The sequence below is a fragment of the Cryptomeria japonica genome, chromosome 9 (genome assembly GCF_030272615.1).
Source record: "Cryptomeria japonica chromosome 9, Sugi_1.0, whole genome shotgun sequence".
Classification (NCBI taxonomy): Eukaryota; Viridiplantae; Streptophyta; class Pinopsida; order Cupressales; family Cupressaceae; genus Cryptomeria; species Cryptomeria japonica.
Window position 1 is genome coordinate 579,062,064 of NC_081413.1, and position 72,089 is coordinate 579,134,152.

A 72,089-nucleotide genomic window follows, 5' to 3' on the forward strand; every position below is an offset into this window, starting at 1 on the left:
AAACTCTAATTTTCAAATTTAATTGGATTTTGTGCAAATTTCAATCAATTTTATTCAAATTCAAATTTCTAAACATTTTCCAAGGTGTCCCTATCCATTAGGTTTGACTTTTTTCAAATTTGCAATTCAATTCCTCTTTTTCTTCAAAACCCTAATAGGGTCCTATTTTTACATTTCAACCTTAATATCATCGTAATATTCATCCCTAAAAATTTTGGGAGACTATTATGACTGTATTTAATAGCCTAAATCCAGAAGATTGGTTGATTTTGTCAATTTTTTATCCCTCTAGAATGGAAAATTCCTCCAAAATTTAACATTTCAAATTTCAAGAATTTTTTTAAAATTACGAGGTTAATTATAGTCTGCCCTGATTTTAAAATTAAGTGGTATTCCCTTGGCCCTAATTTTAAAATTCCAATTTCCTTTCATTTTTGGAAATTGTGTCATCCTTTCCTTCCAACAAAGTTCAAATTGTTTAATCGTTATTTTCTTAAATTTTGCATTACTCAATTTTGTATGCTTTGTTCATATAATTCAAAATTCAAATTTTCCTTCTAGTGCATGAGTTTTACCACTATTAGTCCTACCTATACTATCCCCATTAGACAAAGCATTAGAATTAAGGCCTCCCAAGGTTTAATTACCGAGGTGATGGAGCCTAATTTGGATGACTTCTTTAATAAGGATCATGCTAATACTTCCCATCCTAATCATGTGTCTATTCACTCCATTGATGAATCCCATGATGAATAAGAAGCTTTAACTAGAGTCTCTATAGATCAAATTTCCAAATTGGACAATCAATTTGATAAATTTCAACACTGGATGTCCCAAGAATACCCTAATAGTGAAGCTCTTCCATTAATTGAAGGCCCTAAATGTATGATTAAAAGTGATAAGAATGGAATTGATATATTGCATGGCATTGCAAATATTGTTTATTCTAATGTCATGCCTATCAAGAGTTGTTTTGAAACCCTAGGTTATTCACAACCTTCAACGCAAGTCAATCCTTCTATTCCTTTGACTACTCTTATGACTAGTATTCCTACTTTTACCTCCAACATCATGGCTACTTCAACTCAAAATTTCATCTCTACAACAACTAGTCATGGGGGCAATCCCTCTTCTTCATTAAATCCTCCATCTTTACCTATGTCTTCAAAAAGTGTTCCTATTATCACTCGACCAGTCAATGTGACACAAGGGGGAAATTCCTTGAACAACTTTGTTCCTCCTTTAAGTGTCCCTTTTCCTACCCAATCATCACCTATGCCTACTTATCATAATGTCCCACCACCTTATTCTTATTACATTCCTTATTTCAATAACATCACACCACCTTCTCAATCAACTATGTCTAACATCAACTCTTCAACCAAAGCGACAATTAACAGTCTTGCTCAAACCGTGTCTTCCTTACAACAACAAATTGCTTCTATGAGTTAATCCAAGATTAGTGTGCCCACCTTTGATGTTGCGAGCCCACTTTCTCTTGATATTGTTAAATTCGTGCCACCTAAACATGTTGATTTCCCTCAATTAGAACTCTATAATGGAAAAGGTGATCCTCTTACACATGTCAAACGTTTCAAACCTTGTGTACTGATTTTTCTTATGATCAAAGATTGGTTGCAAAATTGTTTACAAGAACACTAAGAGATAAGGCTTTACAATGGTATTTCTCTTTGCCTTCTTATTCTATCACTTCTTTTCAACAACTGGCAAATGCTTTCATCCAACAATTTCAAAATAACATTGGTCCTAAAATCACTTTGACTGATTTAATGCATTGTAAACAAGGTGCTAAAGAAAAAGTGATTAATTTCATTGGTAGATATAAGTATTTGTGTCCTCAATTTATTTTCATGTACCTGATAATGATATTTAAAGAATTTTCATTTCTAATTAGCAAAAAGATATGAGGGAAAAGCTTCTTTTGTCTGAGTTTACTTCCTTTCCATAGTTGTGAACAACACTCCACAATTATCAACTGGTTGTGAGTCAGATGGAGCAATCTACTCCTATGGCTCTGAGTGATAAGGGGGAGAGTGTTCAATGACCGTTTGTGAAGTTCAAACCAACAAAAAGTTTCATCAAATTCAATTATACAATCAACAACAACAATGTGAATGCTACAACAGGTGTGCCTCCTACTTCAAAAAAATTCCAAAGCGAAAGACAGTTTACTCCTCTGAATGAATATTTACATAGTATTATATCGCAATTGTTGCAAACAAATGTTATCAAACTTCCTCCTATAAAACCAGTTGATCCTTATAAACTTGCATCCCCTTATTTTGATAACAATTCACTTTGTCAATTTCATCATCATCCTGGTCATGATACTAAGAAATGTTTCACATTGAAAAATAAGATTCAAGATTTAATTGATAATAATACTATATATGTGGCAGGTGTGAATGATAAAGGGAATAAATCAGTAGCTCCTCCTAATCAAAATCTTAATATTTTCATTGATCCCTTACCTTCTCATACCTCTAACATGATTGAGATTGTGCCTACTTCTTTCTCTTATGAGGAATTCACCTCTATGGCTCCTAACTTGGTAAATATGGTAGAAAAACAAGATATGCCTAAGGATATTTTTATTACATTTGACCCTAGTGAGACCATTAGAGCAACCAATGGCCCTTTATACATAGTTGTGAAGGTTAAGATAATACCTTGGCGTGGTGCCCTTATTGATCCCTCTTGCATGGTTAATGTCATCGTTGAGGAGTATCTTTTCACTTTACGATTGCATAAACCAATATATGACGCTTCTAATGTGGTTGTGAAGTTATTTGATGGATTATCTTGTCCTACCATTGGCTCTATAACCCAAGTTCCTATTGAAGTTCATACTAAATCTATGGATGTTAACTTTTTTATCATTCCTTCTTCTAAGCAATTTCGTGTGAATTTGGGCTATCCATGGCTATCTTCCATGAAGGCTATTGCTTCTCCAATCCACAAGTATCTGAAATTTCCTCACAATGGAGAAATCATAACTGTGAACCATAGCTTATTTAAACCATCCGAAAGAAGCCCTGGTATTCCTATTGATTTTTTTTGGCCTAAGAAATTTAAATCTCTTCCATCAAGGAGCGATGCTCTTTTTCAATCTTATCAAAAATGGAAGAAAGATATGATATTATCCTTAAATCAACCTAGATCCCCAACACTTCACATTCCTATCATACTTGAAGATGAATTTCTTCCCCTCACGGATAGAACTAATCTCCCTCCTAAGGAAGATCGTCAACCTATTCCTATGGATGTGACTATACCTTCTCCTAAGAAGAACAACAATATTCTTCTGAAGGTTAGACCTGTACCTCCTCGTCATGATGGACCTAGTCTTCTTCCTACACCTAAAATTCCTCCTTTATATGACGCAATTCCACCTCCTTCCTCTTATCAAGAGAAGACACCTTCTTCTCCCCTTATTCAACCTAAAATACCTCAACCTAAACCTTCAACTATCAAAGATGAGAATATTCCTCCTTCACCAAATGATCCTCCTTCTTCCTAGCCTTCCACTAGGACTCGACGAAATCGTTGTGTGAGAGAACACCGATGAAGACGTCATCGTGTTTGATCTTGTGAAGCCATCCCTCAAACTATTAAATCTCCTAGAACTCCAACAATTGACATGATTCCTTTTTCTCCTAAGCATGATGTTCAACCTACATCTCAAAATCATAAGTTGCACAAAACATGTGATGGTTTTACTCCTATCATGTTCTTGCTCCTCTTTCTCTAAACTTTGATGAAGAAATGGGTGAAAATGTTATTCATGATGGCAATACAACTCCTAATGCTTCTGATAGTGAGTATGAATATGTTGATGTGGACAAGCATTTATCAACTGAATTTTCACAAACCCTAATCCTAGATCCTACAATTGAACAAAGTGACTAACAACGTGAGCATAGTCCTTGTTTGGATCTTGTGATAGCTCCATCTGTTGTTCTCAATGTTGCTCCTCTGGCATGTTGCTCACCTTCCCGAAATAGTGATCAGCAAGATTAGGAGGCAGATGTCGTACTAGATTAGCAATATTAGCACTGTAGATCTTCTCTCTCTCTTCTTTATTGCTCTTTTGTGACAATTCTTCTATGTGTATCCCTGTTCTTCTATTGTTCCCTAAATGTCTACTTGAGAACAATGCAAAGCATTGAGATCTTTTCTTGGTCTCTTTCATGTTGACTCAAAAGACTCTTATCTTCCCTTTCTTCCAAGTAAATTTCTTTTCTTTGGGGAATGACGATTATTATATACACGTACATATATGATATACATGAGTTATCATACAACATATTGACCCTGAGGAAAGCGAAACTACTTCGTGTTTTGTGTTCATTATCCTTGGGTTTATTCCTCGATTGGGAGCTAAATCCTTGCGATAGCGTGCTCCCTCTCTTCCATCTCTTGGGTGTATCCTACCTTAAAGAAATCGCTCCTGATAAGGCTCATGTGATCGCTTTAACATGGGGGCATACACTTCGCTCATATTTTCCTTCTTGATACTTAGAGTTACTTAGTGTACTTTTTTTCACCTTGTAATCTTTGGTATTCTTACTTACATGACTCATAGTGAGGGGAACTTTGCTACTTGCAGTCATGGTTTTCCCTTTCTCGATCTTCCCTTTTACTTTCTCAATCGAAGTCATAAGATCCTAAGTCCACTGGGGGCTTGGTGAATCTTGACTCCTTGACGTGGTAAAAATCCTTTCAATCTTGTTTTCTTGTACTTTACCGGCAATATTGGCATACGCTCATACTCCCGCTAAAGTGGGGGCTAAATGCAGTGTCATAAAATTGCGACTCTAAAAATTTTTTACCATATTAGGGTCCTCACGCATGCGAAATCAAATCCTCTAGCCTGATCAGAGACCGGAGACTCATCAACCCCTGAAAACTGCTTCTCCCTTGCCCTCTACACCACCCTGTCTACACTCTGCCTTGGAGAAAAGGGCAGGACAGGGTCATGGCACTCCTGTCCTCCCAGGATAGGGGCATGGTGCCCCTGTCCCTGCCCTATTTTTGGGAAGGATGTTTCCTAGGTTTGCATAGAAGGTTGTGCAATGAGTGGGAAAACTTCCTCGATGTTGACCTGTGACGAAAATCAATTTCATTAACCCTAATTAATAAGTATAAAAGTTGCATTTGCCTTCTCATTTTGGGGGAGAAGTTCAATAAGGTGAAAATTGGCGATCAAGCATTCTAGAGCATTCAAGCATCCCCTTCAAGCATTGAGCATCTTGAAAGTCTCCCTTCAAGGCCAGGTGTTGCATTCAAGTCAAGGATTCAACCATTGAAGAAGAGATCCATTTCAATATTCAACTTCATACAAAAATTTCTATCACAACCTCCCTTGAGGTGATTTACATTTCAGTCTTCCATTTACATTTACTTGCAAGTACTTTCTTTCATTACTTGGTTAATTCCAAAACTGGGGTTTGACCTGAAGGCAAAACCTCAATCCCAACCCCTTTTCCTCTCTTTTCTATGTGTAGGTTGCAGGTGCATAGCTATACTTTCAAATTTGGACTCCATTTGCAGAGGTGGAAAAACCCTTTTCATTTCGTAGATTTTTTGGAGGACTGTGTACACTTTCACCACTATTTGGGCAACTTTTCCTCAAATTTGCAGGGTGGCTTTGTCTCGACGTATTACTGCTAGATCCAGGTGCACAACTTCATCCCACACTTCGATCTCAAGTTATAATCAGTTCTTTGTCGCTTTTGCACTTAGTCTCTATACATAATTCAATCAATTCCTTTCCATTCCGAGTAGAAGAGGGGATTAACTTATCATTCTCATTTCATTCAGAATTATATCTTCTTCTTTGGAGGTTGAATCTAGTGAATCCCCCCCCCCCCCGATCTTCGAATGTAATGCATGAAAAGTGTTTGAAGGGAAATCCATAGTGAAACTCTCATCTCTCCTTGGAGAGAAAGGGTAGCTTTCCTCTTGATCTATCATTCACACATTTTTCACCCACCATTACATTTTGGTAACATTACACATTTATTGTTTAAAAAAAAATTAAATCTAAAAGAAAATTATTATTATTTATTTTAATTAATTTCTTGCATGTGGGGGTTACAAAATAATTTGATTAATGGTTTTAATTATTGGGGAATCCTGCATGATGGGAGTTACTTTGGAATAAGGGTATTTTTATTATTGTTGATTGCTTTTTTTAAAAGCAAGGAGTTTTGCTATGAATTTTTTTTTTTTTTTTTTTTTGTGGGGGGGGGGGGGGGTTGAGAGGAAGAATTTGGGGAAACTTTTGGCTCTTGGAAAACGAAATTTTTGGGAAGGGATTTTGGAGGAATTGCTTGTATAATCTAGATTGGAGATCATTGTTTGGTATCCTGTGAATATTGCTTCTTCTCTATTTTCTTTTCTAGAAAGCAAAAAATTAGGTAAGGATTCTGGTCATTTCTCCTGCAAGTTAAAATTTATCCTTTATTTGAATGAAAATTTATTAGTTGTGTTTATTGTGATGAGAGATGGAAATAAAGATTATCTGGAAAACAGGGTTTAGATTTCAGGGAAAGTGGGATTAGATCGGGTCTATAGTATTTTGTGTTTTGAAATTCTTAATTCAAATAGACTTAAAGAGTGTTGAGGGTTTTGATCTTTGTAAAGTTTTAATTTGCTCTTAATTTTTATGTCATTGGGAAATTGGAGGTTAGATTGAATAAAATTGTAAATCTGGGGTTTGTTAGAATTTATTCATCAATCTATGTATATGAAATTGGGAATTTTACCTCAAACAAAAAAAATTATTAATTCCTGTCTATATTTTCAATCTTTATTTATTTCATAGGTAAATATATATATATGAATTTTGAAATTGTTAATGTTAAATCTACCCATGAATTTCTCTATGATTCATATTTGTGTTTCTGTTTATATATATATATATATATATATATATATATATATATATATTTTACTATTAGTGTCGGGCGTAATTGTGCGATGATCAGCTCATGTGTATCATGGTTTTGCTTCAATACTTTTTTAGTGGACGGTGGGGAGCCACCCCAACCCAAATTAAGTCACGGCTATGGGAAGATCCCTCCCCACTGTTGTGGGGTGGGGAATTACCCACAAATGTGGGCAATCCCCATGGCACTCACCCCCCCTTCCCCATCGTGTCTCATTCAATCGGTTGTGCAAGTTATTATTGTTGTTTGTGTTCACATTATAGTTTTTGTGGCAGTCATATGATCGATTCATATATATATATATATATATATATATATATATATATATATATATATATATATATATATATATATATATATATATATATATATATATATATATATATATATAGATATATATATATATATATATATATATATATATATATATATATCAAAGTATAATATTATATTTGCGTGCAGTTTTGATTATGGATTTATGTAGTTCAATATTAAGAATTAATTTTATAATTGTTATTAGTTATGAATTTCGAGAGAATATATATAGGTGTGTATTCTTCTTTCGTGAAATTTGTATTATAATCTTTCTTGAGTTCATTTTGATTAAATCATTTTGTAATTGGTATTAATGTATTTTATTATAACAAATGATTGATTCTTGAAAAGTTAGTTTTATTGTGTAAATGAGAATCGAATGAATTTTAATGTTTTGAATTTTGGAATATTGGAAACTTAATGTTAAATTTGAATTAATGAAGTTATAGATGTTATCTTGAATTCCTTGATTTAATAGTAGAATTGTACTTGTTACGTTTGGTTTTATGAGTCCATGGTATTGATTTGTTTTGTCCATCATAGTTGGATACTCAGTTATGATGCTTTAAATGTATTTAACTTACAAAGGCTTGGACAGTGTTAGAGTTCTTTTTTTGCATGTTTCTCATTGTCCTCGAATCTTATGAGATTAGCATCTTGCTAGACTTCCTTGATATTCGAGCCTTCATTGTTGGTCATTGATATATTGTTTCTCTTGATATTTCGAATCAGTGGATTTTTGTGTGCTAGATGATCATTTCTAGCCTATTGATGTTATTACTCTTTTCTTTGGGGATCTTTTCTAGCATGTGAACTAAGTCATGCTACAGTTGGAATCTTGTCACCTTGTGTTTTCTATATCATGGCCATATGTTTATTTTGATTCCTAGGTGCAAGTAAGGGGGAGTGGCTTCCATTGGGGGTTAGGACCCAAAGTGGTTGCCTAGGTAACTCAATGGAAGTTTTGTAATCAAGAGGTAACCTAATTAATGAACTTGGGTGGGTAGTTAGTTCACATTAATTAAGATAATTCGCTGATGACTCCTCTGCCCACAAATGCTCGTGTAGGTTTGGGGGTAAGTGGAGAAGGGCCTGGAATGGCTTCCACCAATCTTGTCTCCTCAAAAGGTTGGTGTGGTCCACTAGTGTATGTATGGGGGTCAGGGGTTGGGAGAGGTCACCAGGGTAACCTAGGATGGGGGTCGAGACCTACTGAAGACCTACCAAGGTAACTCATGACATCCTAGTGATGACACTCTTCCCTTTTGCTATCTAGTGGTAACCCGCATCTTTATCCTTCCGAGTAATGTTGAGCTTCTAGAAGTGGTGGTTTTCTCAGTTTGTTATCATTTTGTGGTTTCCTTGGGGCCTCTGGAGTTTGGATTTTATTCTTATATGTTTTTTGTGGTGTTCTCTTGTGAGCCTCATGTGCGTTTAGACTAATTGTTCTTTGTGAGTATTGTCATGGTGATTCTCTTGTGAGTCATGTTGGTACCCTAGTATGTCTTACTTCCACCTAGTGGGTCTAGCTGGTACCTCCTAGCATGGGGGGTGGACCTTATGGTGCCACATGGCTGGGTGGAGTGTTTTTCGCACCCATTGGGTTGGCTCCTTCAGCTTCATGATCGTGATGGCTTAAGAGAAGACTGAAGACTAATATTGTTGCACCATATTCATGTATTCTTCCCTTCTTGAGACTCTTGGAGATTTGTAAATTGAGGATCCATTATTATGTATTTGAAGTTCTTATGTAAATTCTCAAGTAATGTAATGAGAATCTTGTATCCATGTAATGATCTACATTGTTATTTGTATAGCAGTTCTTTATAAAATATTTGAGATGATGTTCAACCTCGTGTTGCATCGTTATGGGGTCTTGAGGACATTTGTTAGTTGTTTAACTGTGCTTCATTATGTATCTCTTAGCATATGTATATGTTATTCATTAATAATAATAATAATAATAATAATTTGCATTTTCATGTTCATGTTTATTTTGTCCTTTGCGCCTCATGGTGGGGCATGACAGAAAGAGCTCTATTTATAGGGAAAATGAGGCAATGAAGGGTTGATATTGATTGGGCTTAAGAGGGGCTAGGATTGCTTTAGGATTCCATGATCCTCAATCCATGTGCTCTTCCTCAATCAATCACATGTTGAAAAGTGTCAATAAGGGAAGACTTGAGAGGGGATGGACAAAGCCTTAAAGGCTTGAAGAGACATGAAAGTTGCCATGGATGGTTGAGTTAATGGATAAACCTTTTACCCAAGTGTTAAAGGGTTAGATTGGTCAAATCCTTTAAGGTTTGAGGGGACTTGAGGGTTACCATGGATGGTTGGGTTAATGGATAAGCATTTAACCAAGGGTTGGGGGAATGTACAAGGGTTAAAGGTGGGTTAGATTGGTTAAAGACCCATGTGGGTTTACTTGTGGAAGGGAGAAGGCCTTTAAGGCTTTGTAAGAGCCTTAAATGTTTGAGAAGTGACTCTTCCCTAATCCCTTGCTTTAGGAATGTGCAAACACTTAGAGGGTGATTAGGGTAACAATAGGGGTTTAGACATGATTAAGGGGAGGGTTAGTGTGCAACTTATATTTTCTAGAAAGCACAAGTGGGTGAGGAGATTGTCCTGATGAGATTGAGTAAAGCGCAAGTAAATGTAAGTTAATGTAAATGCATGTGATTGTGAGGATAAAGGGATTTAAATAAATGTAATAATTTATTTAAATGTGAGAGGAGGGTTAATTAAACAAATATGTTTTTTTTTACTTAATTAATTGTTAGAATATGGCTAAGTGAGTTAAATCAAATAAATTGAATAAATTATTTAATTAATTGAACATAGTTGGGATGAATTAATTAAATATTTATTTAATTAATAGTTGATAATTAAACAAATATACCATTTATTTAATTTGGTGGACAGAAATAGGTGTCTACAATTGTCGTTGTTGTTGTTGTTGTTGTTGTTGTTGTTGGTTGGTGGTGGTGGTGGTGGTGGTGTTGTTGTTGTTGTTGTTGTTGTTGTTGTTGTTGTTGTTGTTGGTTGGTGGTGGTGGTGGTGGTGGTGTTGTTGTTGTTGTTGTTGTTGTTGTTGTTGTTGTTGTTGTGGACATCTAAACTTGTCCTACTTCAATTAAATAAATATTTTTATTTAAATAATTATTTTATCTTATTTCTTCTTTTCATGAAATATATCTTTATTTATTTAATTAATTGATCAGGCCTTTTCTAAGCCTTTTTTAATAAATATTTTAATTTATTTAAATTTCCTTTTTCTTATAAAAAATTTATATTTGATTTATTTGGCCCCACCCTTCTATTAATTAAATAAATCTTTATTTATTTAATTCATTCATTTAGCTTTTTATTTCCATGACAAGTGGAATTCACCTCTTAATCCACCTCTAACCACCTTCCCAATATTTTATTATTTCCTATACCTACTCTCTAATCTTAGTCGACCATTTATCCTTCCACCTTTTTATCTTAGCCCTCCATTTTTAGGATGTTCTCTATAAAAGAGGCTTCCACTCTCTTTTCCATATCAAACAAGTTTAAGCATACCTACATTCTATTGAATTGCATACTCCAACCACATTTGTTCATCATTGAGCTCTTGTGCAAGCAATCACATCTGAGAGCAAACATACAAAACAAGATCAATGGAGATAGGACGACAATGAAGGTCAAGCCCATAGAATGTGTGAATGGTAATCTAATTTAGTTTATGGTTTTACATGTTCTTCAGTTCTTCATTGTGTTATGTCGGATTTCTTTGTAATTCTATGGTTTTGTGGTTGAATCTTGTTTAGATTTACAATATTAGAAGTATCCAAATTTGACATAAACAATTATCATCATCATCGTCATCATCATCATTACTCTCCATCTTTAAACCTACAATTTATTCAAAGACAAATTTCTTCTTCTCCTCAAACTTACCAAAAATCTAGAAATGGGGATCATCAAATGTATATTGAAATTTGCCTTTTAACCACCATAGTTACCAAAACCTATTTTTGTTAACCCCCAAAAAGTAACACCCAAACAAGGGAAAGGAATCTTCCCAACTTAGAAATTCCCTTCAAGCTTCAAAATGATTTGTCACCTCCACCTCTAAACCTACCAAGAATATCATACCACTATGTCATTAACTCCACTCAACAAGAACCTGAAATAGAAACTGCCTGATAACTCATTCCTGGGCACCCATTTTTTAATTTTTAACATTAAGAAAAGTATTTTTGAGTCAAGGCAAGTTGTGACTCTTATTTCCCATGCCTAAAAAGGAATATTTCAAATTTGATGAAGAATATTCTAAATTCAAATTTGAGTCTTTTGTTCATCATGGATGCTCTTGCATCACCTAGGATCACAAATCCATCTTACTTATAATATCTAGAGTGGGGCAATTTTGTTTCACCTAGGAGTTACATCACTACTCCAAATTTTTGTTGTCAATTGTGGTCCTAGTTCTGGAGAGTGATAAGTTTTGCACAATATACTCAAGTTCAAATTCCATCAAGTGGTGTCTCCTTTATACTTTCTATGGGGACACTTGGAGGTAGGGGTCACACTTATATATTGCAAAAATTGATGTCAACCCTTATGTTTTCCTATCCTTAAGGTATGGTCAACTATAATCATATTAAAGAACCAAGCCCACCCCCATGTCCTCTAGAGGCTACCTCCTACCAAATTGTGCTAGTGAAAAATTTCTTGAGACATCTATGATCTTGAATCCTATCTTACTCTCAACACATGGAGTAGGTCATTTGTGTGTTACCTAGGGATACACCCCTAGTCTAAATTTTGTCAGAGGGGTTGTGGTAAATTTGTAGGAACAATTGGTTCTCATGTTGGATCAAACTTGATGATCCATCATCAAGGCACATAGCAAGAGAAGAGAATTGATAGGATGTTAGCAAACCAAGTAGAAGAAATAAATGGAGTGAAAGAGGTCCAAGATCATTGGTACAGGAACTTAGAAGATAGGGAGGGATATATTAGTTAGGATGAATGGATAAAAGGTGAAAGGGTAGGAGTGGGGACCTAACAAAGGAAGGGGTTGAGAAGATAACAACATATGAAAGGAAACTTGTTTTAGAAGAAAGAGTGAAATGAGAAAACAAGAGGGTAAAAGATGAAAATAATATAAAAAAATTGAACTAAGGCAATTATATCAAGTTAATATTTAAGTTGATATAAGAATAGATCAATCTAGACTCTGAATTATTGTTGTAATAAAAGTTAACAAAATAATTTAATTAACAAGCTTTTTTGAAATGTCTTCTCTCGCTAAGGTTTCCACCTCTACATTTCAACCATTGCTTGGGTGTGGCGCCTATGCTCCGTCAGGGTGCGTCATCCCTCATCCTTCCTCGTTGGCTCTGCTCCCTCCCCCCTTGGGCATTGGCTTCTCTAGGGACCCAATCGTCGCTACCTGTACACTTCCCTGCGACTCCCCTATTCCTGCAGTGGTCTTCCCGCTTGCTGGTGGTGGTTCTGGTGCTCCCTGCATGGGAGCTTTCCTTTCGAATCCCCCTCTCATGGATGCCCTCCTGAAGAGTGTTGTTGTTGCTGATAATGGTTCTCAACCTAATGCTACCGGTGCTAAGGTTCTGCCCAAACCTTCCTTTGCTGAAAAGCATAGTTTTTCTCGTGTGGCCAGGTCTTCTGCCCAACCCTCCAAGGGTGTTCGTCCTCTTCCTTGTGCTAAATCCTCCCCCGTGGTGGTTTGTGGGTAGGATGTTGTGGGCAACATTGGGTTCTACCAATGTTGTGCATTAGTTTGAATATTCTCTGGGCTCTAGCCTTCACTTCCTGGCCTCCATCGTTGGGTGAGTGACTCTTGGAGGCCTTTGGTGGCTCATAATGTTGAGCTTTTTCCTTGTGCTAAGGGATTTTTTATAGCTTCTTTTACTTCTTCGACTGATAGGGATCTAGTTTTGGGCAAGTTGTGGGCTTGAGGAGTTCACCTCCTCTCTGTTAAGCCTTGGACAACTTCTTTCAACCCTCTCACTGAACCGCTTAATGTGCATCCAATTTGGGTTCGCCTTCCAAATTTCCCTCTCCATTTTTGGGAGCTTTCTTACTATGAGATTATTGGCAACTCTTTTGGCCAATTCTTAAAGGTGGATGATGCCACATCTTCTATGGGCCACACTACCTTTTCTCGCATCCTTGTTGATATTGACATATCTTTGCCTCTCCCAGGAGATGTGGTTCTTATGGTTGGTGATCGGCCTTGAACACAACCGTTAGACTTTGAGGGTCTTCCCTTTCGCTATCGAAAATGTTTCTCTACGGGCCATCTTTCTTCAGACTTCTCTATCTCACGCCACAAAGGTGCTGCTACCTAGTGGAAGGATGCTATTGTCGATCACTTGACCATCTATGTTGTTGAATCTGATTTGGATGGTTCCTCTCAAGAGGTTGAGGTGCCTTCTACTACTGTTGATGTTGTTGTCGATTCCACCATTTTGGCTCCTCCTACCTTGACGGACCCTATTGCCTCTGATTTGCAGCTTCTCTCTACACCTACTTATCCTTCTTTTGTTGTTCTGCATCAGCCTTCTATTTCTCAACTATCTCTTGTTCTGTAGCAACCTACTTCTCATGTTCTACAACAGTTGATTGTTGTCTCGCAGCAGCCTGCTGCTAGCCTCACTGATGGTTTACAGCGAGTTCCTTACTGCTTGGTCATTCCCTTGATGGCCCCGATAACAATATCGCCTGGACTATTGTTTGTTGTAGGCGGAAGGGGAAGTCCTCCCCGCCCCCCTTGGATTGGGTCTCCACACCCCTTCTTGAGTTGGGTCTTTGTTGTTGAAGGTTGGACAAGTTTCCTTTGTTCAAACTTGTTAATCTCGGACTTGCTCCGATGTGTTGTCTTTTTGCCTGCAGGATTTCTTTCTTTTTTGATAGTCTATGACTTTGTTAAGCGTCAGCACCCAGGTTAACATTGCTTTTTAAATCAAAAACAAAATAATTTAATTTGGTTTTTTATATATTGTGAACTAATAATATTTTGTGATATGAAATAATATTATTTAGCACAATATATTAAAAAACCAGTTGAATTTTAAGATATCAAAGAATAATTTATTATAAAAAAAATTATTTAGAATATGTATAAAAATACTAATATGAATAATAAATGTATAAATTATAAAATATTATTTGTAAAGAATAAAAGTAAGAGAATAAGGAGATCCTAAATATAAGTGTGTAGTTATGGAATATTGTTGATATAAAAAGGTAAAAGTAAAATTAAAATTAAAATGGTTAAGTTATACTCAAATATATAATATTTTAAGATAATTCTATTTACGTTATTATGATATAATTTTAAAATAAATTATAATCATGAAAATGATTTTATAATTATAAACTATAAATTATGTAATAAAATGATATAATATAAATTAAAGAACAAAAAATTAAATTAATATGAAATGATTTTTATCCTCTATAATATTATAACTAATTTAAATATATCATTATATTATAGTTCACAAATATAAAAAACTAAATTAAATTATTTTGTTCTTTTATTACAATAATTTAGAGTCTAGCATTAATCTATTCTATATCAATTTAAATATTTACTTGATATAATAACTTTAGTTCAATTTTTATATTGTTTTTCATCTTATACCCTCTTGTTTTCTCATTTTATTATTTCTTTAATTTGTTTTCTTTCATATTTTGTTAGCTTCTTGGTTCGTTCTTTTGTTAGGTCCCCATTCTTACCCTTATACCTTTTATCCATTCATCCTTAATAATTTCCCTCCCTTTTAACTCCTAGCTTCTAGGTTCTCGTACCAATGATTTTGAACCTCTTGCACTTCATCTATTTATTCTATTTGGTCTACCAAAATCCTATCAATTATCTTCTCTTAATATATGCCCTGATGATGGATCATTGAAACGTAGGCAACAAAAGTTCTACATGGTCTAATCCAAAAGAAAAAATATTGAAATTTGATATATTATAATTCATTTAAATTTGAAATTGGATTTATAAATGGCCTACGATGGGGAGGATGTCCTGCATGCGGGAACCTGTTGGTTGTCGAGCTAGGGCACCGATGCCCTAGCTCATAAACGGTTGATAGTTTGTTGGTGCATCGCGGGGAGGGTAGTGGAGGCTGTGCAGGGAGGGGCAGTGTTGCGGGTGTTGGGGGTTGATCGGTGGACTGTGGGCGGTGGTTGTGTTGCGCACGGCTGGGGGTCGAGTTCTTATGTGGGTCCGTGGTTAGCCAATGGGGCAGGGGGTTGCGGTTGGCACTGTATTTCGGGGGTGTTTGGGAGGGGTGGGGCCTTGGTTGTCGGGTCTTCTTGCTTTCCCCTTTGGGTTGGGTGAGTTTTTTATTTTTTGTGTGAGGCCCAATGTCGAGTATTGGTGGTGAGGCCTCGAAAGCACTTCCCACCATGGATTTTCATGTTGCGGTGGGATCAAAATCCCCATCCCAAAGTATGAAGACTTTTAATAATAACCTTTTTTCCTCAGACTCGAGGTCTGGTAGTGGCTCTCGGATTACGAATATTAATGGTTGTCTAGAGAAATGCAGTGAGAGGCTGAGGTTGGTTATTCCTTCGGAAATGATAGCTGAAGATGTTGAATACTTTTCAAATACTCGCTATATTGCAAATTTTTGGGGATGAGGGTTTCTCTACAATTTTTGGGAAACTAGGCGTAGAGGACTTGAGCACTGGAAGGGGAAATGGAGATTATGCTGCTGGCAAACAACTACTTCGTGGTTACTTTCAACTGCATGGAGGATCGCAATAGGGTTTGTGAAGGAGGCCTGTATTTTTACAACCAGGTGGGGTTGTTCAGCAAACCTTGGTATGCGGGGTTTAACCCTTTGAAGGAGCTCCCGAATAGGGTTCCAGTGTGGGTTCATTTACCGCATTTTCCAGTGGAATGTTGTTGGGAGGATGTGTTGCGGATGCTTGCCTCACTGCTTGGGAAGCCAGTGGGATCTTCAACGCAAACCTTGGGGAGAAAGGTAATGACTTTTTCTCGTATCTGTCTTGAAATTGACCTTAGCAAACCTTTGCCAGATGCTATAGATATGTGTGCGAGCTCTTATTCTTGGGTTCAGCAGTTGGATTATGAGACTTTACCATTTCGGTCTTGTCTGTGTCATGAGTATGGTCATCTTCAACGCAAGTGCCCCAGATATAAACCAGTGGTCCGCCAACCTCAGCAGACGGCCCATAACCTAGATGGGGTTGACAAAGGAAAGGCTTATATGTTGAATGAGGTAGTGGGTGTTGATGGTTTTGTCTCAGTTAAGACAAAGAACGGGAATAGAGGACAAAAGAGGTCCTTGCAAGAGAGACAGGAGGAGGATACCTTTAATAGATTCGAAGCCTTGAATGACCTTAGCCAACAGGAAGTGAATCCGAGGTTAATCTCTTAGGATCAAGGTGCTTCGGGGGTGGTTCCGGGTAGCGTGATCGGGGACTCTACACAGGCTCTACAAGTGGTTGGAAGCCAGCAAATGGAGATGGATCAGCCAGTATTGGTCTAGTTGGGAACCACTTTTGGTGCAGAAGTAAATTTGGCTTGGGGGGAGGGTTCTTCGAGGGCTTATAAATTGGAACATGTTGGGGTTAAGAGTAATAAGACCTCCGTACACCTGGGTCTTCATCAGAAAGATATTAAAAAAGGTGCTTCGAAGAAGAATTCGAAGGTTGGCAGAAAGAAGGATTTGGATAAGATCAAATTGATGGGGGAGGATTTGGTTGAGTCAGGGTCAGTAAAGACTCTGGATTCTCACTTTTCCAATCTTTTGAAATGATTGTGCTATCATGGAATGTAAGGGGCTTGAATAGCGGCCCTAGACAAAAAATTATTCGAGAATTGATTAGGAGTCAGTCTCTTGATGTCTTGTTCTTGTAGGAAACTAAACTTTATGTGGAAAGTATGATGGGTGTGGTGTCGAAGTTGTGGGGGCGAGGCGAGTGTCAGTGTGTTGAGGTAGTTGGCTCCTCTGGAGGGGTGGCTTGCCTTCAGAACCCCTTGAGGATTCATCCTATTTTGTGGGTTGCTTCCAGATCTTCTTTGTCCGGGGTGGCCTCTAGTCTTGAGATTGGGGAATATGTCTTGTTTACTAACATTTATGCTCCCACTGATCTTCAGGGTAAGTAGAATTTATGGTCTCACATTTCTTTTATACGAGGGCTATTCCCTTTTCATCACTAGATTATGGCAGGAGATTTTAATGTCGTTTTAGAGTTGTGTGAGAAGAAGGGTGGTGTTATGCGGTTGTAACCTTCTTCTTTCCTTCTTCGGGACAGTATATATTTATTGCATCTTGTTGACATTAACCCTGGTACTGGTTTGTTCACTTGGAACAACAGGAGGATAGGGGAGGATTGGATTGCAGAGAGGTTGGATCACTTTATGGTTTCTAGTTTTTGGGTTGGTGGGGGGTGGTCTACATGTTCGGAGATTCTTGACTGGAGAGGGTCGGACCACTGGCCCATAAAGTTGGTGTCCTCTTCGGCTCGGGTCACTTGCTCTCCTTCATTCAAATTCCAGCTTATGTGGTTGCAGGATCCTTCTTTGCAGGATCAAGTCGCAGGGTGGTGGAGGACAAGGAAGCCAGCCTTTGGCACTGCTATGTACACTTTTCCAAGTAGCTGCAATTTGTTAGGGTTTAGCTTAAACGGTGGAACCGCCAGTGTTTCGAGAATATTTTTCATGCTAAGAAAGTTGCTCAATTAGTGTTGAATAACATTACCAGGGAAATAAGAGAGCATAATTTGTCTAAAGCCTTGCTTATGAAGGAAGACAGGGTTGTCAAGGATTTAGAGGAATGGGAGCTTAGGGAGGGAATCCATTGGAAACATAGACCTCGTATTGATTGGCTTCAAGCGGGGGACAAGAATATTGTGTTCTTCTTCAATTCAGTGAAAGAAAGAAGACATGGCAATTCTATTCCTATTCTAGTCAATGATAGAGGTGAACAGTGTTTATACTTGCAGGAGATCTCTAGGGAGACTTTACAGTATTTTCGATCCCTCTTTAGCAAGGATTCTCAGGGGGAATCAGAAGAGGAGAATCAGGTTTTTGCTTGTATTCCTTCTATAGTTACTAGGGAGATGAACGAGCAGCTTATGGGTCCTATTTTTCTAGAAGAACTTGAGATGATTGTTTTTCTCATGAGGAAAGGAAAAGCCCCTAGACCGGATGGGTTCCCAGTTGAGTTCTTTCAAGATTTCTAGGATATTATGAAATTGGACTTATTGGAAGTGGTCCAAGAGTCTCAAAGGAATAAGCAGATGTTTCGTGCTTTGAATGTGACTTTCATTGCACTAATCCCCAAGTGTGAGGCTAACTAGTTAGGCCAGTTCCGTCCTATCTCTCTTTTTAATATGATCTATAAGATCATTTCTAAGTTGATAGTGGAGAGGTTGAAGAAATGGCTCGAGGATGTCATCTCTGAGGGGAAGAGTGGGTTTGTGGAAGGCCGCCAAATCTTGGATGGTGTGGTCATTGCTACTAAGGCCATTAATTCTATGACAGCTTCCAAGGAAAAAGCTATGTTTATTAAGCTGGATATGGCTATGGCTTATGATAGAGTATGTTGGTCCTATCTACAAAAGATCCTTAGGGCCTTTGGCTTTGTTGTTGAATGAATTCAATGGGTAACGAGTTGTGTTACGTCTACCTCCTTCTTTGTGCTAATCAATGGGGATCATACAGAGTTGTTTGGTGCATCTAGGGGTCTTCGCCAGGGGGACCTCCTCTCCCCATACTTATTCATTCTCCTAGTTGAGGGTCTGGGGAGGCTGATTAAGCATAATGTGGGTCTGGGTATTATTCAAGGTTGGAATTGAGGAAATGATCTACATCCTCAATCCCATTTGTAGTTTGTTGATGACACGGCCCTGATGGGACTAGCCTAGATTAGAGAAGCCTCTAATGTGCGCAATGTTTTGGATGTTTATCTTGTCGCCTCGGGTTAGTTGATCAATGAGGATAAATCTTCCATTCTCTTCTTCAACACACCAGTAAATATTCAGAGGAGGATCGCTCATATCCTGAGATTCCAGGTTGGTTCTCTTCCCTTAACTTACCTAGGTATTCCTATCTCTACTAGTAACCCTCATAGGGATTCGTGGCAGGGTATCTTGGACAAATTTTGCATGAAGGTTGAACATTGGACACACAGATGGTTATCCTTTGCGGGGAGGGTTCAACTGATCCAGACGGTGGTTCAAGCTCTTCCAATTTATCGGTGTATGCTCCAAGTGGCTCCTAAGTGGTTCCTAAAGGGTTTGGATTCTCTGGCAAGGCAATTCTTATGGGCAGGTAGCCTGTCCTCCCACAAATGGTGTCTTGTCAATTGGGACTTGGTATGTAGCCCAAAGCAGTCGGGTGGGCTCAGTTTAAGGCAGTCTGTTTTATTTGGGGAGGCTTTCGCAGCTAAATTGTACTGGAGATGGTGTGTTGAACAAGATCGAGGTCGGGCTAGGATTTTGGCCTGCAAATACGTGCAGAGGATCCCAAGGTATCCGCTTGAGGGAAAAGGTTCTTCGATTTGGAGTACTCTCAAGAAAGGGGCTTCTCTTATAAAGGCATGTCTTTTTTGGATATGTAAGAGGGGGGAAGAGGTTCTTTTCTGGTTCGATTCTTGGGATGGGTATCCCCTCATCGTTGATTAGTTTCCCAATCTTGGGAACCTTTGCTAGAGGTTCCTGAAGGAAGGATGGTCTACGGTGAGCGACTTTAAGGTTGTTTATAGGTGTGGGCGTTTGGAGCTGGAGCGATGGAAGGCTCCTAATGAATGGTCGATTGCTGGTATGGATGAAGAGTGTGCTAAGTTGTATGGCATTTTGACCAATAGACATTGTAGCTCCCTTAAGGGTAGGGATAGACTTTCTTGGTCCCTGAATCCTAAGGGTGTTTTCAGTGTTGCTAGTGGTTACCAGGAGTTGTTGTCCCGAAGATTGGAGGGGAGGGAGGTGCCTTGGTAGAAACAGGTGTGGAATAATTTTTCTTGGCCGAAATGTAACTGTTTCGCATGGACTTTGGCTTTGAATAGATGTCTTACTTGGGACAACATTCGTAAGAGGGGATTCTTTGGGCCTTCCATTTGTGTTTTGTGTGGTAATGGGGAGGAGGATTCCTCACGCCTGTTCTTCAGATGCCCTTTCTCGCTGCTAATTTGGAATTACTGGTGGGGGGTGTGGAAGCATCCTTGTGTTCACGCGGATTGTTTGGTGGAGTTTTGGAGCAGGTTGGGCAGGCCTCCTATCTTGTCCTCTTTTCTCCAAACTGTTTGGCATATCGGGCCCATTTTCATTGTGTGGCAGATCTGGCTGGAGAGGAATAGGAGGATCTTTAGGGAGGCCATATTGTTAGTTCAGCAAGTGTGGAATAGAGTCATTGGTATGATTCGGGAGACAGTGGAAGCTAAATGTGTGGTGAATTTTCCTCTGGATAGAGGAGAGGTTGATATTGTGAGTAGGTTGGGTCTGCAAGAGATGACACCAGCCTCGGCATGTGTCACGAGCAACAGACGTACGATGAAAAAGGTTCAAAGGATGGGAAGGTGGATGCCCCCTCAGGATGACTCCATCAAGATTAACACTAATGGCTCCTCTAGGGGTAATCCGAGCCCTGCTGGAATTGGTGGTGTTGGTAGGGATAGTAGGGATGAGGCGGTTTTCTTCTTCTCGGTGCATAAAGGGTGGCAATCTAACAACTTTATGGAGGGATTAGCAATTTTCTATTCCCTGGAGCGGGCCTTGGAGTTGGGGTGGCAGAAGGTTATCTGCGAATCGGATTCGCAAATTATTGTTAACTTGTTGATTGAGCAGAAGGTGAGTGGGGTGCATTGGCAGTTGGCAGGGATCGTTCACCAGATTCTTGAAATTAGTTCAATGATGGAGAAGGTGTCTTTCATCCTCATTCCTCGTGAATGGAATAAAGTAGTTGATTGTTTGGCTAAGTGGGCCTCGGAACATGATGATGATTGGAAAGTTGAAGGTTGGGAGCAACTCTCCCTGGATTATTGTCAGGACCTGCATAAGATATTTGCTGAGGATATGGATAGTTACGAAGCTGGCTGATTTTGGGTTAGGCTTGTGGTCCCCCCTAGGGCCTTGAGACTATGGTTCTCTCTTGGGTTGGGTTTGTGTTCCCCTCTTGGGGCTCTAAGACTCTGTTTCTTTGTTGTAATTCTTGATTTTGTTCTTCAATAAAGTTTTTACCCCTTTATTCAAAAAAATAATTCATTTAAATTTATAAACTAATTAATCTTATCTAATATAAATTTGAAATAAATTTATCAATTGATACAAAATTAAAATAAAATCATAAACCGATATAAGTCCTAATTAATGTACATAGATTTTTGGATTTTGACTATGTAATATTTTTCAACATCAATGTTTTGGATCATACCTCATGATCCATCATTAGGACGAGTTAGAGCTAGAGTTGAGAATAATGGATCATGGAATATGATCCAAGATGTTGATGTTAAAAAATGTTACACAATCGAAATCCAAAAATCTATGTATATTGATATTATGTAATATGAAAAAATTATATTGTTATTTTTTAATTAATTAAACATATATAAATTTGACATATTTTTTTATCAATTAATATAAAATTCAATAAAATCATACATCAATACATAGAATTTGATCATGATTAATTCAATCACCTAATCTAATCTAATAAATTATTTAGCTAACTAATATACTCTAATATCATATCTATTAAATTCATAACTAAAGTATAAGATAATTATGAAAAATGAAAAACCAATATTCATGAACATATTAAATATGTACAACAAATGAATCTATATAATGTGTATCAAAATATTAAAAAATTTACAATATATATCACCATTGCATGAAAATACTACTATAAGGTTCGCCTTTTAGAAGAGAAACCCTTATAGTGTAAAAAACATCTCACTTGGCTATGGATCTGAATTGCTTTACATTCACACATGTATGTATGTGTAAACACATATGTATGCATGCAAATCACATGTAATTAATTTTCAAAAAATTTATACAAATACATACATTATAAGAATAACAAGTATTGTCTCACTTATCAAGCATTGTCATGATCAAAATCATGATGAGGTATTGCATCAAATTTTCTAGCAAGAATGTGTTGATTAACATCTATGTACACAAAATTTCATGTTTGAAAATTTAGTGAAGTATCAAATTGTCCAGAATATATGAATATTGATCAATGTACAAAAGGTTTAATTTTTATACCTCTCAACCTATAGGATCATGAATGTGTTATAAATCCTTGTAATTCAACTATTATCTACCAACAACAATGTCATCTATTACTCTAGTGTAGAATAATCCAAAAGTGCACACATTAGTGTCTCCATCAAACTAAATGAAGTCTTACACATAGTAGGCAAGCCCTCCAACATCTTATCCATGTAATCTAGTATCTACTTGAGATGGTTAGCTACATCAAGTAGAGTAGAAGTAGATGCATAAAAAGTAGCTAAGGTAGCAAGAATAATAAATTGAGTAACACAATCAACACCAAAAGTATAAGCATAATGAAATGAACAATAAATCCAACAATGCTCTGACAACCAAATCTAGAATCGTGATGACCAACATCATGATTAATAGATGTAGATACCCCTAGAGATCTCAAATGTTGAGCATTTCTCAAAACAAAAATATTTGGGGTACCTTATATTGGTCATGCTAGCATTATTGAATCCTATCGAATAACTAATCAACATATTGCTCTACATGATGGATAAGGATATCATGTTGTAAGCTTATCAAATGAAAATAACTTCACATGTCTAATATGAAAAACTATGCCAATCAATGCAACTAGTAAAAATCATGCACACTTTACATATCCTCTATAGATGGAAAGTGTGAATCATGAAATGGAGGTTGCACAAATGAAGAGGACAATTAATCAAAGTATGTGAACAAAAGTTATTGATATCTTAGTAAGTACTATTAGACTCGATCAATAAATATCACCTAAGAAATAAAAATTATATTAATAATTCCCTCAATTGCTTTCCTTTAGTAAGCATGAACAACAAGGAAAACTACTCCCTCAAAGCCTAGGGCATAAGCTAACATGAAATGAGGTTTTGAACCATAGGTGGGGTTCTCGTGGAGAAACATTTAATTGGGTTCATGGAATCTACTTTTACAATCATGTGTATTCACACACATGCACACACCATGGATTTGAATTGGACAATGAAGCCTCATTAAACACATTTTTAAAATAATAATAATCCCACAAAAAAAAATTAAAAATTAAAAAATTACTTACCCAACAAATGTGTTTTTGATTAGGGGTCAAACAAGTTTTGAAGGGGCCTCGAAACCCTTTACAAAATATCACAATAGGTCCAAACCTTAAACAGAAAGCCACAACTCATGAAAAAAAAAAAGGAAAAGTTAGTAGCAAGACAACAATCAAACAACCAACCACCAAATAGGTTCCAATAACCAAATCCAAAGCCCTAAAAAAACCAGCTAGACTTCATTGGCCCACCCCTTGATAGGGGTCAAGCCTCCACCAGCCGAAAGAGACTAAATGCACAAATAACTAAAGCAATGGATTTTGAAAGGACTGTCAAAACCTTTATCCATATAGAACGCCTTCCACTAAAGGCCGAAAACAATATTTTCATTCTTAAACATCCAAACATGAATAATAAAGGAAGATTTGAAACCACAAATGCTTTCAAGGATGTCTTCAAAAACCCAACAAAAGAGAAGACTTCCACTGCTCGAAGCCAACCACGCACAAGGCACATGTTCCTCTTTCATCAAAAACATTGTCTACCACTACATAGCACTTGCCAAGGCAGCCAACAAAAGCAAAAGGAGACCTCAAAAAGTCCACCCAACAACCAATTTTACTCCCAATGCAAAAAAACCTCAGCCATGGGACCAAAAGCTCCATGCAAGCAACTCCAATAAGGACTATACTACTAGCGACAAAGTCAACAAACCAAACAAAGAAGAAACTCACTATCTTCATTATGGAAGAGGGTGTTGGGAAGAAGCCCTCCACCAAGGATGATAAAGCCAAAGAGGAACCTACCCAAGGATTCCCAAGCTACAAGATTGCATCCACCACACTCCAAGGAAGCGTCTAGAAGAGAGTCAACTCCTCAATGTCCAAACAAAGAAAATGCGGACAACAAGAGCCACCACTAGAGAACCAAAGTAAACCCACTTTGAGTTAATCGAGCACACTAAAGGGGAGAGCATAAGCAAAATGAAGACCAACCCTCATAGATGAACTACTCTATGCCATCCTCCTTAGGTCCCTCATAGGTGACTTCCTCTATGTGGACCTCCAAAGAATGATCACCATCGCTAGAAAACCTCCTATCGCCATCAATAGCATCCTCCTCTCCATTGCTAACATGAAGTGCAATTGAACCAACACAACTCCATGTCTCTAGCACATAGTAGAGCGAGTATCCCCAAACCTAACATCAAAGGCCACCACTCCTCAAGAACGGTAGCCTCAACCATGCTTCCAATGTTTTCATCTCCATCTAATCCTTACTCACCTTCATCTTCACTTGAACCTACATCGCCTCCATCACCTAAAACCAACAAAGCCTAACGTCACCCACAACAAATGTGTTATTGATTACTACAAATTCTTTTTTTCGTAAACCTTACAATAATCTTACACAACCTTGTGAAGGTGAAAATTGCGCACTGCACTTGTACTCTTTTTTATTGACCTTAGACACTCGGTTTGGCTTTCACAAACATAAAGTAGCCCCCACTTAGACAATTCTCATGGTGATTTACATAGCTAAAAGAGTGAGTGGAGTTATTTTCAAAATCTAAATTTAACCCCAAACCTAGCATAACCCCATTCCAAATAGTCATTATGTGTCAACTCTCATGCCAAAACTTTCAAATTGTGTGCCTACGACAAGTATAAAAGGACACCCCCTAGGTCATTTGTATCCATCAAGAAACTAAGATCCATCATTAGGGCAACCCCTAGATACCTATGTGTCAAAAGGATTGCTCATCAATCAATATTCAACTTTCCACATCAATGTATGGCAAAAATGTAGTTCTTTGCACTAGAGCATTCCAATACTAATTGCAATGCATTCCATTTACATCTAGTCTTGAGTGTCAAACCACCTAGCATCATTGTAGCCACATTAGTATCATGTGCATTGGTCCTTGTCTTTCGACTCTTTTCAATTATTCAATCAATCAAGGGTTCTCTAAGATGAAGATCCTTACAAACAAGCTCCAAAATGTCTTGTCAACATAGTTATTCCACTGTAGGTGCAAACATCAAGTTATTCTTTCTTTGTAGATGCAAAAAGTTTGCTAACAAAACTCATGTCTACAAAAAACATATAAATATATACATAGGGATCAATTCTACAACTATGAGATTGAAGCACGTTTTTAGACAAATCTATAATTTATAAGACTTGGTCCTCTCATCCTAGTCATCTTAAATTCAATTTTAGGAACCTAGTATTAATCTTCTATCATAATCAAATCAATCTCTTTCTCTAAATCAAGGTGCGCATTTACTTTTGTTATATTTCTATTTCCAAATCTAACAAGGTGTGTATTTCTATCTCAGCTCGAATATCTATGGAAATTTATTTATCAGTTCCTCATTTACATTTAATTACCTTAGATATTTGTGTAACTTAGTTTTATTCCTTTACACCTTGACACAAATGTAAATTCATCATAATCTTAACATTAACTCAAATTTGCGAGTGTAATACAATGCAACCCTAAAGCGACCCCTAATAGAGCCTTGACACAAAGCCTGGCATAGAGAATATGACAAAGCCTTGACACAACCTGACATTAAATAAAAGAAGAAAAAAAAAATAAAAAATAAAAAATAGGACCAAATATTTGTCAATTAGTATCACATTGTTGGCATGGTGTCCGTAAAAACCTACATCAAGGATGAAAAAATAAAATCCCTCAACTTATTTTTTAATCAATTATTGTGTCATTTGTTAAGTTAATCTAGTCTTTTGGCATATTGACGGTAGAGAAAGCTTATTGCTACCTCTCACAATCGTCCAACTACACCCCCTTAGTGTTGAGCAGTCCCATAAGAGCAAAGATCACATTATGCCTAACACTTTCACAATGATAGATAACAGTGTTACCAAGACTTACAATACATGTGATGTTGCCATGCCCTCTAGTTTGACATTTGAATCTGTTGTTTGATTGCATGGATCTAAACCAGGCATTAAACTTGTGCTTTCATCAAATCTTAGTGATCTTGATTGATGTTTAGGTCACTTCGTAGTTATCTTTTGCTTTATCTTTCGCTTTGGCTTTTACTCATAACTTAAGTTAATTGTTTTCTGTATTGGTCCATTTTGCTCTTTGTTTTTTCTCCATAATTTAAGTTATATAAATATGCAATGCATAATGACTATTCTTTATAGCTAATACTTAGAGAATGTATTAGTTTTCCCCACTAGTTTGCCAGAGTATCTACACATGGAGTTACTAACAAATCCAATGTAATGCTAGTTATGCTCAAGAAGTTGAGTCTCTCTCAATCAAAAATAATTAGAAAATGTATTAGTTTTCCCCACTAGTTTGCCAGAGTATCTAAACATGGAGTTACTAACAAATCCAATGTAATGCTAGTTATGCTCAAGAAGTTGAGTCTCTCCGTCAAAAAAAAAATCGGCAACATCTATCCAGCACCATAAATTTACCATTGACTGTATTTAATAATTAGTTAGAAAATAAAAACTAATTCTATTTTAATTTTTAATTATTTAATAAATACAATCAAATGGTAAATCTGGGTGTTGGATAGACAATGACAAAAAAAATCTGCTTTAGATACCTCCCATTTGTTGATTTTAACTTTGCACCAATCCAGCATTTGCAAGGTCATAACTCTCACGCACGATTTGGTCAGACTCATTAATCCAATTAACTCAGCCAACTTTAGTGATGTTTAAGATCCAAATTGGAATATTATCAATGTCACAATCAAGCAATCAATTTCATGTTGACCCTTGGTCAAACTCTACCTTTGCTCGCCTATTGATTGACATTGACACATCTCTAGCCGTCCCAGGGATGTGGTGCTTATGGTTGGGGATAAGCCTTGGGCTCAACTGCTGGATTATGAGGGCCTCCCCTTTCGCTGTCGACGATGCTTCTCAACGGGACACTTGGCTTCAGCCTGCTCTCTCTCCTGCTGCAGAGGCACTGCTACATGGTGGAAGGATGCTACTGAAGATCACTTGACAATTAATGCTTCTGACTCTATCTCGGTTGAGTCCTCTCGAGATGAGGTGCCCCTTACTGTTGATGATGCCTTTGCTGAGGCTACTACTGTGGTAGACTCCTCCATCCCCTTGGCTCCTACACCTATTGCTCCTGATCCTCAGCTTCACTCTTCCACTGGCAATTCTGTCCTTCTTCAACAACAGTCTGCTGTGGTTCTGCAACATCAGGCTGCCAGTGTTTTGTTGCAGCAGTCTGACAGTGTATTTGCGGGGTCTCCCCCGCCTGATTCGTCTTTGAATATTCCTAATGATAGTGTCGCCTGGACAATTGTGTGTCGCAGGCAGAAAGGAAAATCTTCCCCCTTCGTCAACGCGTGGACCCTACCCACTCTTGAGCTGGGTTGGTTTGTCGATGGTTTGATAGTGGACTTATTTGCCCTGTCTAACCTTGTTTGTTTGGGGTTTTCACCCTTTCTTGGTTCCTCTTTTTCAGTTTTCCGTTCAGCTTTGTATTGGGTCAGCGCCCTTGTTATCGCTGCTTTATTTATCAAAAACAATGTTTAAAAAATCCAGTTTTGCAAGGTCATAACTCTCAAAAACAATTTGGTTGTCTGATTAAATCCAATTAACTCAACCAACTTTGATGATGTTTATGATCCAAATTGGGATATTATCAATGTTACAATCAAGCAATCAATTTCATGTTCACTTTTGCTATTACTATCAAGCTAATATAAGAGTTACTAATGTTCAACGATCCTTTAAAAAAATTAGATCATGATGCAAGCATTCCCAATTTTTATACAAATACTAAAGATTTATCCTAGAATTTTTCAAGTGCAATTAATCAATCATGCACTTTAACAAGGCATGCCTATCATTCGCCAAAAAATGAAAGCAGAAACTGCTCAAAAACTTTTAACAGGAAAAATCCAAAAAGAAAAAAGTTGATAATGAATTATAAAAATTCCATGCATTTTAACGATGTGCATGAAACATGCATGATTTGTATAAATCTCCTGAAATAAGTGTTCAGCTTTCTCCTATTTCTCGAGGTTTGGAAACAGTTCTTTTGAATTTCAGGTGTTTTAACTGACTAGAAACACCAAACATTCAACAAATCTTTTTAAAAAGGTAAGCATGTTGGATTTCAAAATTATGATTGACCCCTATTAGACATAAAAGTAGGTTTAAGGCAAATATAAGGGCAACAGACGTGTTTATACATAAATAAATTATCCAAGTATCCTGCAAAAGTATCTGCTACTGTTGACAAAAACCATTGAACTCTTGTTTTTTAATAAATAAGAGCATACATAATATCAAGAGCAGCCTTGTTTCTGCTTCATGCATGCTGGAAAAATATGCTCTTACTTTTCAACAAAAATTTCATTTATCAAGAAACATTCCTCCAGAAAGGTATCAAGTTGTTGCCTCCTTTTCAGCATCAGCTTCGGCTTGCTTCAATTGTGCCAACCTTTCAGTCCAAGCTCTGTCTCTTGCAACTGCAGCTATCTTGCGCTCTATCCTTTTAATTGCTTTCCTTCTTCTTGCTGCTGCCAGTTGATCCTTCCGTTTTGCAGCTTCACTCTAAACATCACAAATTGCCATTGGATTATAGATTTGTCAACAGTCCCTTGTGTATATTTCTATATATAACATATATAGATATATATAGAAGGAACATAAAAACAAACAAAATCAAGCAATTGAACACAAAAATAAATGAAAATATTACACTTGTTATAAATACCATCTCCATAACATTGGTATTCACCATTGCCCATATCTTGCAATGTCTAAATCAGTTCAATAAAGGAATGAAACAAAACACCTTGCCCTACTAGCATCCTAGAAATTATACCTGAAAGAAAGCTATGTTAAGCACAATATCAAAGATAGGAGAATGAAGTAAAAAATAACTTTTGACTCGAGATAGTAGAAAGAAGTAAACAAATACTGTTACAGCCAAGGAACACAATCTTTTAGCCTTTTGCTATAGGTAACAAAATGCGATAAAGCTTCTCCTACGGATATCAAATATATTAACACTAAATATGATATTTGTTGAATCAGGTTATTGTGGAGAGATATAGTAAGTTCAGTCAATATTAGAAACTTTATTTAACAAAAAAACAGTGAAGCCTTGGCTAACAGTGTATCTGCTGAAGAATATCAACCTAAAAATGGGGGCACAAAAAAACAGTGAAGCATTGGCTAACAGTGTATCTGCTGAAGAATATCAACCTAAAAATGGGGGCAGAGTTTCTTCTGTATAGCGGTTGTACAAGGTGAAACATGAAACAAATAGGAGCATAGAGAAGTAAAAGGCAAGATTCATCGCACGAGAGTTCTCTCAAAGAGAGGTAGTTGACTATTATTACTTTATGAGACCTTTGCTCCAATTGCAAGATACATTTTTGTTAGAGTAATTATGTCTCTTGCATCTTCTTTCAGTTGGTATCAAATGGATGTAAAGATTGCTTGTTAGAATAGAAAAATAGAGGAAGAAGCATATATCAATCAACCTAGACGATCTGAGGTGCACGACCAAGAGACCCATGTATCCAGGTTAAAGGAGGCGCTATAGGGACTAAAGCAAGCACCATGTGCTTGGTACTCATAGATTGATGAATACTTGTTGAAGTTGGGCTTCAACAAAATTGTTGTAGATCCTAATCGTTAATAGTAGTTTGATAAATCTGATCTTTTAATTTTAGTCATGTATGTGGATGACCTAAGCCTTACAGTTAGTAATAAGAAGTTCATAGAATGGTGTATGGGGGAGTTGGAATCCAAGTTTGATACGAAAGGTATTCAATTTATGCACTGTTTTCTAGGTATTGAGGTGTGATTGGGTACAAGAGAAGTCTTCCTAGGTCAAGGAAAATAAATCAGTAGAGATTCTCAAGAAATTTGAGAAATAAATTGGAAGCCCCTCACTTGGTTCTAAAGCTTAAGTTTACTGTAGATTCACAACCAAATTTGGTTGATTTTTTGTTTATACGCAGCTGATAAGTTACATCATATATTTGATGAATACTCAGCCTAATATTTGCTTTGCAGTGCATTTAACCAATTCATGATTGAGCTAAAGGAAAATCACCGGACTTTTGCAAAGCATGTGCTTTGACATTTTTTAAGGGCACAATTCATCAAGGATAAAAAAATTTCAAGATAGAGAGTTAATATTGCATGGTTTTGTGCAAGTGATCCTAGTGTGTCATGTCCTAAAAGAAACAATTATTTTTATTAATTGAATAATTATTTGAAATTTATTTATTTATACTATTATTTAATTAATATTTGTTAATATAATATTCTTGAAACATTCAAATAAAATAAATAATAATAATGTCCAAGGGGTTGAACTTAACTGGTTAAAACACTGGGTTCTCATGATGGAGACCCAAGTTCAACTCCCGATAGGGACATCTAAAGAGGAATTCTAAGCTGTGACTCTTGGCCTTCCATAGGATGGGGAAGGTCTTGGAGTCAATCTAATCAAACACAATAATAATAATAATAATAATAATTCAAAGATATGTAATGGGGATGAGGCCCCCTATTGTGGCCCCACTGGTTCATAGCTCCAGTCAAAAGCTATTCAGGCTTCAGCCAATTACCTATCAAAAAATAAATAAACAATAATAATATAATAATACAAATGAATAAATAAATAATAATTAAGCGATACAAAGGAAAGTTGACTAATCAATTGGTCATAATTATTAAGTGATATGACAACCTAGATTTGCATACCATTAATAATCAAAGCACTAAAGGTATCCGAGCACTAAACAGTAATGGAAGCACTGATCTGATTACAAGAAGTTATATACGATATATCTTTGGGTTCATTATAAGGGGGCCTGGTTGAATAAGAGAATCACTGCCAATTGGAAGGTTAAAATCACGAAACCCCTATTCAATACCTGCAAAAGATAAAGACATGACAACAGAACAATTTTTGAAGAACCACTGATATTAAGAATGAACGATGAAGCACATAAGCGGCATGTATGGAATCGTCTTTGAAGAAGAACTTGACTACCTTAATCCATCATTGATGCCTAAAGACAAATAGTTTATAGGTGCGAAACTAATCATGACATGATAATAAAAGGATACAACCAAATTAGTTAGATGACTAATTATCAGAAATCGGTTATCATTCACAATCTTCATCGTGAATGATGATACATATCCAAGCTATGGAAAAACCTTACTTATAATTGAGTTTATAAATCATTAGGAAAAGTATGGAGCGATAATGAACAAGACAGAACGGTTCAATAAGAACGGTCAAAAGTCATTATCTATATATGAAGAATCAATGATTGACTAAAAGGGGGAGTGCCAGCAATGTACAAGACCAGTGATTCCTGTGAGAAAATTCTATGTTTTGGAACCGCCGATTAAGCAACAATTAGTACAAAGAGAGCTGCAATTTAAAAGGTTATTATTTGAAGAAGAATTATTTAAGGGAGCCGATAAAGTCACAATGACATAGGCCAGCGATTATCCTAATCAGATGATTAGCTATCTAATGAGCAAGCAGCGATTAAAGAGGTAATAAAATAATCATTAGTATGCAGATCGATGTAGTTATGTTGTTGAGAGGTGCAAACCGATTATGGAGAAAAGAGACATGTCTCCCAAAAAGCATCCCTTCCCATGGTGCAAAGATATAAGAAACGAAACATAGATAGAACATACAAGTGCAGTTAATATGAAGAAAATATAATAGAAGGTTTGTAAAAAGATGAATTTGTGAAGGAAATATAAGATGAGGATTATAGCAGATTGTGTTGGCATGATTGGCATAACTGATGCTGATGAAGAATGTTGATGAACTGGTAAAGGACTGTTGGTAATGATAGAGTGATGAAGAGATTGAGATTATTGGCTTAATGACTTTGATCAGGTATTACTTATTTGTGTTGTCATTGATGGCAAACTATGTGGCAACTATGTTTTTCATGTCTATTTGTCATCTAAGTCCTTTTGGTCTACCGGAAATGCCTTACCGGTAATGAAGACAATGAACTGGGAATTAGGACCTTAACTAGTAAACGTGGAAATGTTTTGATTCGTTCTGGAGATTGGTGATGAGTCAAGTGTTGCGGTTTGGAACATGTATTTATATCATTGTAATGTATCTTCGATCGGAACCGCTTCATGCTTTGATTACAAGAAATCATGTTTATGATTTCTGTTGTATTTTATGTAGGGTTTAAGAACCGGTATTCAATTCTTATAACAGGTAACGATTTTGAGTTCGGCGGTGTATTACATTATGTGTATAAGTTGGTGATGACGTGGTTGAAACCGCGTGAAGTGTTTGAATGATGTTTCGGCGCGATCAAAGAGCGAATTTCTTGGGAATGTGCGAAGTGCTTAGCGGAATGAGCTAAGGGTTTGAAAGTGTGTCAGATCGAGGTGCGGTGATCATTCAACGGCTGTAATTGATTTGTAATTGATTGTAATGATCCATTTTGATGATTTGTAATGAGTTGTAAAGATCTGTGATGATCTATGTTGAAAGTCTTAGGGTTTTGTAACCGACTAAGTTGTAAAGGTTATTTAGGTTGGTATAGTTGATGTTTGTTGTATCGGTGAATTGAAAAAAGAGTGTGAAGTTGAACCAGTGTAGTGTATCTGCCAAAGTGTAGCAAAGTGGAGCTAAAATAAATCTGAACAAGCAAGCAGTTAGTGCTATTTCCAGATCATTCATCTATTGTTCCCTAACAGTTGCAGCAGTCAAAATCCCTTAACCGGGTAGATTCTAACAGGCCTTAAATTGTAAATCCCTTAACCGGGTAGCTCAACATCTGAGTCTCAAATCCTCTTTCGAGGTTGCTTCTAACCGGGCAAAGCTCCTAACAAGGCTCATCATAGCAATCCCTTAACCGGGTATCTCCTAATAGGGTCTGCTCCTAACAGGGCATCATTGTAAGCTCCTAACAGGGCGCATTCCGAAAAAGTGCACAATATTTGTGGGTACCAATTCCCACCGTGGTTTTTCCCTATTTGGGTTTCCACGTGAAAATTTTGGTGTTCATGTGGTGAATGTTTTTTATGTGTTGATTTGATTTACTTTCAATTTATGCATGTTGATGAACACTTAATGAGCAATTCTGATAAATCCGTTTAATAGTTGGATATCAGTGATTAACAATAATGGTAAATAGTTTATTACTGGTTTGTGATTGATTTGGTGAAGTTTTATCAGTTTAAGTTTAAGTTTGAAATTATTGTTAATACTGATTCACCCCCCCTCTCAGTATTAACAGGATGCTCTCAGATTAACAGATTTATGAAGCATAATTTAGCATATTTGTTAAACACATTGAAGCAGATATAAATATAGGAAGGGAGACCATTCAAGGAGAATAAATATGAATCAATGAAGCAAATAAGTAAAACTGTGTGAGATATAAATTAAAGAACGAAGTCATCAAAGTCTATCATCTTGTGTGAGGAAACATAACCAAATTCAAGAGCAACACTTTGAGATCTGCAGACATCATTGTTTCAGTCATAGTATATCTCCCATGAGCAAATCAGAGGAGGTTATCAAGATAAGTCTATCTTCCAAAAGTATTCTTAGCATTATGAATTAGAATTAATAATTATAGAAAAATGTCTTCAGAATTAATGAAATTATATTTATTAATGCATTACAATTTTCACTTTAACTTAGAATTATTGTTATAGGGTTAAATCAAGGTGAATCCCAAATGGGAAGCTCCTAACAATATTGGAAGATACGCCCAACACCACGCCAAAGGTAATCACATTCCTATCAGGTCCTACAATGTTTTGAAAGCCAATATGAATAAATCTGTAGTAATTACATTAATTCTGAAGAACAGTAATCAATTCATTCTGGAATATATGGCCATATGAATAAATCTACTAGTAATTATGTACACTGAAATATAAAATTCTCTAACTGACAAATAATAATGAACTGGAAAATCAGCAGTAAATTAATCAATAACACACATTTGATAATAATGGATCACTGTGTACTGGAATCTAATTAACATCCAGATTGGCATGTAATGATAGTAGAACTGCTTGACTAATGAATGGTAACGGATAATTAATAACAATTTGAATACATACAGTAAATTAAAGTGCTGATAAAAAATTCAAAATGCTGATTACAGTCAGAGGGAGAACCATCTCTAAGACACCATCATTGTGTTTCCTGAGGGAGAACAGTCACTAAGACACCCTCATGGTCTTTCTTCAGGGAGAACCATCTCTAAGACATCCTCACTGTGTTTCCTGAGGGAGCACCGTCACTAAGACACCCTCATGGTCTTTCTTGAGGGAGAACCATCTCTAAGACACCCTCACTGTGTTTCCTGAGGGAGAACCGTCAGTAAGACACCCTCATGGTCTTTCTTGAGGGAGAACCGTCACTAAGACACCCTCATTGTATGTCTTGACCTGGGAGAACCGTATGATAAGACACCCTATCAAGGCAAATGGAGTTCTTTTAATTATAGATCAGAACCTTTTATCTCCATAACTAACCAAGTTCTATTATTGTAATTCTTTAGTTGCAATTCTTTGATTCATCAATCATAGTTAGTTTCTTTTCTTTTCTCTTTCATTTATCTTTCATGATTGGTAATCATTTATATGTTGTAATTAGAAATCTATTTTCTAACCTGTATTACAGGTTATTTATTTCTGAAAGATAAGAAGATTCTCTCTCTAAACCTTCTTGATACTTAAGGAAGTGTGATATTTGTATGTATGCTTCATGTCCTATATGCTTTATGAGTATTCATATATATGATTAAGTTGTAAGTGTTTTCATGTGTATCCTCTATGTCCTATACCTTATGTTTTACATGTGTACTTATTGCCTTAAGTGTATTCATGTGCCTTATGAATATTTCTCCCAAGTGTATACTCATGACTTGCATATATATATATATGTGTTTGCTATATACCTGATGTATCTTCAACCTAATTGCTCCATTATATACATGGATGTCTTGTATAAATGATTATGAGATTGTTTAATGCTGTCATGTTTTTGGCATGATTACATCTTGCCCCCCCCTAATGTATGCTTTGTGTGCTCTTTGCTTATATACTACATGAATTCGTGTGATTGTCTCATGTCTGACATTTTTTCAGCATGCATGTCTTGTGTCTTTATGTGTGTCTCATGACTGATGTGTCTTCAGCGTGTTCACTCCATGAGTACCTTTCTTATATATGTTTTGTACCTTATGTGTGTTTTTGTATTGCTTCAAGCCTTACACGTCTTATATGCAGACTTCATGGCTCAGTGTATTGGTATATTACTTTGTGCTTTACATGAATGTTCCCTCTACGCTCCAATACCTTATGCATACTACTTCATGTTTACATGTGTGCTACTTCATACTTTGTGTATACTTCATATTTTTCTTGCCCTGCATGTCTGATATGTATTTAACTGTATTGCTTCATGCTTACTTGTCTTCCATGTTTTTATTGCTGCATACCTGACATGTACACTTCAGGCCTTGCGTGCATATATGTCTGCTAAGACACAAGGTTCGAATTCGAATTCAAATTCGACAGCCATGAAATTCGGATGAAATTTGACAAGGGAAAAATTCGAAAAAAAAAATTGGATAAAATTTGCCTTATATAATTTTGTTTATTTTTAAATATATATATGCGTCTAATAAAATATAACCTGCCCGAGCTCGGCTACCACAGAGATAAGCCGCACTATCCACCATGGACAAAAAAAATCCAACGCATTAATTGGTTTGCAGGGGTTCGTCTTTTTACAGAGGGGAGAGAGGCGTTTTATAAAAAAATCTGCCAAAAATGTGTTGGAAACCCTAAAAGCCTTTTGAAACCATTAAAAAACGCTTTTCAGATTTTTCCTTTAGTGAAAAAAAATGACGTCAGTGTCCGTACGAATTAATGGTTGAATTTGAACGATTTTTTTATAAAAGTTTGAAATTCGATTAAATTCGAACCTCATCCATGAAAGATATTCTCGTGCATGATTCCCATGTTTTTCCATATATGATTCATACGTGGTTTTCATGTTTTGTACAAGTGAATTTATATGCGCTATGTGCATTCACATATATACTTCATATGTACAAGAGTAGTGATTTCTGTGATAAAATTCTATGTTTTGGAACCGCCGATTAAGCAACAATTAATACAAAGAGAGCTGCAATTTAAGAGGTTATCATTTGGAGAAGAATTATTTAAGGGAGTTGATAAAGTCACAATGATGTAGGCCAGCAATTTTCCTAATCAGATGATTAGTTATCTAATGAGCAAGCAGCGATTAAAGAGATAATAAAATAAGCATTAGTATGCAGATCGATGTAGTTATGTTGTGAAGAGGTGCAAACTGATTATCGAGAAAAGAGACGTGTCTCCCAAAAAGAATCCTTTCCCATGGTGCAAAGATATAAGAAACGAAACATAGATAGAACATACAGGGGCAGTTAATATGAGGAAAATAATAGAAGGTTTGTAAAAAGAAGAATTTGTGAAGGAAATATAAGATGAGGATTATAGCAGATTTATGAAGCATAGTTTAGCATATTTGTTAAACACATTGGATCAGATATAAATATAGGAAGGCAGACCATTCAAGGAGAATAATTATGAATCAATGAAGCAAATAAGTAAAATTGTGTGAGATATTAATTAAAGAACGAAGTCATCAAAGTCTATCATCTTGTGTGAGGAACCATAACCAAATTCAAGAGCAACACTTTGAGACCTGCAGACATCATTGTTTCAGTCATAGTATATCTCCCATTGACAAATCAGAGGAGGTTATCAAGATAAGTCTATCTTCCAAAAGTATTCTTAGCATTATGAATTAGATATTATAGAAAAATGTCTTCAGAATTAATGAAATTATATTTTTATAAATGCATTACAATTTTCACTTTAAGTTAGAATTATTGTTTTAGGACTAAATCAAGGTGAATCCCAAATGGGGACATTACATAGTGCTAGGAAGAGCACTTCAAGTTTTTGTTTCAGCTTGGGGTAACGTATGATATCCTAGTCTATTAGGATGTAGGTGATGGTACCAATGAGTTCAGAAAAGGCAAAATGCATAGAAGCCTCTTACGCTTGCTGTGAGGCTATCTGGCTTCACAAATTGATACAAAGAATTGCTGATCAAGTGTTGGAGCCATCAATCACGGTCTAAAGATTAAAGTTGCATCAAGCCCTCTAAGCATACAATGTTTTATGCTCACTCCAAGCATATAGACATTCTATATCATTTCCTCAAGGTTTGAGTTAATAAGTGAGCGATAATTTTTAGGTATGTACCCTCAGATTTGCAAGTTGCAAATATTTTGTCAAAACATCTGGTAAAAGGAAGTTCAACATGCCAAGGGAGAGATTACGTTTGCTGAAGAATTCCTTCCTTGCAAATAAGTATCTTCATCATTTCTACGTTAGTATTCACTTTATAGTTTATTTGCTTACTACCTAACTTGGAGGATCTTCAAGCTTGGGTTTCAAAAACATGGAAATTATTCTAATCTAATGACTTAGTTATCTATCCCTATGCTCGAGCATTTTTATAGTGGTGTGTGTAATGTCCCCACTTTGAAATATAATTTAATAATAATAAAATTAAAAAACAAAAGAATAAAATTAAAATTAAATTAAAATATAATTAAATATTAATACACTTATTTAGTATTGATTAATCATCCATTTATTTCTATCAGCAATATAATATGAATTGAACCAGTTCAGCAATATAATAATTAATTGAATCAATTAAACAATATAATATTAATTAAATTAATAACTAAGCAATATAATACTAATTAATTAATTAAGCAACATAATATTAATTGATTAATTAAACAATATAATATTAATGTATTTATCTTCCATAATATTAATTGATTAAGCAATATATTTATCTAATATTAATTGATTGATCATTAATAAAATGTTAGAAGGGTATGTTAGTGGTAATGTTCAAGGGACACGATATTGATTAGAGGCTGGGAACCTTAGTTATTCCCAAACAGAAGACACCATTTAAAATAAGGAGACATGTCCTTCCCACATAGCCCATCACATCAGCCACACACGTGTTAAGAGGTCCAGCGAATAATTATGATACGGAGAATAGGAAAGGAAACACCATGATAGAAAAGAAGATACGCAGAAGTTCGATTGCCTTGGGAAGGCATTCACACAAGGTAACTCTCTGCCCATAGGGAAGGCAGCAGGTATGAATCTGTATCTCTGCACATTCCCAGTAATATAATACATCTTGCTCATCTCACAGTATCTCTGTATTTGCACAGCGATATAATAATACTTAATTATATTCTCTGTACCACTGTCTACTTACAGCAATATAACAATACTTAATTAAACTCAATGTACTTCTGTATATTCACAAGCATTATAATAATAACTTAAATCATATTCACCAGTAACAATACAAATTAATATAGGTACATCATTTATGGGTCTGAGCATAATCTGAACACAGAAACGGGACTATAAGAACATTAGCAGAGATTAGATGCAATTCAGTAAAATGTCAATCATAAGCAATGAATCTATGCATTCTCAATCTCACCCTCCAATTATGGAGGAGGAATACAAAGAATCAAGAACACTAGGCTCCAACAGGTATGCCAACCCCAAGTGTGGGCCAGGAGGCCAAGTTGACGAGGTCCTTGGTGGTCTTGGGCTTGTTGGAGAGGGATAGACTCGAGGCACCTTGTGTGATTCTCCTTGAGCTCGATACGAGGATCGGTGTAGGGAAAGAAAGGTTATTGAATCCTTCATAAACACTTTACGATATATTAAGAATGACGAATGTATGTTCTATCATGACATGATGGAAATGTTGTCTAATTTGTTGTGCGGGTTGACATTAGTGTCCTATCGTTCTCTCTATATACAAAAATTGTGATTCTAGGACAGAATAAAAGAGGGTTGCATTAGGGGACATTACAGTGTGTTAGCGGATAATAGAGGCACAACCTTAGTCTTAGGGCAAAGCCACACTGTGTATGAAATTGTGATTTCCAAATTTTATTCTCCTCTAGGGATTTCTCTTTCATTTAAGTTTGTGTTTGGTCACCCAATCTCCCTTTACAACATGGGCAACTCCTAATATGTTAGGGATTGGCAACCCTTTTGGGTAAATTTTTGGGTATTACCCCTGAAAATGGGTCACGGACTCAACCTATCATTGCCAAAATCCAAGTTAAGTTGGATCTTCAAGGGGATTTACAACAGTAGATTTAGCTCAAAGTAGGAGAGCATATATAGAAGCAGCTTTTGGATTAAAGGTGGATAACTTTCAATATAGATTTTGCTTCTCCTAAAGCCATTTGGTAAAGGCTTGTTCGCATAAAAGGGCCAAGGGCAGCTTTAAAGATTCTTGGTAGAAAGAAATAGGCTGTCAACATCAAATGGTTTTGGTACACTCTTTCATCTATCTCATCTCCATTGCTTCTTATTGCTTGGATTTGGTGCTCTCTCCTGTGAAGGCTGCTTCCCCTTCTAGGTCTCCCTCTCAATTTGTGCATGTTCTGTTGTGCAACTCCTGAATTCTTCTTTTGGGAGTTATCTCTCTTGTGGATTGGATGGTGTCCCTTTGGTTGATTAGCTCCGCCTGGAAGTTCCCCCTCTTGTTATCTTCTTGATTCTTATGAGAAGAAGGGAGTGGATTCTGCTTTTGGATCACCACCTCCTCCTTTGACAGGTTTCTACCCTTTGTAGTCACATTCAGGCTCCGCAGGGTCTTTGTAGCAAGTGTGTGTGTCAGCATTGATATCCCCAAGTGATTTGATCTCTCTTCCTCTCTTCTTTGGCTCTTTTGAAGTTGGCCCCCTAATGTGATGCAGTGGATTGTATGGATGGTTGGATGTCGTTTTGTACAAGAAATCATCTTCAAGGAAAAACTCTTTAAATTCAAATGCTCTAGATCTCATAAGAAGAAGGGATGATCCAGTTCCTCATTCAACAGGTTAAGGATTGTTTTGAAGATATTCTAGTCTTTGATAGTTGATGTTGTGTAGGGTTGGTGTGCATGTATATGGTTGTTTAGTAGGTGCCTTTTGTAATAGTTTTTCCTTTTGTTCTTTATTGCTGATGGCTTCCAGCCTGGATCATTTGGTTAGATATGGATTGCCATATTTGTTTTCTAACAATTGTTTGTGTTCCTTCTCACACAATGACCCATATAGAACCCTCACTGTATTATTGAGAAAAGCAACAATATCGCCCAATATTCAATGTACTTTTTTTTAGAACTCACACAATGACCCTTATAGAACCCTCGCTATAATATTGAAAAAGGAAACTGTCGTCACATAAATCTGTCCATTTTAATTAAATGAATATTTCGTATTTATTTAATTAAAAACCCACTAGCCATCAGTTAATTAAATTAATATTTAATTAATTCATCTTCAAACATTCTCCTATTAATTAAATAAATTATTCAATTTAATTTAATTAATTCATTAAACCAAATTCACAATCAATTAAATGAATAAATCATATTTATTCAATTTAATCCTCTTTACTCTTTTAAATAAATTAAATTAAACATTTATTTAAATCATTAAACCCCCCCACTTATATTTTCCTACAAATGCAAGTTGCAACCACAAGTTGAAATAAATTAATTTTATTTTAATTAAAATCCTATTTTCCCTCACCCACCAAATCCACTTGCACTCCTAAACCCCCCTTCTAGATTCTTCTAAACCTTTCCTAATTAGCCTAATCCATCCCCTAATTATTGTCACATTCCTAAGCAACTTGAGGTCACTTTTCAAAGACTCTAAAGTCTTTGAAAAACATTTATTGTTTTGTGTGTTCAACAAACTAACCCCTAAAGTCTTCCAAAACCACTAATGGCTCTTACATGACCATTAATGGCTCTTACATAACCATTTATGGTTAATTCAACTTGCACTCATGTGTCTCCTCAAGCATTTATTGCTTTGACCATGGTTATCCTTTTTGCCTTTGCACAAGAATTTATCCATTGGATAAAAGCTTTATTCTTTAAATAAAGAATTTATTCATTCAACCTAACCTTGACCTTAACTCTCAAGTTAACTCCCAGGTCATGTCAAGCATTTAATGCTTATTCCCTCTCCTCTCAACCTATCTCATATTGACACTTGTCATCCTGGGATTGGGTTGAAAACCCTCACATGGATTGAATATCATTCAATCCTGACCCTTGTTGAGATTACTCAATCTCAACCATCCATTGCTCCATTTTTCCTATAAATAGAGCCCATTTCTTCATAATCCAAATTCTAAAAACTTGTATGCATTTAATCTATAGTGAATTTTAGAGAGCATTTAGCATAAATCACTAATATATTGTTATTTTGGCCTAAAATAAATCATTTTAGCATCATAGCATCTAATATTAGCTTTTGTTCACATTTGCATAGCATTTTAGAGTAAACATTTCAATCTTGAACCTCCATAAGCATCCATAGTGCAAAAAGCTACTGAGAGCTACACTAATTTGGAACTTGGAGATGAGAGAAACAAAGGAGAAGGAGCTAAGAGCATGTTAGAAGGCATTTGGAGATGTCTGTTATATTTACTTTCATAGTTAAATATTTCTTCATGTTTTTAGTGTCTCTTTTGATATGCCTGCTTAGATTAGTTCTTGGTTGATTAACACTAACAATTTCTATTAGAATATTAAAATAATGTTAATTTTAGTATTAATGCTCAATAGTGTATATTCTATTTTAGTAAGATCTTCTACGATCTTCTCAGCAGTTTCTTATTAGAAACTTGCTATTCTTGTAAATACTCTTGTATTATTTATGAGCGTCTTGCTCATTTTGTAAATAAATCAATTCTTTGAAATCCATTGCATGTCTCGCACTGTTTCATGGTATCAGAGCTTTAAGAGAATTTTTTTTCGAAAAATTTTTAATTCTAATTTCCAATTAGTGGAAATTTTTGAAATTATTCCAGTTAATCTTAAAAATCCATCTAGGGTTTTTCAGTTTTTTTTTCCTCGATCTTGTGCCTACTTCGTGGGTTTGTGCAGTCGCGATTTTTCGCGACCCGTGGTTTTTCCTGCTAACCTAAGTTTTGTCGTTCTTGGCTGCACGTGAAAGGTTTTTTTCCTTCTGCAGTATTATTTGCCCGCGATTCGGGGTGTAGGTGTTGCGAATTTTTTTTCGCATTCTGGATTCTGCATCACTTTTTTTTTTTACGGCGGCTATTTTTTGGTTCTTTTTCGGCGGCGTTCGTGGCTCTGTGCGCGACCTGCAGACTAGTCACGACCTACAAACTGTTATTGTGGGTTCTAAAACCCGTGTGGACGTCTATATTGGTGGCGCGACTCCCGTTTGTTTTTTTCCTGTGCCAAGTTTCTTTTGTCTACAAATTTTCTGGGCATTTCATGGCTCCCACGACCCTTTGATTTTTTTCGATTAAGGTGTTTACCTTCAGTTTCCATCGAAAATAAATTTTTCTTGCAGATTCTTGGTGGGTTTTTCGAAACCTAATTTGGGTAGTTGTCCGAATTTTATGGGTGCATCATTTTCTGTGCCTCGATTTTCGAGCCAATGGATTTGAATTTGGTTTTCAGATTCCTTCTGGGTTTTCTCTCATCTTTCAAGCACCTATCCATTTTTTCTGCATCAACCGAGACTTATCTTGAAATTTGTGCCTGTTGCAGTTGTACCTATCTCTTCCTATCGTTTTCAGTGCATTGGGAAACGTGAAAATGGCTTCTCTAACCAACCTAATGTTAGAAGGCGGTCAATGCTTTAATGGCAACAATTACAACATCTGGAAACAACGTATGTTGACCATTTTTGAATATAGGCGTCTTGACCAGCTTGTTTTGGGAAAAGAGCTCAGTCCTGGTACACCTGGTGCAGATCAAGATAAGTTTGATGAACGCAATCGGGAGGCAATTATGCTTCTCAAACTCTCCGTGACTGATGATCAATTACCACAAATTCCTTCGGGCAAGACAGCTTTCGACATCTGGAAGCATCTGAAGGAATTGCATGAGACATCCGACAAGAGCAGAGCATTCTTTCTAAAGAATCAATTGTTCTCCATCATGATGGACGAACGCATGTCCTTACAGGAACACCTCACAAGGATTAAGGACATTCAAGATCAACTCGAAGCTATTGGTCGGAATATGGAGGAAGAAGACATGGTAGTCATCACTCTGAAAAGTCTTCTGAAATCGTATGAACACTTCATTGAGACCCTCAATATTACTTCAACTAATGTTGACCTGAAGTTTCCAAAATTGTGCACCAAAATTCTGCAACAGGATCGCTGGAAACAACAGTTTGGTAGTGGTACTACGTCAACCTCCTCGGAAAATGCCTTTACAGCCCAATCCTTTCACAAGGATAAAGGCAAATTTCCATCCTCTCAGTCTTTTCAGCAGAAAGGCTCTTCTCAGGCACAGGATGGTGCTAAGAAGAAGAATGTGCAGTGCAATTACTATCACAAGTACGGCCATATGAAGAAAGATTGTCGTCAGAGGCTTGCTTCTGAACAAAAAAAGCAGGGACGGTCACACCAGAAGGCACATGTTGCTGAACATTCCGAGCAGAAGGAGTCTGCCTTTTATGCCTTTATGGCTAAGAGGTCTTCAAATCATGCCAGGTCTTCTGCTTGGTACATCGACTCTGGTGCGTCACGTCACTTTTCTCATCGGCGTGACTGGTTTACAGACTTCTCATCTTTCAGTGATTCCGTTGTATTTGGCGGAGGTGAGGAGTATACAATTGTTGGCAGAGGCACTGTTCAAATACAGTCTGGTGGCAGGAATCTCATCTTCCTAAATGTGTACTATGTTCCTGGTATGGAACTTAATCTGCTCTCTGTCAATCAGATTATGAGGAATTCTCCTCAGCTAGATGTGGTGTTCAATGCTCACAAGTGTTCCATCATTGATCGGGAGACTCGTCTTACTGTTGCTGTTGGTCTAGAGGATCATGGCCTATACAGGCTTCTTGACAGTGGGGATTCTCCTGAAGTGGCTCTGGCAGCTCATGTTTCCCCTCTAAGCACTTTGTGGCATCAGAGATATGGACATCTCAACATTCAGTATCTCTCTCAGCTATCTCAGGAGGGACTTGTTTCAGGGTTACCTGATATTCAGACTCAGCATCTTGGAGTATGTGGTGCCTGTTAAGCTGGCAAACAGCAACGGACTTCCTTCACACATGGAGAGTCTTGGCACGCATCTAAGGTACTTCAATTACTTCATGCTGATATTTGTGGTCCTATGAATACATCTTCTGTTACTGGTTACAAATACTTTTTGCTTATTGTAGATGATTTTAGTAGAAAGATGTGGGTGTACTTTCTTAAACACAAATCAGATGTATTTAGTATCTTTCAGAAGTTTAAGTCCTTAGTTGAAAACGAGTCTGGATGTAGCATCATTACTCTTAGGACAGATAACGAGGGGGAATTTTGTTCTTCTGCATTCTCCAACTTCTATGATACCCATGGCATCAAACGCCAGTTGACTACACCCTACACTCCTCAGCAAAACAGTGTTGTTGGGCGTCGCAATCGTACGGTTGTTGAGATGGCTCATTCAATGTTACAACACAGGAGTGTTCCAAATAAGTATTGGGCTGAAGCAGTGTTTATTGTTGTCTACCTCCTTAACCGTTCACCTACTCAGGCTGTTAAGGGGAAGACTCCAGAAGAGGTTTGGTCTGGTCGGAAGCCTAAGATCAGCCACCTGAAGGTTTTTGGCTTTGTTGCCTATGTTTGGATTTCAGATGCTAAGCGCTCCAAGTTGGATTCCAAAAGTCAGAAACTCATGATGACAGGATACAGTGATCACCATAAGGCCTACAGACTGATAGATATAGACACTGAACGTCTTATCTTCAATCGTGATGTTGTATTTGATGAAGACAGAGGATTCTTTTAGTCCCCTTCTTCTGAGCAGTGTTCTGAGGATCAGCCTCACAGTGTTCTTCTTCCATTAGGTTCGCCTGATGGGAGGGATGATGCAGAATCCATTTTCGATGATGCACTACCTGAGTTCCCTCCGGAGAATAATCCTCCTCCTGCTGCTCTTGTTCCTGATCCTGAGCCTCTTCCAGCTCCTCCAGATGTTAGCACCTCTACTCTCCAGCCTAAATGGTGGGCCAAGAACATAGGTGATCTTAGGGATACTGAGCTCATTGATGGTAGAACCTCTCGTAATAAGAGCAAACAACCGCATACAGTCAATTTTGCTCTCATAGCTAACATACACAGTGTTTTTGAGCCTTAGACATATTCAGAGGCTAAAGGTATACCTGAGTGGGAACAGGCTATGGAAGCTGAGTTCCAGAGTCTTCAGAAGAATCACACTTAGGCCCTTTCTGATCTTCCTTCAGGGAAGAAGCCCATTAGCTGCAAATGGGTGTACAAAGTAAAATACAAAGCTGATGGAACCCTCGACAAGTATAAGGCTTGCCTTGTTGCTCGTGGGTTCTCACAAAAAGAAGGCATTGACTATAAGGAGACTTTTGCTCCTACAGCCAAAATGAGTACCATACGGCTCGTTCTTGCCTTGGCAGCCCAATTCAGTTGGAAAGTCCATCAGATGGACGTCAAGAGTGCTTTTCTGAATGGTGACTTACAGGAAGAAGTCTACATGACGCAACCCCCAGGATTCAAGGTTGTTGGTCAAAAACAGAAGGTCTGTAGACTAGTCAAAGCACTCTATGGTCTGAAACAAGCTCCTCGGGCTTGGTACATGAAAATTGATAAGTACTTGACAGATCATGGTTTTCAGCAGAGTCCATCTGATGCAAACTTGTATATCAAGCATACTAGTAATGACGTTCTGTTTGTGGTTGTCTATGTGGATGACTTAATCATTACTGGCAGTTCAGCACATTTGATCACTGGGATCAAACAGGATTTGTGCCACACTTTTGATATGACAGATTTGGGACTTCTACATTACTGCTTAGAAGTTGAAGTCTGGCAGACTGAGAACAGTATCTTTCTCTCTCAGTCCAAGTATGCCAGAAGTCTTGTGGACAGGTTCAGAATGCAGGATTGCAAACCTGCCTCTACTCCTATGGAACCCGAGCTCAAACTTTCAGCTCAGTCATCTTCACCAGTTGTGGATGAATCTTTGTTCAAGCAACTAGTGGGCAGCCTCATCTATCTTACTGCAACTAGACCTGACATCAGCTTTGCAGTGAGCTACATTTCACGCTTCATGACAGCTCCCAAGGCTGATCATTGGATAGCAACGAAGCGTGTGCTGTGTTATGTGAGTGGCACTCCTGATTATGGACTTCTATACACTCGGAGTTTTGATCCTACACTCAGTGGTTACACAGATTCTAACTGGGCAGGTTCGGTTGATGACCATAAATCTACAGCAGGGTATGTGTTTAGTTTGGGATCTAGTGTTGTCACATGGACTAGTAAGAAGCAGTAGGCAATGACTCTCTCCTCGACAGAAGCAGAGTATCGGGGAGCAGTTAAGGCATCTTGTGAGGTGGTTTGGCTTCGACGAATGCTTGCGGATATGCATGTCTCCCAGGCAGGTCCAACTCCCTTGTTCTGTGATAATCAGGGAGTGCTCAAACTCGCCAAGAATCCAATCTTCCATGAAAGAACCAAGCATGTGGAAACTCATTGTCACTATATTCGACAGCTGGTTGAAGACAGATCTATCCAATTGCTATATGTTCCTACCTCGGAGCAGCCAGCAGACATCTTCACCAAGCCCCTTGGTCCTGATAAATTTGTAAAATTCAGGGGGTCTATAGGTGTAGTTAATAGATTGAGCATTAAGGGAGGGTATTAGAATATTAAAATAATGTTAATTTTAGTATTAATGCTTAATAGTGTATATTCTATTTTAGTAAGATCTTCTACGATCTTCTCAGCAGTTTCTTATTAGAAACTTGCTATTCTTGTAAATACTCTTGTATTATTTATGAGCGTCTTGCTCATTCTGTAAATAAATCAATTATTTGAAATCCATTGCGTGTCTCACACTGTTTCAATTTCTTGTGCTTTTGTGTGTTATACGACCACAGGTTTTAATCTAACATTGTGTATTTTGCAGAGCATCATTTGGTGAACCTAAAACATTCAAAACTATCTCACAAAATCCAAAAACATTGAAAACTATCTCACAAAATCCAAAAACATGATAAAACATCAAACAATCAAAAAACATGGCAACGCCCTGTACATACATTTTTCAAAGCATATACCAAGCAAACATTGTGAAATATCCCAACGATGACCACTTATCCGATCAACCAAACAATCAACATCAAACACTCAAACTGTCTTCAACAAGGATGCATCCTTCCTTACCAAAACAAAGACAAGATGACATTTTCTTTGACAAGAAAATTATGTTTAAGCTATCAAATACTTGGTTGATTTGTAGGTTATTTATTTATTCAGATTCCTACAGCATTGTTTGTATATTTTCTGCGAATTATTCCGATGAAGTACTGGGGCATGTCCTAATGGTGTCTACGTGGGAAGTTCACTAAGCTACGTGATCATATGCAAAATACAGTCATGGATCACTATGGCTTGCTGACTACAGCGTATACCTCAACCATATGAGCATAAACCATTATCGAGGGTCCATATTCTTTATTCTTTATATATGATGTTTGCTTACAAGTACAAAATGCTCTTTCTTTGGTTCCTCCTACCTCATCCAAACTGGATAAAGGTTTTTATCTCTTATTACGATATGAACTTGTCTCAGGATATGATCAGCCCAAGATCAAGGAGGACAATCCAAGTCATGCATGAAAGGAGATGATCCTTGTCTGTTCCGCAAGCAATACTCGGGTCAACTTGACCCATTATATCAAGTTGTTTGTATTAACTTGCTATATCAAAATCCATGTAAGGAATACTCGGGTTATCTTGAATCATTATGTCAAGTTGCTTGTATTTTCTTACAACATTTTAAAACTCAATGATGAAAAATAAAGCACTATGGATCGTCATTTCATCTCATCTGTATATATTGCATTCTGTTGCATTCCACCCATCCATACATTCATACTAGCTGCATATCATGCATACATAGTCATAACAATGCATACTCTATTTTCCTCTTCTTCCATAGGAATGAGTCATAGGTCGTCCTCCATTTCTTCTATCTAACATCAAACCCCCCCACCCTCCCCATCTTGATAATCAACATCACATACCCTACATCGTGTCCAATCAAATCAATCAAGCTACGTTCATCACCATCCATTCTCTAACAGAAGGGACTGTGTTTCCTATCCAAAGTCATCCTATAAGCCAAGCAAGTTACTCTGTCTGCACAGGTACATCGACTCACACACACCTAGACTATCAACAGACACTCTGATCAAGTATCTTCGGGTCTCAACAAGTAATCAATCATGGTAATCCTAGACTACATAAAGCATTTATCATAATGACCTAGTCTCAACGGGGCTGTCATGATTCCCCACAACCATCCATCACACGCACACACTATCAATTGATCAACCAATCAAACACAATCCAACGGACAATTACACCAATTGTCTAAGTCTCAACGAGTATTTTGCTTCATATACCTTGACTTCATCGGGCAATTACATCAATTGTCTAAGTCATATTAGGTCACTTTGTTTCACTTACTCAGACTTTATCTTGTCCAAGCAAACAACTGACATCAACTGTCATGCTTTGACTCGATCGAGGCAGTTTAACCAATTGCACCAGATTATCCAACCATTTTGATCAATTATATAACATCAATCCAAACCACACACTACATCTGCTTTGTATCTCTTGCATGACCTAAAGGTAATCACTGGCTTGTTGTTTCTCTGTACTCACTCTGTTTTCTCCCATTCTTTCCCCGTTATTGCTAATTTCTTCTATTCTACCTCCCCTCCACTTCTCATTCTTTTTCGAGAGATTGTCCGATTTTTCAAAAAAAATCGGCCCATCTCTCGAGGGGGCATACCACCCATTAAATTAACATTTTATGGTGCATTTCTTCACCTATTTTTCTTTCTTTGAAACGACGCGATAAACCACACCATCTCAAAGAGGGGCAAATATAGTCACATAAATCTGTCAATTTTAATTAAATGAATATTTCGTATTTATTTGATTAAAAACCACTAGCCATCAGTTAATTAAATTAATATTTAATTAATTCATCTTCAAACATTCTCCTATTAATTAAATAAATTATTCAATTTATTTTAATTAATTCATTAAACCAAATTCACAATCAATTAAATGAATAAATCATATTTATTCAATTTAATCCCCTTTCCTCTTTTAAATAAATTAAATTAAACATTTATTTAAATCATTAAACCCCCCCACTTGTATTTTCTTACAAATGCAAGTTGCAACCACAAGTTGAAATAAATTTATTTTATTTTAATTAAAATCATATTTTCCCTCACCCACCAAATCCACTTGCACTCCTAAACCCCCCTTCTAGATTCTTCTAAACCCTTCCTAATTAACCTAATCCATCCCTTAATTATTGTCACATTCCTAAGCAACTTGAGGTCACTTCTCAAAGACTCCAAAGTCTTTGAAAAACATTTATTGTTTTGTGTGTTCAACAAATTAACCCCTAAAGTCTTCCAAAACCACTAATGGCTCTTACATGACCATTAATGGCTCTTACATAACTATTTATGGTTAATCCAACTTGCACTCATGTGTCTCCTCAAGCATTTATTGTTTTGACCATGGTTATCCCTTTTGTCTTTGCACAAGAATTTATCCATTGGATAAAAGCTTTATTCTTTGAATAAAGAATTTATTCATTCAACCTAACCTTGACTTTAACTCCCAAGTTAACTCTCAGGCCATGTCAAGCATTTAATGCTTATTCCCTCTCCTCTCAACCTATCTCATATTAACACTTGTCATCCTAGGATTAGGTTGAAAACCCTCACATGGATTGAATATCATTCAATCCTAACCCTTGTTGAAATTACTCAATCTCAACCATTCATTGCTCCATTTTTCCTATAAATAGAGCCCATTTCTTCATAATCCAGATCCTGAAAACTTGTATGCATTTAATCTATAGCGAATTTTAGAGAGCATTTAGCATAAATCACTAATATATTGTTATTTTGGCCTAAAATAAATCATTTTAACATCATAGCATCTAATATTAGCGTTTGTTCACATTTGCATAGCATTTTAGAGTAAACATGTGAATCTTGAACCTCCATAAACATCCATAGTGCAAAAAGCTACTGAGAGCTACACTAATTTGGAACTTGGAGAGGAGAGAAACAAAGGAGAAGGAACTAAGAGCATGTTAGAAGGCATTTGGAGATGTCTTGTTATATTTACTTTCATAGTTGAATATTTCTTCATGTTTTTAGTGTCTCTTTTGATATGTCTACTTAGATTAGTTCTTGGTTGATTAACACTAACAATTTCTTGTGCTTTTGTGTGTTATACGACCACAGGTTTTAATCTAACATTGTGTATTTTGCAGAGCATCAGAAACAATGTAGCCCAATATTCAATGTACTTTTTTTAAAGTAAAACCCCTCAATCAAGGTTACATCCTAGGCTACTCCTTAAAGGCTAAGTTACCGGTTCAAGTGCAGGTGTGGGTACAAGTATCAGAACTCGGTATGACCAAAAAAAAGCTGTTGGGTACGGGAATATGTGTGTGTGTATGTGTGTGTGTGTGTGAAAATTGTTGATGTCTATCTCGCCACTAACATAACATTTACAACTTTTGACAATGCCTCTATAAAATCATAAAGGATTTGCAATGCAATGTTGTTTAACGATAAGAATGATAAAACTGAAAAAGCGCTAACTGCAAAACCATGTGGGTTAACAGCTCAACTTGTTTTTCAAATTGATCTATATTTGGAATTAGTTTCTTTCTCTTTCTTGGATGTATGAAGCAACGCAACCATGATGAAAACATATTAATACATTGTCCCATATATCCATGTTTATGCCTTCAAGTGTTCATTGCCATTGCAGAAGAGAGTTTCGTGTTTTCCTTGCAGAAAAGTTCACTATTGATGAGATCAAGGTGCTTAGCCAACAATTCATCTTTTATGTTATTTGGTGGCCCTTTTGACAAAACAAATCAAGGACAACTTATGCAAACACAAGATAGAAGAATTGGACATTCATGTGACCCAAGGGTATTCAGACAAGTATGGAAAGTGCCTCTATGGATTAAGAATGGTACTACATTTAATTTTCTATTTTGCTAAGAGTTTATGTCATCTTTATACTTTGACTACTTGTTGTCCCTGCTTTATTGGATCAACACACGTTTTCCTTGGACCAAAACGGTGTTCCCTTTTGGCTGAAATATGAATTTTAACAATGAAATTCCATTTCTTTTGACCTTAAAAACTGCTGTTTTGAATAATCAGGGATATGTTGAGTCTTGACAGTCAACTTTGTTAAGAATATACCAAAGATAACTCCAAATATGCTAAGAAAGAAATGAAACCCTCAATGTTTGCTGCTGCTTTTTCACTACAAATTGCCATTGTTCATACTGTAATCTCTGATGTTTGAACTATATGAAATGAATACTTTGAAAAGATGAGAACGCCTGTTTTAAGAAGATGAAACCTACTATTATTTTGGGGTGACAAACGGCTGTTATTTTGAGACAATTCTACCATGAAACTGCAGTCTTTTGTCTGTAAAATTATGTTGTTTGTGGAGGAAAGCAAACTGACTCTTGGAAGCAAGAAGACTACCCCTGCTTGACAAGATATAGTTGTTTTCTCTTCCCAATCTCAACACAAATCTCTTGAAACCCTAGGCACAAAACAAATGTTGTCTTACAATGCTCAAAAGGTATAAAATCAATTGCTGAAGAACTACAATCCACCGTTTTGAGAAGATGAAACTCTATAAATGCAATCTTTCTGAGTTTCTCAAAATTTTCATACATTCAATTGGGTATGCAGAGGTCCTGCTGGGTACGCCCCAGGTGTGCCTGAGGTACTGCCCAGGTGCCCAGGCAGTACCCTGGGCATACCCAAGGATGAACCCGAACCGCAACAATACCAGGACCTAGGTCAAATTAGAAGAACCTGGTAACATAACTTAAAAGTTAAAGGGAATCACTCCACATGATCTCCCACTATGAGTCCCAGTGATATGTCTGTACTGTTGAACATATTCTTGTTTTCATTATACAAGAAACCTATATATAGGCAAAAATATAACAATAGTATTTAGAATTCCTGGCATTCTACCTACTTTTATTTATATTTATTCATCCTTTACATTTGTTTCAAGTTTCAACCATAGAATGAGTCTTGCAAGTTGCCAGCAGCAAGTTCTCTTGATTTGACTGGGCGAAAACTCATGAATTAAAGGCTACCTTTCTACTAAAAAGAAGGCATGAAAAAATTTCAATCCCTGCAAATCCTAGTTGCAGACAAAGTAGGAACTATGCAGTTAGTTAACTCCCTGAAATCTTGGGAGAGATTGATTAGTTAACAAACAACAAACGTGGGGAGGATATTATAGGTAGCTGTGGGAATATAGAGGATCATCTTTTTGAAATCAAAATCTTCTTTTGCAAATCAATGCAGCTACAGGAAATTCCTAGTGCCTGGGACAAAAACTCACAGGTACAGTAAGCAGTCTGGGAATGAAACGCTTCAATCCAATGGTACAGTCAGCAGTCTGGGAACAAAATGCTCCAGTCCAATAGTACAGTCAGCAGCCTGATGATGGAAACCTCCAGCAGTCATCAACAGTTCAGACAAACAGTAGCAGCAGTAGAACAGGATATTGAAAGGAAATTACAGATGCATATAAGGGAGAAATAACCTATACTGGCCGCTATTATCATCAGGAGGGCAACAGATCTGGAACTGGTCACTTGAGTTTCAGTCGGCATTCTGCTTCAGTTATGTGTCTATGGAGTTGTAAAAAAAATACATAAATCTTCTGTTATTAATTTTTTTCTGCATTATTTCCTGTATGTTTTAGTTAGGAAATTTCACAGGAGCTCTCGCAACTAATGATAATGACACGCAGGGATGCTAGATGGGGCAGTCCAAGACAAATGCAACAGAAGAGAATGAAGAACGTGGTGGCCAAAGATTCTTTTTGGTTAGCTATGAGGCTCATTATATCCCTTGTATTCCATTTTTTTTAACCATCATCAAACATGGGGACTATAACAATCCCAACCTTGCAAGTTGAAGTCCTAAGTTACCGCGTTCGAATTCAAATTTGAGTTCGGCAACGATAAAATTCGGATGAAGTTCGACGAGGGTGAAAAATTCGGAAAAAAAAATCGACATTAAATTTGCCTTATATAATTTTTTTATATATAAGTAATATATCCAATAAACTATTAAATTAGTTTAACTATTATTTTATTTTAAGAGAAAAGATGTTAAATTTAAATCTATTATAATTAAATATTATTTTTTATAAAAATTAACATAAATAATATAATATTGAAACTTTTATTGACAAAGTCAATATTTAAATTTTTTTTTAAAGTTTTGACAGCCAATAAAACATAAAGGAAAAAATATTTTTAAATGAAAATATAAACCTAAATGAAAACTACCATAATGTTCACGCAAGACTGGCGGCATCACTGGGTTACGCGAAACTTGCAAAACGTTAGGTTTTTTGCGTCAGATTTGCAGGGCGTTGGGCGTTGTTTGATCGCCTTGGACATGCACATCGTCACCTGTAGCTTCACGGGAAGTCTGTGAATAGATTCCAGCAAACCCATGTAGAAAGCTCGCGTTTTTTAAATACGTTTTTGATTAATAAACCCTTACCCATTTATCATACGAATTTAAGGCGAACTTAACCGAATTTTTTGGGTTTTAAAAAATTCGATGAATTTTGAATCTCATGGATGAAATTCGCCGAATGCGGTGACTCTACTTGCAACAATGTGAACAAATTGAAGGCTACTTGGACTGATGACGCATTCAATTTGCAATAGAAAGCCTATAACAACCATATTCAGCTCATCATCCAATGGAGAGTGGAGAAGCTAAAGACCCTTTTACACATAGGCACATATGCAGTAAATCCCAAAATAATTGTGGAGAAGACTGGAAGAGGTGTTCTTATCATTCTCCAGAAAATGTATAGTGTTAAGGATATGCTACAATAATTAGTAATCGATGGACCACATTTGCTTCTATCCAGGGCTACAAGGTTACAGATAATATAGATAGATTCACAATTGTGGAAAAAACTCAGTAAATTTGTTATGGCTATGCAGGAATAATTGCTTGAAGTTTATAACAATTGCCAATTGACTTCTTTCACAGATTTCCAATTCCTCTGCTACTAAAAGGAATTGGTGTAAATACAGCTTTATACATTATGCTAAGAGGACAAGGCTTAGCTCTAGGAGAGAGAAGAAGCTTGTGTTGCACATAGTTTCTCATGTGTTTTTTATCACAAGATAAATGATTACAAGGAAAGTCTAACATCACAGTGGTATGTAAAGCCTGAGGAGCTGAAGCAAACTGATGAGGACCAACTGTGCAACTAAGATTGGTTTAGTCCCACTGCAAGAGCCAAATGAGTCAAATAATTCCAATGAGCAAATCAGAAGATTTCCATTTGATGGTGACTTTGATCATAGGGTCTGTTGATTTAAGTACCTAAGCAAATTGATTTCCGATGTTCAATTTGCAACTTCAGACTTGTTGGTGTTGAATTGTGACCATAGTGAGGTGCATTTTCAATGACATTGATATTCATCGGTATAGTTTAAAATTATAATACTAATATTTGAATTTGAATTTTTCGCCCTTCCAAATGTGACAATGTCATTCAATGTTGGACCATGGATGGTATTTAATTTTGTACTTCTTTCAGTTTTGTTTATATTATGTATTTTAATTTTATTTTAAGTTGTTTTTTTACTTTAATTCAATTATTATTTTACACATTTTTAGCAGCTACACGCCTGCTGTACCCAAAATACCAGAAATACTTTGCCATCCACGGAAACATATACTTCATCCTTAACTTGGAGAGAGATTGAGGCTACTTGATGTTAATCTTAGAAAAATGGTAATTAAATACACTTAATTGCATTCCATCAAAAGAAGAATCTAAAACGCCATAAGGACCATGTTCTGGTGGTAAGGTTACATTACCATGATGGTGTATTAGGTTTTTATGGTAAAGCCAATTGCTGTGCAAGTCAATGCGGAAAATAAAAAATTTCAAAGGCATGACTTCTCAAGTGTAAGGTATGTTCCCTCGTGTTTGGAGATGGTGAACTCCCTCAAGTGATGGCAATGTTAGCATTACAATTTAACTAGTAGAAAAATCTAGATCCTTTTTGAAACTTAAAAATTCTAAACACTAGAACATGTACCGATCTGAATGCAGCCCTCTGGTCCATGCGTTTACGATGCTTCCTTCTGCGAACACTGCCCTCATTCGGTCGACTAGGCGGGATAGGCTCTCCCTCCTTATAGACAATCCAGCGGTATGGACCTGCATCCTTCAATCCAAGACACCAAAGAAAACCTTAATTTTATCAATGTGCCCTAATATTATCAATAGGAAAAAATGCCGTAACTTATTTTTCAAAATCAGACGTGAAATCTGAACTAAAACCTAAAAAATTGACTGGATTGGGAATTGAATCGCTGGATGATGGTTAATATTATAAATAATTTAATTTTTAAACTGGTTACGTTTAACACTTACCGGGCGGTCTCAAGGCGGCTCTTTTCTTGCGGTGCTTTGCGCTGGGCCTTCGCTTTGGCAATCGCTGGTCTCCTAAGCTGTGGAAACCCTCCTGCTTTACATTCCATGGCGATGAATGACCAATGACCAATTTTCCCAGCGGTGAAAATGCTGTTCTTCGTGCATAAAAGCCATCGAATGGTAAAAGAGTATTGAAGAATCGATCTACTGAAGGCTTGTTGCAACTGTTACTGAGTGCAAAGCAGGACGTTTGCGATCTGCTGAGGGTTTCATGAATTGGAGAGGCATTGAACCTGTGACGTGCCAGGAGTTTGGAGAGTAAGCTTCGCGCAGACATATTCAATAGTTAATACCGAAACTCTGATGAAAACTCATTTTCGTCCGTAGTTAAAACCTTGATATAAAGTCTCGTTATAACCCTAGTTAAGCCTTGGCCTGCAAGCCTTGAGAATTTTTAAGTGGAATTAATTTGCCTTGAGAATTTTTAAGTGGTGCACTAATCAGTGTTCACTTTTTGCACATTTAATTTTTCAATTATTAACTTTAAAAAAATTAAAAAATAAATAATTAAAATTTTATTAATAAATTACACATGTATTAATAGTTGTTCATTTATTATATATTTTTATTTTAATTGGTTCATGTGTGCACTTTTATTGGTACCCATAGCACACGACTGTTGGAGCATTTGTGCATAAGTATTGCAATTTTAAGTGCACGGTTATTGGGGCATCTTTAAATAGGTATCGAGCAACACTTTGAAAAGTGTACTTTTGACCCTTGCGTGCATAACTGATCCCATACTACCCAGAAGCCAAAACAATAGTTATAAACAGTTAAGTTGCATGCGAAACAATAAAAAAAAATCATCAAAATCCAATGTACCGTTTAAAATCTATAGGTGCATGAAGTTAACTGCTACTAGTATGCTTCCCCTATATTTTTTATTAGAAAGTTAATTTTATTGAGAGGTTTTATTGTTTTTTAATTTTGTTGGTATGAAGATTAATAATTTTCATTTTACTAGTATTATGGTAAGAATAAAAAATTAAGCAGTATTCAAATTAAAATTATTGAAGAGATGATCTCAATCTCAACTTTAGAAAGTATTATGAGTCTTATAGTCATCAAGCTCTATCATTAGTGGATTCTTTGTGAGACTTTCAACTTCACTAATGAATTGAGGAGAAAAATATTTTATAAATTTATATGAAAGGGATTTTTTCAATCTTAAAAGAAGGGACGAGAAGCTACAAGCAAACATATCCTTCTAGACAGGAGAAAGTAGACAGTATATGTGTAAGATAAGGTAGCATAGATTAAACATTTTGTCACTAGTGGCTTCCTACCAATAGTTTGCTAATGTTATTTGTTTTGTTTGTAAATTTATTTATTTTTTGCATGAATGATAGATTATAACCATAGTTATTTTGGAAGTTTATGGGGAGATTCTCTCTAATTTTGTTACTGACTATATTGTGGTTGGATTATTGATCATGGATGAAAAGTTTCTATGATAAGATTTTATAAACTCATATTTGATCGAGGAGCATCTAAACATTTGTACAAAGAAATGAAATAAATAGTAGATTGATTCATATTTAATTGTGTATTGTCTTTATATTGCTCATTTAAAGTGGTCAAGATATAGTATTTTCATCAAGCTAATCACTACCAATATAGTTAAAGTTGAGTTTGATTGTTAAAATAAATGTTCTTAAAGTATAATTGAAACAAATATTTATTAAATATAATTACAACAATTTAATTTGATTTTGAATGGCATTTATGGCATAAAGTGATGATTAAATTATGTTGTCATTGCCTTGGCCACAAATATTCAAACCCTCATTGATGGGGAGGTTACTCAAAGAGAGTTATTTCCTTGCTTAAGGGCAGTTAGATGTTGTCCTTGTGGACTTCAAACTTTTTTCATATTGTCTTCTAATCAATTTAGACACCTAAGCTCTCTAGGAGTGCTCCCAATCCAAATGTGCTCTATGGTTGCTCAAGCATGGTTGAGATTCACAAGGGTAAATCCAACCTTACACTCTAAAACTCCTAACAAGTGCTTGCAGAGGTTGAATAAGGTACTTGGGGTTTTTTTCAAGTTCAATCAATTGGTTTTGAGTGAGGGTTTCATTCTTTTCCCCATCGCTCCTTCATTTTCCTATTTTCTAGGCCTAGTAGCCCTAGAGCCCCAATTAGCCCTACCTAACCGGTTTTTGTGGATTTTCTCCCAATTTCTCCAAAGACCCACATAAACTCTTTGCTGATCAGGATACCCTTTAAGAATTAATTTACAACTTCTGAATTTAGGAAACTCAGTCTGACCGTACAGGTACGGAACCCAAGAAATGCTTGTTTTAGGTGGTTTTGGGCTTGTTTTGGTCTTTTCCCAAGGGTTAGGTGTCTTCCCTGATCTGCCACACCTCCAAATTCACACATATGTTTTGCCACACACCACTTGTTCATCCCAAACACTCTGCAACTCCAACCCTTCTCTTTCCTACAAACACTTGCATAATCTCATTCATTTCCTAACCGAGCTATGACTAAACTCGCCTAGAAAATGATGCTCATTGGCCTTTCAATGACCTCCAAAGGGAAATAAAATATATATATACATTGTACAAAGGTTCCATGGCTCGAGTCCCAAGGGTTATTGAGAAGAACTCAAAGGACTTCAAGCCGGAACCATGCTTGGGCCTCTCAAACCCTTACTCAAGCCGAGAGCTTACAAAACTGGAAACTCGATTCAAACCTGCAAATAAACTAATCAAATTGCTTCCTGAGTACTACAAGAATATGTACAAAAAAACAAGGTACAACAATGCAATCAATCCATTAAGTATGGATTGATGCTCTAATTCTCGACAATTGCAATGTAAAACTTCAAAAATGGTCTCAAAATGTATTCCAATCTACTTCAAGCTTTGAACAACCTCATTACATTGATTGTCAAAGATTTTATATGTCATTTTTGGCCTAACTAACTCTCCATCGGTTCCCTAACCAACCCTTTGCACAAAAATGCAAAAAGTTGCTCAACGTTGCAAAAAGTTGTCAAGCAACTTTGACAACTTTTGCCAAAAGTGCATTTTTGCCTTACATGTTTGATTCGCTCCTCCAAACCATCTAAGATGACTAAAAACCATTACATTGACATGTCCTAATTCCAAACAAGACTATTTAAGGCATTTTTCATCAAAATGCAAGATTTTGCCATTTTAGGCTTACAAGGGCTTACAAGCCAAAATTGAGCAAATGCATTGTCCTAAGGACATTCAACCTACCAAAGCACTACAAAAACATATCAAGACCTAAGAGAAGACTCTTATTCACCATTCTAAACCAACCTATGAACAAACACACCAAAATGAAGAAACTGGACTCAAAACTAGGTGCCCTGCACCACTCATTTGACAATTAAGTTTACAAACTTTGAACCCCTAGTAGATCATTGAGCTTGCAAGTTTGAATCATTCACCCACTAAGCTTGCAAAGTTTCAATGCCTACTAGGTTGTCGAGCTTTCAATTTTGCACTATTATGTTAATGCAAGGATGAAGCCCCCTACCTATGGCCTCACCTGGCTCAAATCAAGAAAAAGAATCTTAAGATACTAAGAAAGCAAGGCACACAACATCATTTCATGACCATGTACTCAAAAATTAAAACATAGATGACATATATTTAAAAAAAATAAAATACTATAAAATAGTTCTAAAGTAAAATAAAATAACTCTAAAGTAATCAAAACTATTATAAATATTTTAAATACAACTATATAGGAAAAAAAAAAGAAGGTTACTTTATTTACCTAAGAATTATTTTATTTTTACTTTAAAATTATGGGTTTCTATGCACATGTACATGATCCATTGATCCCATTGTCTTGGTCTTAGATCCAAATAAAATATGAGGAACATTTTGTTACAAGTGTGGTTGTCATTGCACCAACAGATCAACATGTTAATGCCTGATACAACCACTAGACTTATAGAATCCACAGGAAGCAGTTAAGCCATGTCACAAACCCGAGCATTGTGTTGCACAACACAAGGAGACCAAGGGTGCACACCTTGCAACAACCCCCCCCCCCCCAAAGTGCGAGCAAGGGATTTGAACCTGTGACCAAGCTCTGATACCACTTGTTACAAGTGTGGTTGTCGTTGCACCAAAAGATCGACCTGTTAATGCCCGATAGAACCACTAGACTTATAGAATCCACAAGAGGCAGTTAAGTCACGTCACAAACCTGAGCATTGCATTACACAACACAAGGAGACCAAGGGCACGCACCTTGCAACACATTTAAATCCCTTTGTTAGCACATATTACTATCCTTCGTATAGACCCCATTATATTAGCATAGCTAATTAGAATGAGACATGTATTTGAGTAATTATGTGGCCTTGAATGTGGATCCATGCAAGCATAAGGCTATGTTCATCAATAGTTTTTGTGATCAAATCCAAGACTTAACACATGGTGTATTCTCATGGGTTTGGTGGGCAAAATTAACCCTAGCAACCAAAATATTGCCTCTAGCTCGCAACCCCTAGCTTTCTATATAATGCAACATGTGTAAAAATGAGAACTTTAAAATAGTATATGGGTATCCATCAAAGAATACCAAGGGGGAGATTTTAGTTAGAATTTGTAGTTGCAAATGCATTATATAGAAAGCATCTAAACAAGGGCAACTCTAAACCTTAATTTAACTTGAAGTGGATACGCCTGGATTCAGCTAGGGTGATTGAGTGGGGATAAATGACACTCAGTATATTGAATGGAGACAAAATAATGATGATTAAAATGGGTTGAATGACATTAGTTCCAATGGCCATAGTTCAGGAGGAGGTTCAACCTAATCAAATCCCAGTAGGAACATGAGAGGGGATATGGGGTTATTTCATGAAAGTAGTAGACATCCCAATGACGACTGTGAATCTCCATTGATCAGCTATCCACAATAAAAAATAGTTGATATTCACTCCATAACATTTATATCCAGTTACACATGTATATTTGGGAACATCGTCTAATAGATGCACTTAGTGTTCATGGCAATCTTTGTTATGTGTTGCATCTAAATCAGTTGGCAGTGTGGATTGTTGTGGAGGTGTGTGAGATGGTTTGGATGTTGGTTGAATGGAATTGGATGCCCCTGGATTCAGGTAGGGTGGTTGACTTAAACTAGATGCGCTTAGAGCCAAGTAGGTTGATTGACTGAAATTGGATGCGCCTGGAGTTAGGTAGGGTGACTAAGTGGGGACAAATGACACTCGGTATATTGAATGGTGTTGAAATTATGATGATTCAAATGGGTTGAACAAATGGAGGAGGTTCAACTTGATTAAAACCCATCAGGGATAGGGAAGGGTATGAACATGGGGTTATTTCATGAAACTAGTAGATATCCCATTGGCAGTTGTCAATGTCCATTGATAAGCTCTCTGCATTAAAAATAGTTGATATTCGCTCCAAAACACTTGCATCCAGAACACGTATACGTGTGCACATCTTCTAATAGATGCACTCGGTGTTCATGGCGATCTTCATTACGTGTTATTGGTTTAATCAGTTAGCAGTATTCCTATGGAGATGTGTGAGATGGTCTGGATGTTGGTTGAATGGAATTGGATGCCCCTAAATTCAGATAGGGTGATTGACTTGAAGTGGATGTGCTTGGAGTCAAGTAGGTTGATTGACCTAATATGGATGCATCTAGAGTTAGGAAGGGTGACTGAATGGGGACAAATGACACTCGATCAATTGAATGGAGTCAAAATGATGATGATTCAAATGGGTTGAATGACATTAGTTCTAATGGCCAAAGTTAAGGAGGAGGTTCAGCTTAGTTAAATCCCACTAGGGACAAGGGAGAGGACGAATATGGGGTTATTTTATGGAATCAGTAGACATCCCAATGGTTGTCATGAATTTTCATTGATTAGTCCTCTATAATAAAATAGTCAATATTCACTCCATAATACTTGTATCCAACACATGTATATTTGTGCACATCTTCTAATAGATGCACTTGGATGCCATGGTGGTCTTTGTTATGTGTTGTCGATAAAATAGTTGGCCGTGTGGATTCTTGTGGATGTGGGTGAGATGGTTTGAACATTGGTTGAATGGAATTTCATGCCCCTAGATTCGGATAGGGTGATTGACCTAAAGTGGATGCACCTGGAGTCAAGTAGCTTGATTGACCTAAAGTAAATGTGCTTGGAGTTAGGTAGGGTAATTGAGTGGGGATTAAATACACACAATCCATTTAATTGAGTTGAAATTATGATGATTCAAATGAGTTAAATAAAATTAGTTCCAATGGCCACAGTTAAGGGGGAGGTTCAGCCTTATTAAATCCCACTGGAGATAGGGGAGGGGCCAAATATGGGGTTATTTCATGGAACTAGTATACATCCCAATGGCAGTTGTGAATCTCCATTGATCAGCTCTTTTCAATCAAAATAATTGATATCTGCCGCATAATACTTGCATCAAGCACATGTATTTTTGCACACATCTTCTAATAGATGCACTCGGTGTTCATGGCGGTCTTCGTTATGTGTTGTTGGTAAATCAGTTGGCGGTGTGGATTCTTGTGGAGGCGTGTGAGATGGTGTGGATGTTGGTTGAATGGAATTGAATGCCCTTGGATTCAAGTAGAGTAATTGACCCGAAGTGGATACGTCAGGAATTAGGTAGGTTGATTGACCTGAAGTGGATGTGCTTGGACACAAGTAGAGTGATTGAGTGGGGACAAATGACACTTGATCTATTGAATGGAGTCGAAATGATGATGATTCAAATGGATTGAGTGATATTAATTATGCTGGCCACAGTAGAGGAGGAGGTTCAACCTAATGAAATCCCACACTGATAGTGGAGCTGATGAATATGGGGTTATTTCATGGAACCAGTAGACATCCCAATGGCTATTGTAAATCTTCATTGATCAGCTCTCTATAATAAAAATAGTTGATATTCGCTTCATAACACTTGCATCTAGCATAGGTATATTTGTGCACATTTTCTAGATTATTTGGTGGTGTGGATTCTAGTGGAGATGTGTGAGATGGTGTGGATGTTGGTTGAATGGAATTGGATTCCCTTGGATTCATGTAGGGTGATTGACTTGAAGTGGATGCACCTAGATTCGGGTACATTGATTGACCCAAAGTGCATGCACCTAGAATCAAGTAGGGTGATTGAGTGGGGACAAATGACACTCAAACCATTTAATGGAGTCAAAATGATGATTATTCAAATGGGTTGAATGCCATTAGTTCCAATGGCCACAGTTGAGGAGGAGGTTTAGCCTAATTAAATACCACTAGGGATAGGGGAGGGGAGGAATATGGGGCTATTTCATTTAACTGGTAGACATCCCAATGGTGGTTGTGTATCTCCATTGATCAGTTCTCTAAATAAAAATAGTCAATATTCACTCCATAACACTTATTTTCAACACATGTATATTTGCGCACATCTTTTAATAAATACACACCGTGTTCATGGTAGTATTTGTTATGTGTTGTCGATAAATCAGTTGGCGGAGTGAATTCTTGTGGAGGTGTGTGAAATGGTGTGGATGTTGGTTGAATGGAATTAGAGTTACCTGAAGTAGATGCGTCTGGAGTCGGGTAGGTCGATTGACCTGAAGTGGATGCATCTGGAGTCAGGTAAGTGATTGAGTGGAGATAAATGACACTCAAATGGAGTCAAAATGATGATGATTCAATTGGTTTGAACGACATTAGTTCCAATGGCCACAATTGAGGAAGAGGTTCAACCTGATTAAATCCCATTGGGGACAAGGGAGGGGATGAATATGGTGTTATTTCATGGAACCAGTAGACATCCCGATGGATGTTATAAATCTCCATTGATCAGCTCTCTATAATAATAATAGTCGATAATTGCTCGACATAACACTTGCATCCAACACAAGTATATTTGTGCATATCTTCTAATAGATGCACTCGGTGTTCATGGCGGTCTTCATTACGTGTTTCTAGTAAATCAATTGGCATTGTGGATTCCAGTGGAGGTGTGTGAGATGGTGTGGATGTTAGTTGAATGGAATTGGATGCCTCAGGATTAAGGTAGGGTGATTGACTTGAAGTGGATGTTCTTGGAGTCGAGTAGATTGATTGATCTAAAGTGCATGCACCTGGAATCAAGTAGGATGATTGAGTGGGGACAAATGACAATCCATTTAATGGAATTAAAATGATGATGATTCAAATAGGTTGAATGGCTTTAGTTCCAATGACCATAGTTGAGGAGGAGGTTCAACTTGATTAAATACCACTAGGGATAGGGGAGGGGACGAATATGGGATGATTTCATGGAACCAATAGGCATCTCAATGACATTTGTGTCTCTCCATTGATCAACTCTCACCAATAAAAATAGTTGATATTCACTCCATAGCATTTGCATCCAACACATGTATATTTGTACACATCTTTTAATAGATGCACTCGGTGTTCATAGAGGTCTTCGTTATGTGTTCTCAATAAACTAGTTGGTGGTGTGGATTCTTGTGGAGGTGTGTGAGATGGTATGGATGTTGGTTGAATGGAATTAGATGCCCCTAGATTCAAGTTGGGTGATTGACTTGAAGTAGATGCACCTAGAGTTAGGTAGTTGATTGACCTGAAGTGGACGTGCCTGGAGTTACGTAGGGTGATTGAGTGGGGAAAATCTGACACTCGATCCATTGAATGTATTCAAAATTATGATGATTCAAATGGGTTGAACAACATTGGTTCCAATGGCCACAATTGAGGAGGAGTTTCAACCTAATTAAATCCCACTAGGGACAGGGGAGAGGATGAATATGGGGTTATTTCATGGAACTAGTAGACATCCTAATGGAGGTTGTGAATCTCAATTTATCAGCTCTTTGCAATAAAAATAATTGATATTCTCTCCATAACACTTGCATCCAACACATGTATATTTGCACATACCTTCTAATAGATGCACTTGGTGTTCATGGTGGTCTTCATTATGTGCTTTTGGTAAATTAATTGGTAGTGTGGATTCCTATGGAGGTGTGTGAGATGGTGTGTATGTTGGTTGAATGGAATTGGATGCTCCTAGATTCAGGTAGGGTGGTTGACCTGAAGTGGATGTACTCGGAGTCAAGTAGGTTGATTAAACTGAAGTGGATACTCCTGGAGTCAGGTAGGTTGATTGACCTAAAGTGGATGTGCCTAGAGTTAGGTAGGGTTATTGAGTGGGAATAAATGACACTCCATCCATTAAATAGATCCAAAATGATGACGATTTAAATGGATTGAATGACATTGGTTCTAATGGCCATAACTGAGGATAAGGTTCGCCCTAATTAAAACCCACTAGGGATAGGGGAGAGGACAAATACGGGGTTATTACATGGAACCTGTAGACATCCCAATGGTGGTTGTGAATCTCCATTGGTTAGCTGTTTGTAAAAAAAATAGTCGATATTCACTCCATAACACTTGCATCCAGCACATGTATATTTGCACACATCTTCTAATAGGTGCACTCGGTGTTCATGACGCTCTTCATTATATGTTGTTGGTAAATCATTTAGTGGTGTGGATTTTTGTGGAGGTGTGTGAGATGCTTTGGATGTTGGTTGAATGCATTTGGATTCCCCCAGATTTAGGTAGGGTGATTGACCTGAAGTGGATGCACCTGGAGTCAGATAGGTTGGTTGACCTGAAGTGGATGCACCTGGAGTTAGATAGGTTGATTGACCTGAAGTGGATGCGCCTGGAGTCAAGTAGGGTGATTGAGTGGGGACAAAAGACACTCGATCCATTGAATGGATGATAATTTTAATGGGTTCAATGACATTAATTCTAATGGCCATAGTTGAGGAGGAGTTTTAGCATGATTAAATACCACCAGGGACAGGGGAGGGGACGAATAAAAATAGTCTATATTCACTCCATAGCACTTGCATATAATAGTTGTGTAGACACTTAAAAATAATTATTTTAATTATTTTTAATTCCTCACATAATTAATTAATTAATTATGTTAATTAAAATTCTTCTCGATATTAATTAAATATAATTAATATTGTCACTATAGCATATGATTGATTTATTTAATAAATCAATCCCTTTCTTTATTCTTCTAAAAAATCAAATCTTCCTCTTAGCTAATTAATTTCAATTAATTAGTTAACCTACATGATTCCTACAAATAATCTTCTTAATTCATCATTAACCTAATAAATTCTTCTAGAAACTCCCTAAACTCACTTAACAGTATTCTTCTAATTTTTTAATCCATCCACTCATTCTCTCTCCTAGTCAAATTCTCCTACAAATATAAATCCCACCTAACATTTCCTCTAATTCCCCTCCTAATGAGTCGTTAATGGCTAATCATCATGATTAGCCACAAAGTCAACTCTTTGTCCTTTCATCCAGCCACTAGCTTTAAATGCTCTTTTTCTAGATGAATGTAAGATTTTCGAAATCTCACATTCCTCTAGGCATTTCCCTCTCCCAAGGAATTTTTAATTCTTTTTTATTCTTCTAATCCCCATAATATCTGTTTTTGGAGAATTTTTAATTCCTCCAATGCATTTTGTAGAGTGTGGAGATACGAAATGCCTTTAAGGCATATTTCTTGGTCTCCACACCCTCTCTTGGACCTTGTGTGACCTCACAAGTAAATCTTAGCCCTTCATCTTGAATTCATCCTAGCCATCCATTTTTCTCTCCTCTTCCTATAAAACAGGGTTCCATCCCTTCATTCAAAACATCTTGAAATCCAGTAAGCTTATGTTGCCCTTTTGAGCCCAGGAAATCATCTTGGCAACTTGATCATCTCATCCTTATCATTCATCATTATCATTTGTGCACAATATTGGAGAGCCATCCACATCCAGCAATCAAAGGAGCACATCAAGTGGAGCATTATCAAGGGGCGCCTTCACTTCATCAAGCTCAATCTGAAGGAGAAAGTAAAATAGCAAGGTGAAATGGTCTTTTTATGATATTTTAGCATTTTGTATGTTTATTTCGTTATGTTTTGATCAGTTTACCTTTCAAATCTATTTTTTCCTCTTCATTTTGGCACGCCCGGTGGGACTCACGTCCCTGAGAACTAATGTTATTTTTTTTCAGTTTTTGTGAGTTGTGAGATGCAGGTTCTAGAATAGCGTGATTGCAGAAAAAAAATTAAAAAAAAAATATATATATATATATATCTTTTTCGCAGGTTCCAGAATTGCGGCTCTGCATTTCTGCGCGACAGCTCCTCCTTATTCTTTTTTTTTTTTTATGTTTCTGTTTCTGTTGCAACACGACAACTTTGTTATCTGATTTGTTATTTGATTTGTTGTCTGTTTTGTTTTAGTATAATCTGTGTGAAAGTAGGAGAGTATGCTCTTGTCTATATAGACAATCAAAAATCCAGACCTTTCACTTTTCTATTCTGTTTAGCATGACTGTATGCTCTGACCGTAGGAAGGTGTGAAAATAGGAGAGTATGCTCTTATCTATCTAGACAATCAGAAATCCAGACCTTTGACACTTTTCTATCTGTGTAGTGCTACTGTCTGCTCTGTTAATCTGTATAAAAATTTTAGATGCTAACTGTAGTCTGCATTTAATTTATTTATTTCCTGTTATCTGCTCTGTTTAAATATAATCTATCCGCCCGCAGGAAAATGTGAAAGTAGGAGAGTATGCTCTTGTCTATCTAGACAATCAGAAATCCGGACCTTTGACATTTTTATTTTATTCTGTTTAGTGCGACAATTTGCTCTGTTAAATCTAGGGTTTCTGTCTGCTCTATTAAATCTAGGGTTTCTGTTTTGTTAAATTTAGAGTTTCTGTTATGTTAAATTTAGGGTTTCTGTTCCATTAAATCTAGGTTTTTTATCTTCTTTATTTTGACTTCATTTCCCTTCAAACTTCACCAGATTCTCCACATTGTCATTTTCCACATTTTCTTCCTTGGAGGCCTTATCTCAAAAATCCACTTTTTGAAGCCCAAAATCCCATATTTCTCTATTTTTAGGGTTTTCCATAACTTCTTCCCTTTTCATCCAATCACCTCCAAATTTTTCCCATATTATCCATTTTCAACTTTTGCTTCTTTATCCCTCTTGGACAAATTTTCCCATTCCTTCATCTGTCCTCCAAAATCCCCATTTTTCGCTTGCCTATCCCTTAGAAAGTGGTAAAAACCTAGTCAAACCCCATTTACCCATCAAAGCTTTCTTCAAATCCACATTTGTCATTAGTGAAAAAGTTTTTATTCAATTTTTTCTTTTCATTCCCAAAAAATAAAAAAAAATTAATATTTTTGTCATTTTGTTGATTTTTGCAGGACGCTTGTTGAAGACTATTTTTCCAAACTACTAATCAAGTTGTTTTGCAAGACGCTTTTTGAAGACTCCATTTTTCAAACTATTGATCAAGTGGTTTTGCAGGTTGCCTAGCTGATTCAACCAAATATTGTGCATTTTTTTAAATTAGGCACCTAGATATTAATTAAAATGGAATGAACCATTGTCTTATGTGTCTTTAAGAAAAGCGTAAAGGTAGGAAAGTATGCTCTCGTCTTACTAGACGATCAGAAATCCAGACCCTCCAACCTTTTCTTGTTTGATTGTGTGTTTACCTCTAGCGGGCCTGCCCTCCCAACTTGCTCTTTGAGAAGGTAAGAGGGGAACGACCCAAGTGAGTACACCCAGACCTGGGGTTCCCAACTCACTATAATAAATAGGCCATTGACTACGAAAGGGTTAATGGTTGGGGCCATATGAGAGTTCACTCTCACATTAGGTGCTTAGTAGGATCCTAGAGATCTCAATCATGCTTGCGTGACTACTAAGTTCTTGGTGCTTCGTTGGGCTATAGGCCTCAATTGCGCTTGCGCAACTTCGAAGGGTAGCTCCTAATGGGAAGACTTACTAAACACCTTGTTCATAGTGGCCAAAAACCCTCTAGTCATTGGTGCAGGAGGTCGGACCTCTAAAGCGGTCCATATTCTTATGGCCCTTAGTGGAGACATAAAGTTCACCATGAGGAGTTTTCATGGGAATTGATGCTTGGCTGCCCCAAGAAGTGAGTGTTGTGGAGGGGCGCCAGTGGGGTCAAGCATCTAAGTGTCCGCTCTAGGTAAGCGTAGATGGGAAACCAATTGGGATTCACTGACTATTGTCCTTGCCAGCCTTAAGAATGTTGTATATGAACATGAGTGTCTTTGAGATAATATGCATTTAATCATTGTGTTTGCTTTGTTTGATACATACTTGCCAAGAGTAGACTAAAAACACATCACTATCCCCAAACACTTTGCAAAAATATTTGTCAAGACACAAACAAATTGTCCAAGTCATTACCCACACCAAGTCCAAAATTGTGTCAAAACTCCGTCCATCCCATTTTTCATAAGCCTAAGAGAGAAGCTAAGAGTTTATCCTCTATGTCAACATTCAAGTTTGTCCTTTGAAACACCTACTATCGTCCAAATCAGGGTGGTCATATCCCTTCATACAACTTGCCATTTAAATAGATCCTTCATGTTCATGCCAAAGACAACCTAGTCATCAAGTTTTCTTCTAAACCATCACTATCATACCTTCTTCATCAATCAACCTCAAATTTCTTAATTCCTTTCATCCACAAATTTCTTAAGTCCTTTCATCACAAATTTCTTAAGTCTTTTCATCCTCAAATTTCTTAAGTCCTTTCATCACAAATTTCTTAAGTCCTTTCATCCTCAAATTTCTTAAGTCCTTTCATCACAAATTTCTTAAGTCCTTTCATCCTCAAATTTCTGAAGTCCTTTCATCACAAGTTTCTAAAATCCTTCCATCACAAATTTTCTAAGTCATTTCATCACATTTTTCCTAAGTCTTTTCATCACAAATATCGTGTATGGTCGCAACTTGATCCCAAAAGAAAAAGATGGTTGATCAACAATATGGCATGCCAGACATTGGTGTCCTATATGAAGATCCCACGCAAGATCATACACAAAGTGGGCAACCAAGCGATCAAAATCAAAGCCAAAATCTTGACATGGTTAATCAAGATGAATTTTGTCTGGAAGTGCAAACTTTCCTAGCGGATTCTTATAACCAAGAGATGATGGAAAAGTTTATTAAATACAATCCTACTGCACTTCTGAAAACTCTTCTTGAACATGGAGCTCAACTTCCACCTGAATTTAATAGATCCGCTCTCGTCCAACAACCACAAAGATACCTCGCTCCCACACAAAGTGTTGCACCTACTATTCAAACTCAATCAATTGCAGCCCCATCAATCATCCAAGCCCAATCAATGCCACCCGCAACACCTCCCACCACGGTCTCCATCCCGCCTTCTTCCTCCTTACCATCCATACCACTATCAAATCCAATCTCATCCATTCTCCAACAAACTTCTATACCACCTCCTTCTATTCAACCACATATTTGTATTCCACAAACTTCCCTTTCTCCCAACAATGTCGCAAATTTTATCCAGACCGCATTCAATCCTGTCACAACAGTTGGTAGACCGCAACCAACTATCACACAAACCCCAGCGACATCGGTCATCACATCCCATGTTCCCACCTCCTCATCATATCAATATATTGGTGGTGGTGCACCTTCTTTGGTTCATCCAATTCTTGGGGCAAATACAATCCATCAATATCAAAGTCCACAACAAGACCTCATCAAGGAAATTCAAGACATGAAGAATATCATCAAAAACATGAAAGAAAAGACTAATAAAAGGAAAGCTTACTCATTCGAAGAGTTTTGCCCTTGTCCTTACGACCCATCCATATCAGTTGCACCATATCCCCTGGGATTTGAGATCCCTAAATTCACCAAGTATGAGGACAAAGGAGACCCTCGCGACCATGTCCATGAATTCCACATCTTATGCCAAGAAGTCTCCTATAGTGACCTTTATCTTCGCAGACTCTTTCCCAAGAGTCTCGCGGGAGATGCCCTGGCATGGTTCTCGTCTTTACCACGAGGTTCCATTGTCTCTTTTCTAGACTTGGCAGAAAAATTTGTGGCCCACTATGCATAGAACATGGGTAATGATGTTTCTATGATGGACCTATGTAATACAAAACAAAGGCTTGGAGAAACCTTCGCCAATTTCCTACAAAGATGGTGACATCTTATCAAAAAATTCCAGTGGGACATGCCAGAACAACATCAAATTGAACTATTTCAAAAGAACTTGGTGCCTGAACTTTCAAGACCTTTAATATCTCAATGTATCAAATCCTTCCAAAAATTGACCGATAAGGACCTCGCCCTCGAACGTGTCTTGTTGGAGGAAGGAACCTTGAATCATTACCAAAAGTCATCACAAAGTTATTCCTCTTATCATAACAACAAGCCAAAATTCTAGGCTAAAAATAAAAACGTGGTCAATGATGGTGTAACTGATGCAAAGCGGGTCCAAACCGTGGCTGCTCCCCCAAAATCCACCACCAATATTCATCAATTCAACAATCAAAACAATTCAAATCAATCTTTAAAACCTCACAACAATGTCTCAATCCAGGGACGAGCACCCCGATCGAATAAGAGGACTCCGAGAGATTTCACTCCTCTTGCTGAGCCTATTGAAGTGGTGTTTCAAAAACTTGTCCAAGCAGGTATAGTGGTTTTTCCAATCACTCGCCCGTTTGATCCCAATCAACCTAAACCAAAATGGTATAATGAAAATGAGTATTGCGAATACCATTGTATCAAGGGAC

The 72,089-nt window shown here is 36.9% G+C and overlaps 1 protein-coding gene across 1 annotated transcript; it reads right to left on the reverse strand.

Moving 5' to 3' along the window:
• Positions 1-28,754: 28,754 nt before the first annotated feature.
• LOC131062902 (uncharacterized) lies at positions 28,755-56,742 on the reverse strand. Its single transcript, XM_057996651.2, has 3 exons — positions 56,329-56,742; positions 55,991-56,112; positions 28,755-29,172 (listed from the first exon to the last, which is right to left on the reverse strand). The coding sequence occupies exons 1-3, from the start codon at positions 56,663-56,665 to the stop codon at positions 29,005-29,007; spliced, it is 627 nt and encodes a 208-aa protein (XP_057852634.1). The 5' UTR covers positions 56,666-56,742; the 3' UTR covers positions 28,755-29,004.
• Positions 56,743-72,089: the final 15,347 nt, after the last annotated feature.

Bases quoted from the DNA above. Each gene is read 5' to 3' on its own strand.
- LOC131062902 (XM_057996651.2), bottom strand. From the start codon at position 56,665: ATGTCTGCGCGAAGCTTACTCTCCAAACTCCTGGCACGTCACAGGTTC. The intron at 56,113-56,328 runs GTAAGTGTTAAA...TGAAGGATGCAG, and splicing joins AGCCGCCTTGAGACCGCCCG to GTCCATACCGCTGGATTGTC. The intron at 29,173-55,990 runs GTACATGTTCTA...TGTGATGTTTAG, and splicing joins AGAGGGCTGCATTCAGATCG to AGTGAAGCTGCAAAACGGAA.